The sequence below is a fragment of the Triticum aestivum genome, chromosome 4D (assembly GCF_018294505.1).
Source record: "Triticum aestivum cultivar Chinese Spring chromosome 4D, IWGSC CS RefSeq v2.1, whole genome shotgun sequence".
NCBI lineage: Eukaryota > Viridiplantae > Streptophyta > Magnoliopsida > Poales > Poaceae > Triticum > Triticum aestivum.
This window is the reverse complement of record NC_057805.1, coordinates 191,489,813-191,561,901: the sequence shown is the minus strand read 5'-3', so window position 1 is coordinate 191,561,901 and position 72,089 is coordinate 191,489,813. Positions and strand designations below refer to the sequence as shown.

Below are 72,089 nucleotides of genomic sequence, written 5' to 3'. Positions count from 1 at the left end.
CACTCCGTTCAAGCTATTTTGAGGTTGTTACCTCATTCAAGACGTTCAAATCAACCGGTGCATTATCTCTTCCGCAGCAATCGATCACGGTGTTTCTTTGAGTTGGCCCTAACGCACAGGTCTTTCCTAGGATCATACCTGACTCTTCTATTTTTTCCGGAGCTATTCTCTAATCTTTTGAAACTTTGACGTAAGAATGAATTTTCATCAGTCTTATGCCCTCCAAGTTCGCTTTCAAATTCTTTTCATCGTTGGTTCAACCTTTCTATTCTTCATTCCGGAGTGCCTCGACAATTCATGGTGGTGTTTCTCATCGTCATTCTCAACATTTGAAGACCGAAGAAGAGTTTCTCTCAAATTTGGGTCCGTTCTCTTGAAGATTCATGGTTCTAGCTTGATGTCATCCCCTCAAATTGTTCCGATCATCAACGATTCTTTTCATACCCATCCGGAGCATTTCAGGAGTCGTTTCAGTTTGATTCTCCGGAGCCCATTGTAATGACCCGAGACCGACGCTCCAGAAGCCTTCCAGTTATTTTGTTGTTGTCGTGTGTTTTGTTTTGTTTGCTGCATTCATCATCGCATCATCCGCAATGCATCCGCATGTTTTCATAAAAACTCGTGGTCCGTTCGTAGTTGCCCTGTCTCCCTGCCTTTGTTGACCGTTCCAGACCAATCGGGTTTTCGCTTCCCTCTTGACCGTGACCGCCTAACCCCTCTCGCGTGCGCGTTCGAAAACTGCTCTGAACCCGAATCCCCTCAGTCATGACCGTTGAGTCCGGATCAACCCCGAAATACCACAATACTTCTTTCGTTTATTCTTTTGACTACCCAATTGACCCGGAGTTGTCCGATAACGATTGGACGCCCCTAAAACTCCTTCCGCCTGCTATATATATAGACCAACCCTAAAATTTAGGGAGATGTCCCATCCTCCCAGCCAGCCGCCGCCGCCACTCCACCAAATCTCTCTCGGGATCCATCCCCTCCTCGAGTTCACACACCAGCCAACCAAATACATTCCCTCCTCGATCCACTCCACCACAACCAGCTTCCCCCGTAACCCTCGTCCCTGCCCATCCTCCTCTCGGTTGGATCGAGCAAGAGTTTGTGCCCGAGGCCAACCGACCCCGCTGTTGTCGGCGAGCAGCAGCCGCCCGGAGTCCCCTGCCTTGCGTCGTCGTTGACCGTGACTTCCAGCCGCGCCTCATCCACGGATACAGGCCTGGCCCCCTCGCGCCCTCCTTCCTCTCATTCTTCTTCTCCCTCTGCTCTAACCTCTCTCTCTCTTCCCCGTGTTCCCCTGCAGGAGCACGAGCTCCCTCCTCCTCGTCCCCGTGCCCGCAGCAGCAGAGTAGGATCCGGCCCCGACGCCCCTCCCTGTCCTTCTTGTTCGGTTCCTCGTCGGATCCGGTAGGTCCTCTTCGTCGTAGCCGCACCAAGTCCTCTGCTTCGTCCAAGACGTGGGAGCCTGCCTCCGTTGCCCGAACCAGCAGCAGCTTCAGGCCATCCCCACCACCAAGTCCCTCGCGCAACCTCCTGCCTCGTCCTCGTCTGCGAGGGAGACGAGCGACCGAAGTTGCGCCCCCAGTTCCCCTGCATCGGGCGAGTCACCGAGTCCCCTACGTCGAGCTGTCGCTCGCCTGTTCCCGGCCTTCCGCCGCGCCTCCTGACGCCAAGCGCCGCCGACCTCTGTTCTGTCCTGAGCACCGCCAAGCCAAGTCCAACGACCGAGCGCTGGATCTGGTCGAGCTCGGGCCCCTCGCCTTCTTGCACGTCGTTCCCGTCCCTGCCGAACCTGCCGCTGACCCTTACTTCCTCTTCTTCGAGCGACGAGACAATGTTGCGCGTGCGTTGACTCTGCGAAGAGCTCGACCCCACCTCCTCTGCTTCACGCGCAGCCACGCAGGCCCTACTCACTTCGCCCGCGTGGACCTCCCAGCCGCCAGGCAGCTGCGTTGCCAGGCCCAGCCACTGCTCCGAGCCGGCCCAAGTGTCATGGTGAGCAACCCAGTTCGATCCAGATTCAGCCCGATGCGTGTTGTTTTCCTCTGTTGCGATTTTAGTATTTATCCACAGAGTCCAGTTTTGCAAAAAAAACCTTGCACTTCATGCATTAATATCTAACAAACCGTGCATCGGTTTAAAATGATGTAAACATGTAAAATGCTTAGAATTTCATCTAGTTTCATAATATGCTACTTTCATCCATGTTTGAAATGCTTAAATTGCTGTTTGCATTTGTTTTGCATAATGACATGTTAAAATGATTTATTTCATAACTAATTAATCGTAGCTCCGAATCAAATAAACTATATATGAAACTTGTCTAGAATAATGCATAGATTAACATGGTGCATTTTCTTTTACTGTTTAACAAAAATAAAATATGTTTTAGGACAGAACAGTACCAAATTCAAAATATGCATATGGGGATTTTCTGGAATTGTTGTTTGTTGGTCCGGCCTCATTTAAACTTGCCTAAATAGTTAGTTTACTTATGCTTCACCCCTTGCCATGTTTAATAACATTTTAATATTGTTGAGTAGCATAAACAAGAGCGAACTAAATAATTGAACATGGCGTTTCGTCAATATGCAACTCGTATTGAGCTCCACTTAATTTGTAGTGTTGTTTGTTGCACTTTGCCATGCCATGCCTCTTTAAACCGGACATGCATCATACTTGTTTGTGCATCATGCCATGTTTATGCTTGTGTGTTTACCATATTGTTTGCTTCTTTCTGGTTTGCTTCTCTCGTTCGCTTCGGTTTCGTTCCGGAGTTGTGAGGATCCGTTCGACTCCGTTCGTTTGTCTTCTTCTTGGACTCGTTCTTCTTCCTTGCGGGATTTCAGGCAAGATGACCATTACCCTCGACATCACTTCTATCTTTGCTTGCTAGTTGTTTGCTCTATCGCTATGTCGCGCTACCTACCACTTGTTTATCATGCCTCCCATATTGCCATGTCAAGCCTCTAACCCACCTTCCTAGCATACCGTTGTTTGGCTATGTTACCACTTTTGCTCAGCCCCTCTTATAGCGTTGTTAGTTGCAGGTGAAGTTGAAGATTGCTCCATCTTGGAACATGATTATGTTGGGATATCACAATATCTCTTATTTAATTAATGCATCTATATACTTGTTAAAGGGTGGAAGGCTCGGCCTTATGCCTGGTGTTTTGTTCCACTCTTGCCGCCCTAGTTTCCGTCATACAGGTGTTATGTTCCTTGATTTTGCGTTCCTTACGCGGTTGGGGTTATGGGACCCCCTTGACACTTTGAATAAAACTCCTCCAGCAAGGCCCAACCTTGGTTTTACCATTTGACTACCTACCACCTATACCTTTCCCTTGGGTTCTGCAGACTTAAGGGTCATCTTTATTTTAAACCCCCCCCCCCCCGGGGCCAGTGCTCCTCTGAGTGTTGGTCCGAACCGAGCCGCCTGCGGGGCCACCTCGGGGAAACTCGAGGGCTGGTTTTACTCGTAGCCTGTCTCATCCGGTGTGCCCTGAGAATAAGATATGTGCAGCTCCTATCGGGATTTGTTGGCACATTCGGGTGGTCTTGCTGGACTTGTTTTACCATTGCCGAAATGTCTTGTAACCGGGATTCCGAGTCTGATCGGTTGTTCCGGGAGAAGGAATATCCTTCGTTGATTGTGAGAGCTTGTAATGGGCTAAGTTGGGACACCCCTGCAGGGTATAAACTTTCGAGAGCCGTGCCCGCGGTTATGTTGCAGATGGGAATTTATTAATATCCGGTTGTAGAGAACTTGACACTTGACTTAATTAAAATGCAGCAACCGCGTGTGTAACCATGATGGTCTCTTTTCGACGGAGTCCGGGAAGTGAACACGGTTTGGGTTATGTCTATACGTAAGTAGTTTCAGGATCACTTCTTGATCACTTCTAGTTTCACGACCTTGCGTAGCTTCTCATCTTACTCTTATTTGCGTATGTTAGCCACCATATTTGCTTAGCGCTTGTTGCAGCTCCACCTCATTACCCCATCCTACCCATAAGCTTAAATAGTCTTGATCTCGCGGGTTTTGAGATTGCTGAGTCCTCGTGGCTCACAGATACTACCAAAACAGTTGCAGGTGCCGATGATACCAATGCAGGTGATGCTACCGAACTGAAGTGGGAGTTCGACGAGGACCTTGATCGTTACTATTTTTCATTTCCGGATGATCAGTAGTGGTGCCCAGTTGGGACGATCGGGGATCTAGCATTTGGGGTTATCTTCTTTTTATTTGGATTTGACCGTAATCGGTCTATGTGTGTATTTTGGATGATGTATGAATTATTTAAGTATTGTGTGAAGTGGCGGTTGTAAGCCAACTCTATTTATCCCTTTCTTGTTCATTACATGGGATTGTGTGAAGATGACCCTTCTTGCGACAAAACCACAATGCGGTTATGCCTCTAAGTCGTGCCTCGACACGTTGGAGATATAGCCGCAACGTGGGCATTACAAGTTGGTAATCAGAGCCATCCCCGACTTAGGAGCCCCCTGCTTGATTGAATCGCTGACGTTGATGAGTCTAGAACAAAATTGTTTTGAGTCTTAGGATTATATATATCGGATTGTGGGATTCTTTTTACTCCTCAGTCCCTTCGTCGCTCTGGTGAGGTCTCCTGACATAGATGTTTTGTCTTTCCTCTCCTCAAATTTCACTAAAAAAATTAGGATCACGTGGGTATCTTTGGATCGTTCTGATATTCTTTTGACGAGAACATTGTTCTTGGTGCCTCCTGACATTTAGGGGTTGTGGCAGTGTCCCGGGGAGTTGAGCTCCGAGGTGTTGTCGTCACAATTTTATCGTTGCAGTTCTGGAATACCCGAGTTTCGCCGACATCAAAAATCTCTTTTATCCAGTTGTTGGTGAGATAACCTCGACGCCACCCAGTACTGGGGCGGGAGTTCGGGAGTATTGCCATAACTCATATAACGGATGCTTTTCGAAGGTTGAGGTACACGATTTCCGGAGTTTTCTTGGTTATGTGTTGACGGATGGATACAGCTGGATGTAGGGATTGTTAGTTTGGGTGAGATATTATGCTTCCCCTGTATCCCCAACACCAGATTGCATAACCAGAAAGTTTCAGGAGTTTATAGGTGGGAATTCAAGTAGCTCCTAGAATATCTTTCCGATAGATGCATGATATGGGATTGGGTAAAACTCTATCATATGTATTTGTTCCGGCTTATTCTGCGAGCCAAATCCTTGTTTTGTTTTTGTTGTGGTATTCGAGTTGCTTTGATGTCAAGTGTTGATTCCATACCTTCCCTAAGCGGTGTTCTCATATTTCTATGTGAATACTAATCCTTCTTGATCATTGAGGTTGTCATGTCAATTCTTTTCCAACCGGCATCTTTCTCTTCAAGTGCATCTGATCATTCCAACATTCGCAAGATCAATTCTAAGTTTTTTCTCAACGGTATCCATTCCATCTGTCCCAAGTTGCCTTTGTTTTCCCGCCCTCCCACCCTTTTTCTTCAAGGACTCAGGTTTCTTAATCAGGTATCCTTTTATTGATGGGAAGTCTCTCCATTCTTTTCCGTCAATGTTCTTATCCGGTGATTCTCAGGAAGATACTAAGGAAGCTTCAAGTTCATCACTCTTCGTTCTCTTTTCTTCTCCGGTGGATTCAATTCAAGCTTTGTTGATCATAGCCTCTCCTTGTTTCAAATGCTTCTCATTCCGGTGCACCAATTAAACATTCACCTCTCGCTATTCATTTGTTCCGGAGTGTTGAAGATATCTCAGAAGATTCACGTTTCCATTCTCAATCCGTTCAAGATATCTCGAGGTTGTTATCTCTTTTGAGCCATTTAATTCAACCGGTGCAATCTCTCTTTTCAAGCAATCTTTTCCAACGGTGTTTTCTTTGATTGGGCCCTAACCCACAGGTCTTTTCCCAGGATCTTACCTGACTCTTCTAATTTATCCGGAGTGATTCTCAAATTCTTTTCAAAGTTTGACGTAAGAATGAATTTTCATCAGTCAGATGCCTTCTCCAAGATCACTTTCAAATTCTTTTCATCGTTCATTCAATCTTTCTAATTGTCATACCGGAGTGCCTCAACAATTCATGGTGGTGTTTCTCGTCATCATTCTCGGATTTTGAAGACCGAAGAAGAGTTCCTCTTAAATCCTTACCCGTTCTTCCAAAGATGCGAAGTTCAAGCTTGATGCCATCCTCTCATAATTGTTTTCGACGGTGAGAATTCTTTTCACCCATCCAGAGAAATTCAGGAGTCTTTTCAGGTTCATTCTCCGAAGCCCATAATCTTAGAATTATTCATTCTAGCTTTTAGCTCTCGTTCTCCAAATCTTACCGGTGCATCGTTCAAGTATCCTCTAGTCAGCTCGTGATCTATTTGTTCTCATGTAGCTAAATTCTCTCAAGTATCTTCATTCGTTTTTCCAATTCTTCCCAGTGAATTGTGCCTTTACTACTTTCATTTTCAGTTCTTACGGCGGTTTGTTCAAGATTCCTCTTCCTATGTTCTCATATTAATTTATTCGTTATTTCAATCCTACCCGTGGCTCGTTGAAGACCTTCCCAAGTTTGCGCTATATCTATCTTAATCCTTTCTACGAGAATAAGTAGTATGCCAAATCCGTTGCTTGCCATCAATCTAAATTGGTGAAGGATACGCATAATGTAATTCTTATTATTGTTTCATCCAAGTGATCTAGTTTCTTCTTTCTAGAGTTGTTCATCATATCACATTCTCGGTTCGAGATGCTTCATCTTTTCTTTTCTGGAGTTCCAAAGTTTTCCGCATTATCTCGTCGCGAAGCTCCATCTAAATCATCGCAAGGGTTCACTTTGTGTTTTCAACTTCTCTTTCTTTTCATCATCCTTTTATTACCGGAGTTCTTCATGGAGGCTCTACATGATGGTTCATCAAGGATTCCTTTCGTTCTTGAATTGTTCTTCAAGATTTTTCTCGAAGTTAAGATCTGCCAAGATATAGTCTAAAATAAACATGGTGTTTAACAAATGTTTTGTTTTGAGGAGTTCAAGCATTCTTCATCTTGCATTCCAAAGTGCACTTCTTTCTACCTTATCTTTTGAGATGGTGATATGTCATTCTTGACAATTTATGTTCGTGCTCCATGATTAAAAACTAGCAAGAGTGAGATATTTTAAATCCATCAACCTCTTTGTTGGAGCGATCATGGGTGATATTTCAACTAAAGCCTTCCATTAGGAATGTTGCTATTTGTGGTGCTTATCAATGATCCAAGTTATCTCTCTATCATCTTGGTGGAAGAAGTTTTTCATCTTGTTGGTGTTATCAATTATATTATTTGTTTCCGTAGTGGCAGAATTTCGCCTCAATTGTGAGAAGTTTTTCATAAGCCCACTACAAGCTTATTCGCTTCGTTGTTGGTTTTCCAACAACTCCGTTATAACCTTCTTGGAAGGGTGCTTTCCAAGCTCATTTGTGGCAGAAGTTGGCATTTCTTCTCCATTCTTTTATTCCAATGATCTATCTTCTATTATTTCTTCCGGAGGCATTGTGATATTGTTTTTTTCACTCATCTTCTCGAATTGTGAGGATCGTGTTCTTTTCGTGCTTATCCATTTAACCGGAGTGTTGTGTCACCTCTCCAAGTTCTTTTCATCTTATCAAGTCTTAAATCTCTTTTCAACCGGAGTGCTGTCTGAATTTGTTCTTCCTTGTTCCTTGCTTACCTTGTTTCAACCAGGGTGGTTTCAATTCCTTCTTGTCCATTGTACTCGACATTCATAGATTTGCAACCTCCAAGGTTCACATGGTGTTCCTTGTTTCTATTTTCTACCGTAGTGCTCTCAATTGTGTTCAACTTTGTTGTGTTCTTTCTTTCAACTTTTCAACCTAAGGTTCTTTGGTTTCACTCGTTTGTAAAAGAAGCAACTTGGTTTTACCTCTTCTCTTCCTCTTCCCTTCTCTCCGGTGCCATCCTTAGATCTCGGGACGAGATCTCTTGTAAGTGGAGGAGTGTTGTAACGACCTGAGACCGACGCTCCAGAAGCCTTCCAGTTATTTTGTTGTTGTTGTGTGTTTTGTTTTGTTTGTTGCATTCATCATCGCATCATCCGCATTGCATCCGCATGTTTTCATAAAAACTCATGGTCTGTTCGTAGTTGTCGTGTCCCCCTGCCTTTGTTGACCGTTCCAGACCAATCGGGTTTTCACTTCCCTCTTGACCGTGATCGCCTAACCCCTCCCGCGTGCGCGTTCGAAAACTGCTCTGAACCCGAATCCCCTCAGTCATGACCGTTGAGTCCGCATCAACCCCGAAATACCACAATACTTCTTTTGTTTATTCTTTTGACTACACAATTGACCCAGAGTTCTCCGATAACGATCGGACGCCCCTAAAACTCCTTCCGCCTGCTATATATACAGACCAACCCTAAAATTTAGGGAGATGTCCCATCCTCCCAGCCAGCCGCCGCTGCCACTCCACCAAATCTCTCTCGGGATCCATCCCCTCCTCGAGTTCACACACCAGCCAACCAAATCCATCCCCTCCTCGATCCACTCCACCACAACCAGCTTCCCCCGTAACCCTCGTCCCTGCCCGTCCTCCTCTCGTTTGGATCGAGCAAGAGTTTGTGCCCGAGGCCAACCGACCCCGCTGTTGCTGGCGAGCAGCAGCGGCCCGGAGTCCCCTGCCTTGCGTCATCGTTGACCGTGAATTCCAGCCGCGCCTCATCCACGGATACAGGCCTGGCCCCCTTGCGCCCTCCTTCCTCCCGTTCTTCTTCTCCCTCTGCTCTAACCTCTCTCTCTCTCTCTTCCCCGTGCTCCCCTGCAGGAGCACGAGCTCCCTCCTCCTCGTCCCCGTGCCCGCAGCAGCAGAGCAGGATCCGGCCCCGACGCCCCTCCCTGTCCTTCTTGTTCGGTTCCTCGTCGGATCGGCAGGTCCTCATCGTCGTAGCCGCGCCAAGTCCTCTACTTCGTCCAGGACGTGGGCGCCTGCCTCTGTTGCCCGAACCAGCAGCAGCTTCACGCCGTCCCCGCCGCCAAGTCCCTCGCGCGACCTCCTGCCTCGTCCTCGTCTGCGAGGGAGACGAGCGACCGAAGTTGCGCCCCCAGTTCCCCTGCATCGGGCGAGTCGCCGAGTCCCCTGCGTCAAGTTGTCGCTCGCCTGTTCCCGGCGTTCCGCCGCGCCTCCTGACGCCAAGCGCCGCCGACCTCTGTTCTGTCCTGAGCACCGCCAAGCCAAGTCCAACGACCGTGCGCTGGATCTGGTCGAGCTCGCGGCCCCTCGCCTTCTTGCACGTCGTTCCCATCCCTGTCGAACCTGCCACTGACCCTTACTTCCTCTGCTTCGAGCGACAGGACAATGCCGCGCGTGCGTTGACTCTGCAAAGAGCTCGACCCCACCTCCTCTGCTTCATGCGCAACCACGCAGGCCGTGCTCACTTCGCCCACGTGGACCTCCCAGCCGCCAGGCAGCTGCGTTGCCAGGCCCAGCCACTGCTCCAAGCCGGCCCAAGTGTCGTAGTGAGCAACCCAGTTCGATCCAGATTCGGCCCGATGTGTGTTGTTTTCCTCTGTTGCTATTTTAGTATTTATCCAGAGAGTCCAGTTTTGCAGAAAACCCCTTGCACTTCATGCATTAATATCTAACAAACCGTGCATCGGTTTAAAATGATGTAAACATGTAAAATGCTTAGAATTTCATCTAGTTTCATAATATGCTACTTTCATCCATGTTTGAAAATCTTAAATTGCTGTTTGCATTTGTTTTGCATAATGACATGTTAAAATGATTTATTTCATAACTAATTAACCGTAGCTCCGAATCAAGTAAACTATATATGAAACTTGTCTAGAATAATGCATATATTAACATGGTGCATTTTCATTTACTATTTAACAAAAATAAAATATGCTTTAGGACAGAAGAGTACCAAATTCAAAATATGCATATGGGGATTTTCCGGAATTGTTGTTTGTTGGTCCGGCCTCATTTAAACTTGCCTAAATAGTTAGTTTACTTATGCTTCACCCCTTGCCATGTTTAATAACATTTTAATATTGTTGAGTAGCATAAACAAGAGCGAACTAAATAATTGAACGTGGCGTTTCGTCAATATGCAACTCGTTGCATATTGAGCTCCACTTAATTTGTAGTATTATTTGTTGCACTTTGCCATGCCATGCCTCTTTAAACCGGACATGCATCATACTTGTTTGTGCATCATGCCATGTTTATGCTTGTGTGTTTACCATGTTATTTGCTTCTTTCTGGTTTGCTTCTCTCGTTAGCTTCGGTTTCGTTCCGGAGTTGTGAGGATCCGTTCGACTCCGTTCGTTTGTCTTCTTCTTGGACTCGTTCTTCTTCCTTGCGGGATTTCAGGCAAGATGACCATTACCCTCGACATCACTTCTATCTTTGCTTGATAGTTGTTTGCTCTATCGCTATGTCGCGCTACCTACCACTTGTTTATCATGCCTCCCATATTGCCATGTCAAGCCTCTAACCCACCTTCCTAGCAAACCGTTGTTTGGCTATGTTACCGCATTTGCTCATCTCCTCTTATAGCGTTGTTAGTTGCAGGTGAAGTTGAAGATTGCTCCATGTTGGAACATGATTATGTTGGGATATCACAATATCTCTTATTTAATTAATGCATCTATATACTTGGTAAAGAGTGGAAGGCTCAGCCTTATCCTGGTGTTTTGTTCCACTCTTGCCGCCCTAGTTTCCGTCATACCAGTGTTATGTTCCTGTATTTTGCATTCCTTACGTGGTTGGGGTTATGGGACCCCCTTGATAGTTCGCTTTGAATAAAACTCCTCCAGCAAGGCCCAACCTTGGTTTTACCATTTGACTACCTACCACCTATACCTTTCCCTTGGGTTCTACAGACTCAAGGGTCATCTTTATTTTAAACCCCCCCGGGCCAGTGCTCCTCTGAGTGTTGGTCCGAACCGAGCCGCCTGCGGGGCCACCTCGGGGAAACTCGAGGGCTGGTTTTACTCGTAGCCTGTCTCATCCGGTGTGCCCTGAGAATGAGATATGTGCAGCTCCTATCGGGATTTGTTGGCACATTCGGGTGGTCTTGCTGGACTTGTTTTACCATTGCCGAAATGTCTTGTAACCGGGATTCCGAGTCTGATCGGTTGTTCCGGGAGAAGGAATATCCTTCGTTGATCGTGAGAGCTTGTGATGGGCTAAGTTGGGACACCCCTGCAGGGTATAAACTTTCAAGAGCCGTGCCCGCGGTTATGTGGCAGATGGGAATTTGTATAATATCCGGTTGTAGAGAACTTGACACTTGACTTAATTAAAATGCATCAACCGCGTGTGTAACAGTGATGGTCTCTTTTCGGCGGAGTCCGGGAAGTGAACACGGTTTGGGTTATGTCTGAACGTAAGTAGTTTCAGGATCACTTCTTGATCACTTCTAGTTTCACGACTGCTGCGTAGCTTCTCATCTTACTCTTATTTGCATATGTTAGCCACCATATTTGCTTAGCGCTTGCTACAGCTCCACCTCATTACCCCATCCTACCCATAAGCTTAAATAGTCTTGATCTCGCGGGTTTTGAGATTGCTGAGTCCTCGTGGCTCACAGATACTACCAAAACAGTTGCAGGTGCCGATGATACCAATGCAGGTGATGCTACCGAACTCAAGTGGGAGTTCGACGAGGACCTTGGTCGTTACTATATTTCGTTTCTGGATGATCAGTAGTGGTGCCCAGTTGGGACGATCGTGGATCTAGCATTTGGGGTTATCTTCTTTTTATTTGGATTTGACCGTAATCGGTCTATGTGTGTATTTTGGATGATGTATGAATTATTTAAGTATTGTGTGAAGTGGCGGTTGTAAGCCAACTCTATTTATCCCTTTCTTGTTCATTACATGGGATTGTGTGAATATGACCCTTCTTGCGACAAAACCACAATGCGGTTATGCCTCTAAGTCGTGCCTCAACACGTGGGAGATATAGCCGCATCATGGGTGTTACACCCATCATTTCAGAATTATTCATTCTCAGCTTTCAGCTCTCGTTCTGCAATTCTCCTAAATTGTTGTTTCTCCATTCATCTCCAAATCTTACTGGTGCATCGTTCAAGTAATCTTTAGACAGTTCATGATCTCTTCTTTCTCTGTATCTGATTCCCTCAAGTATCTTTGTTCAATTCATATTTCTTCCCGGCAATTCATTCTCTTTTCTTCAATTGTTTTCAATTCTTACGGTGGTTCTTTCAAGATTCCTCTTCTATTTATCATATCAATTCATTTGTTCTTCCCAAAATCCTTCCGGTGGGTCGTACAAGATTTTCCCAAGTTTGCGCTATATCTCTCCTCAATCCTTGCGAGAAGGATAACTAGTATGCTAAATCCGTTGCTTGTCATCAATTTAAGTTGATGAAGCATAAACATACAGTAAATCTTATTCTTGTTTCCTCAAGATGATTTAATTCCTTCTTCCGGAGTTCATTCATGATGTCAAATTTTTGCTTTCAAGTTGGTCATCTTTCTTTTCCGGAGTTCCAAGTTATCTCGGTTATCTCGTCACGAAGCCCATAAATCATTGCAAGGCTCCAATCTTATTCTTCAACCTTCTTTTCTAGCATCTATTCATTTCCGGAGTTCTTCCAAAGTTTCTTCATGGTGGTTCGTCAAGGCTATTCATTCTTCAAGTGTTCTTCAAGATTCTTCTGGACGTGCTCAAGTATTCTTCTTCTTGCATTCCAAAAGTGCAATTCTCCCTTATCTTTTGAAGTGGAGTTTTGCATCTCTTCATTCCTCTCAAGCAATCAAGTGTTTTTGTTAGTGGCAGAACGTCACCTCATAATTTTGAGATGTTCTCCATAAGCCCACTACAAGCTTATTCTTACCGTTGTTGATTTTCAAACAACTCCATTCAATCCCTCTTGTCAGGATGCTCTTCAAATTCAATTGTGGTAGAAGTTGTCTTTTTCTTCTCCGTTCTTTTCTTTCCAACGATTAGCTTCTATTCTTCCGTCCAAGAGACATTGTGATTTAGATCCCTTCTAACCATCATCTCGTTTTTATCAAAGATCATGTTCTTTCCTTGCTTATCAACTTAATCAAGGTGTTGTGTCCTCTTTTCAAGTTCTTCCCATCTTATCAAGCTTTGCTTCTCTTTTCTACCGGAGTGCTCCCTGCATTCTTTCGTTCTCATTCCTTGCCTATCTCATTTCAACCAGAGTGGTTTCAATTCACCCTTCCCCTTGTGTTCTTTTCATGTCTTTGCAACCTTTAAGGTTCGCGGTTTCACTCGTTTGTCAAAGAAGCAACTTTGTTTTGCCTCTTCTCTTCCTCTTCCATTTGTCATTCCTAGATCTCGGGGCGAGATCGCTTGTAAGTAGAGGAGAGTTGTAGCGACCCGAGACCGGCGCTCTAGATGCCTTCCATGTATTCCGAGTTTCGCCGTGCGATTTATTTGTTTGTTTCATTCTTCATTGCATCGTTTGCATTTCATCATGTCATCATGCAACCCTTTTAAAACTTATCTAAATAAATTGCATGGATCTTTGATCCATTTAAATTGAGGGAAATGCACATGGTGATTTCTCTTTAAAACATATTCAAAGTCTCCTACTATTATTAGGGAGCTATATTAAAATATTCCATTAACTTTGGAATCACCATAACACACTTGCAAATATTCCATTCCTTCTAACTCAATTCTTAACCTCCAACGTTGCCCATAAATTCTTTCATCACTTTCCCGAGCTCCACCAAAATTCTCAACATTTTAGGCACTTCGAAATCCTAGTCCTTGTTCAAACCATTTGAATTAAATTCAAATGATTTTGAATTTAAATCTTGCAATCATGGCCATTCCTATTTTCTTGGAACAAACACATTTTTGTGAGTCTGGGGAAATAGTCCCCATGCGCAAGCTCTTTCACTAACCTTTTCTTTTCTTCCCTTTTCTTTCTCTTTTTTCTGTTATGAAAAAATTAGAGAGAGAGAGAGAGAAGAGAGCCATCCCAACTGGGCCTCCCAGCTACCGCAGCTCGGCCTGCTCCCAGCAGCCAGCGGTCCACCATGGCCCAGCCCCCTCTAGCTCTTAACCTAGCCCGATCCCCTGCTCTCTCGATTGCTCACCCTCTCCCTCTCATCCTCCCACACCGCCGCCACACACACACGCATCACACTAGGGAGGAGCTCCCCACGCCAGTGCCATGCCTTGGCCTCCCTCCACCTTGCGCCCGATCCCCATGGCACCCCTGTTCCCTGCGCTTGTGGTCCTCGTCGTCTCGCCGGAGTTCCCTGCCTCACCGGAGCCTGCTGTAGTCTCTCTCTCTCGCCTCCACCACATCGTATGGCCTCCTTCTCCTGTGCACCTTGCCCGCTCAACCTCGTGCTTGAGCAGAGGCTTGAGTCCAAGCCTCCAGTGGCCAACCGACAGAGTTCCATGGCCGCTGCTTGCAAGCCACCACAACAGCCGCCACGCCCCTGCTTGCTGCTTCAACTTCCTTCCCGAGGTTCGTTTTTGTCTTACATGGGGTAGCAGCTGAACCTCACCATGATTCTGTCCAACTCCGCAAGTCCGACGCCAAGACCACCTCAAGTTCGACTACATGTAACACCGAGTACTAATACACACGGCGATGCATCAAGTTCCACTACGGTCGATCCGTGTACGACTATGGGGATTCACCAAGTACCCTTCGGATGCGCCAAGTTTGACTACATGGATCGCCAAGTTCGTCTATCGATGACTCGAACGTCTATGAATCGTGTACGACTACCGTCGCCGGAGGCCGTCGAGTGAACGACTACCCCCTCCGTGATTTCGACAAGAAAACGTGTACCACTACCGTCGCCAATATCGCGAGCACCTCTACCGTCGTCATGTACCACTACTTCCCTCAACGAACTTGATCCGTTCAGAAACTTGCACGCTTCAAAGGTATAACCCCGAGACAACGCCCGTGGACGAATGCATGTGTGTTGTATGAGATGCTTGTGTTTGCACCGTGTCCGATTTGTCATTGCACGGTCCTCCTCATTTGCTATGCATCGACCCGTGGGAACCCGGTTACCAGGATCACCCCACCATCTCTAGCATGTTCCGCACATCCACACACTTGCTCTTTTGCACCAGCATCTCAATGAGTTGTCGGATCATCGGAATGTTGCCGTGGCACCATTTCCATTTTCACCGTCGTGGCACCATTTCTGTTTCGCCGCCGTGGCACCCTTTTCCTTCTGCCATGGCGACAAATGCCTCATATCATATTATACTAACAATTTCATAAAATTGCATCAACTTGAATATGTCATCCTCATGCATGCTAAAAACCTTTAAATTGATGTTTGCATTAATTTGCATAATTGTCATGCTAAAATGGTTTATTTCATAACTAAATAACCATATCTCCAAATTAAATGTTCTTTATATGTAAATGGGGTAGAAAAATGCATAGATTAACATGGTGCACTTACTTTGAATCTCTAACAACTCTAAAATTTTGTATAGGGCAAAACAGTAGAAAATTCGAAATTATATATGGGGATTTTCCAGAATTGTTATTTGTTGTTTCCGGCCTCATTTAAATTGCCTAGATAGGTCGTTTTAATTATGCTTCACCTCTTGCCATGTTAACCAACATTTAATGTTGACGAGTAGCTTAAACGGGAGAGAACTAAATAACTGTTGTGAAGTTCCGTCAATATGCAAATATTGAGCTCCACTTAATTTGTAGTATTGTTTGTTGCACTTTGCCATGCCATGCCTATTTAAACCGGACATGCATCATACTTGTTTGTGCATCATGCCATGATTTTTCTTTTTTGTTTACCATGTTGTTTGCTTCTTTCCGGTGTCGCTTCTTCTTGATAGTTCCGGTAACATTGCGATTGTGAGGATTTGTTCGACTACATTGGTTCGTCTACTTCATGGACTCGTTCTTCTTCTGAGCGGGATTTCAGGCAAGATGACCGTTACCCTGGATATCACTACTATCTTTGCTTTGCTAGTTGTGTCGATGCTATCGTTATGTCGCGCTACCTACTAGTTGTTTATCAAGCCTCCCAAATTGCCATGATAGCCTCTAACCTTTTCCATCCTAGCAAACCGTTGTTTGGCTGTGTTACCGCTTTGCTCAGCCCCTCTTATAGCGTTGCTAGTTGCAGGTTGTTGCATGTTGGGACATGGATATCATGGGATATCACAATATCTCTTATTTAATTAATGCATCTATATACTTGGTAAAGGGTGGAAGGCTTGGCCTTTTGCCTGGTGTTTTGTTCCACTCTTGCCGCCCTAGTTTCCGTCATACCGGTGTTATGTTCCTTGATTTTGCGTTCCTAACACGGTCGGTGTTTATGGGCCCCCCTTGACAGTTTGCTTTGAATAAAACTCCTCTAGCAAGGCCCAACATTGGTTTTACCATTTGCCCAATATAATAATAAACTTGAGAATAAATTTGATGCATAGGGAGTTAGCGCTACCTGAGGTACGTTATTCAACATAATACAGGGGGGCCAGTGCTGTTGGTGCTGGTCCAAATTAGAGCATTGTCACATGTACGCGTCGCTCATCTGTCGTGGCCTGAGACGAGATACGCGCGGCTACTATCAGGGTGTCGGCACGTCGGGAGGTCTTGCTGGACTTGTTTTACCATTGTTGAAATGTCTTGTGAACTGGGATTCCAAGCTTGATCGGGTTGTTCTGGGAGGAGGATTTTCCTTCGTTGATCATGAGAGTTTGTGATGGACTAAGTTGGGACACCCCTGCAGGGTTTAAACTTTCGAGAGCCGTGCCCGCGGTTATGTGGCAGATGGGAATTTTTAATACCCGGTTGTAGAGAACTTGACACTAGACCCAAATTAAAATACACCAACCACGTGTGTAACCATGACCGTCTCTTTTCGAGTGAGTTCGAGAAGAGAACACGGCAGGGTTATGATTGAACGTAAGTAGTTCAGAATCACTTCTTGATCATTGCTAGTTTGCAACCGTTGCTTAGTTTCTCATCTTATTCTTGTACTCGTGAGTTAGCCACCATATAATGCTTAGTGCTGCTGCAACCTCACCACTTGTCCATTCCATACCCATTAAGCTTTGCTAGTCTTGATACCCATGGTAATGGGATTGCTGAGTCCTCGTGGCTCACAGATTATTACTACAACAGTTGCAGGTACAGGTTAAACGATGATTTGACGCGAGAGCGATGCTTGTTTGCTTTTGGAGTTCTTCTTCTTCGATCAAGGGATAGGTTTCGGGTCGGGAGCCTGAGATTAGCAGGGTGGATGTCGTTCATTTGATCCGTAGTCAGATCCTGCTCTTCTGTATGATGATTGCTATGTATTGACGAATTATTGTATTCATGTTGTAGCTTGTGGCGAGTGTAAGCCTTTAATCTTGTATTCTCATCTATTTAGTACATGGTATATATGTTGTAATGATATCCACCTTGCTATGCACTCGAAATGCAATTGTGCCCCGGTCATGTATTCATCACGTGATTGGGATAGAATCGCATCTTGGGCGCTACACTACACCTTGAGTTACGGACTTATTTTGGTGCTACTCTATTTATAATATGCAAACAACAAATTTTATAATTTCAGCCAAAACTGATAATGTGCTAAACTCTTTCCGGTTTAATGTATCAGAAGTATATGATAAGTGATATCACATTTCTATTTGTTATGGTGTATTCTTGTGTTATACTCTTGTTGTAAACAGGCGTGGAATTAGATTTCAAACTTATTTATATCGTACCAAATCTCCATAACAAGTGAATGGTTCAACCCAATGACCAAACTTTTTGGCTCCGCCCCTGTACTGGATTGATACCTTGGTTCTTAACTAAGGAAAATAATTACCTCTACTTTGCTGCATCACCCTTTTCTCTTCAAGGGAAAACCCAACGCAAGCTCAAGAAGTAGCAACTACTTAATTAATGAATCATGTGGGCAGTGCTTTGGATTTGCTTGGATGGATGAATGGTTTGTGGGCGACCGCCCAGGCTCAAAGGGATTGTACGAGTTCAAAGTTGAGTAGCTTCCATGTGTAACAGTGAGACAATATGGGCTCTATCTGGACCAAGTAAGTTGCGGGAAACCTCCTGCGGTAGACCAACAAATGTAGTTCATGCAGTAGGCCCCCAGACTGGGTATACCTTTTTAGAGAGACTACTACTTCCCAAAAGTCTTGTCTTGGTGTACCGGGCTACTTCACAAGTGAAGTTTAGTGGCTTAAGGGTGTGATCAGGAAATCACAGGTAAAGTACACAAACCTCTGCAGAGAGTATAAAACTTATCATGATTATCGTGTCCCTGGTTATGGACAAATTGAGCAACTCACCTGAGAGCTGTTAGCGTGATCTCATCACCTCTTCTTTAATTAAATCAATGGGTTGAACCAACGGGGAGTGTGGACCAACCCAGGATCCCTGGTCTTACTGGCAGATTCTTCTAGGAAGGTTGGGGTAACCGGGGTTTATGTGACGCCCGGATAATTAAGCTACAGTAAATCTCTGTTAATGATGCCACGTCACCACGGTTATTGTTCCTAATCTCGCGTTAGTTTGAAACCGATTCAAATTTAAATTCAAAATCAAGTCAAACGGTAAAAGTTTTCAAACATTAAAACTAAAATGTTTGGGGAGAGCCAAATGATGCATAGGTAATTATGACAGAGAAACCACACTTTTATCAGATGTCTCAATACTCTAAAATGAGTAAAACAGTAGCAAAAACAAATATTTAAATGCTTTTAAAATGATAAACAATTACAAACTATTATATTTAGGTGCCAAGTTAATTGTGGCAGTGGTATGATTACTATTACTAATTTACGAGCTAACTATATGTTTTACAAAACTAAAACAATTTGAAAGATGAAATAAACAGAAAAGAAACTGAAAGATAAAACAAAAAAAATCAAAAGGATAGACTCCCCAGCTCCCATGGGCCTTGGCCCATCCCAACCCAGTCGGCCACCCCACCAGACCGGCCCAACACCCCCACTACACCTACCCCCACTTCCCAGAAACCCTAACCACCCCACTCTCCCCCACTCCTCCCTCTCCCCGCCCCATTTCTGGACCGGAGGAGCGACCCACTTTCGCCCTCCCCCCCCCCCCCCCGCGCGATCTGGATCGGGAGCGCCCCAGCGCTCACCGCCTCGATCCCGCCGCCGCCCGGAGACCCCGTCGCCGACCACCGCTGCCTGAGGTCTCCGCCATCGCCCCGCGTGCCTCGGCCTCCTCCTCGTCCCGTGCCGAGGCCGCCGTTCCTGCACCGCGCCATCGACCCCGTCGCCTCGCCGCACTCGTCGCCGGCGACCCGGACGCCGCCCCTTCGTCGTCGTCCTCCCCGAGCCCACTGCCCCGTCCCTACGAACCCCCAGTGAGGCCCCATCTTCTCCTCTTCCCCGCACCACGCTGGTCGCGGTCGCCGCGGACACTCCGCTCCCGTGCGCTCGCCCGCAACCCCCTCGCGCACGCTCACCATGGACGGGCCGCGCCCTGGCCGCGCGTCACTCCGTCTGGCCGCGCCCGTCGCCCCGCGCCGACGCGCCTCGCCTGCGCCACCCAGCCGCGCCGCCAGCCTCTGCCCCATCGCACCGTGGCCGTGTCGGCTCCGTCCTCCACTGTTGCGGCACGACCGCACGCCCGCGCCCGCCAATCGCCCCGCGGCGCCCAGTCGGGTGCACACCCACGGGCCAGCGCCCGACGCCCATCGCCCGATTGGCCCCTATGGGCTAATGACAAGTGGGGCCCAGCCCCTGGAACGTTTAAAAAAATAATAAATAAATAATAATTAAATTAAGTTAATTAATACTATTTAATTAATCTAATTAACTAGTTAGTTTAATTAAATAGTAATTAGACTAGTTAAACCCTAATTAGACTAAACAAGTCAATGACGAACGGGGCCCGCACGTCAGTTGACCAGTCAACGCCTCTGTTGACTGCTGACGTCGGCGTGCATTGTTCTGGATAATGTTGGATTAAAATAATTAAATAAAAGCTAAAAAATGATTTAAACCTTTTAAAATTAATATAAAATAAACCGTAGCTCGGATGGAAAAACTTTGTACATGAAAGTTGCTCAGAACGACGAGACGAATCCGGATACTCAGCCCGTTCATCCGCCACACATCCCTAGCATAGCAAACACGCAACTTTCCCCCTTCGGTTCATCTGTCCGAAAACGCGATACACCGGTAATACTTTCCCGGATGTTTCCCCCCTTTGTCGATATCACCTACTACCACGTTAGGGCACATCTAGCACCGCGTTTGTCATGTTATGCTTTGTGATGCTTTGATTTCTCTGTTATTTATTGTGTTCCCCCTTCGTTACTTCTTTCCGGTAGACCCTGAGACCGATGCCGGTACCCCTGGGATCGACTACATCGACGACGAACCCTTCTTGCCAGAGCAACCAGGCAAGCCCCCCCCCCCTTGATCACCAGATATCGCCTATTCTTCTCTATACTGCTTGCATTAGAAGAGTGTAGCATGTTACTGCTTTCGGTTAATCCTATTCTGCTGCATAGCCTATCATTGTTGCTACAGTTGTTACCCTTACCTGCTATCCTACTGCTTAGTATAGGATGCTAGTGTTCCATCAGTGGCCCTACACTCTTGTCCGTCTGCCATGCTATACTACTGGGTCGTGATCACTTCGGAAGGTGATCACGGGTATATACTATATACTTTATATACATGACACATGTGGTGACTAAAGTCGGGTCGGCTCGTTGAGTACCCACAAGTGATTCTGATGAGGGGGCTGAAAGGACAGGTGGCTCCATCCCGGTAGAGGTGGGCCTGGGTTCCTGACGGCCCCCGACTGTTACTTTATGGCAGAGCGACAGGGCAGGTTGAGACCACCTAGGAGAGAGGTGGGCCTGGCCCTGGTCGGCGTTCGTGGATACTTAACACGCTTAACGAGATCTTGGTATTTGATCTGAGTCTGGCCATTTGGTCTATACGCACTAACCAACTACGCGGGAACAGTTATGGGCACTCGACGTCGTGGTAACAGCCGAAGCTCTTCTTGACGTCAGCGACGGAGCGACGCACGCCGGATTGGACTGGAACGCCTGCTAGGCTAGGTCTACTTCCGGCCGCGTACGCAACGTGCAGGTGTGCAATGGACGATGGGCCCAGACCCCTGCGCGCATAGGATTTAGACCGGCGTGCTGACCTCTCTATTGATCCTAGGTGGGGCTGCGACGTGTTGATCTTCCGCGGCCGGGCATGACCCAGAAAAGTGTGTCCGGCCAAATGGGATCGAGCGTGTTGGGTTATGTGGTGCACCCCTGCAGGGAAGTTTATCTATTCGAATAGCCGTGTCCCTCGGTAAAAGGACGACCCGGAGTTGTACCTTGACCTTATGACAACTAGAACTGGATACTTAATAAAACACACCCTTCCAAGTGCCAGATATAACCTGGTGATCGCTCTCTAATAGGGCGACGAGGAGGGGATCGCCGGGTAGGATTATGCTATGCGATGCTACTTGGTGAACTTACCATCTACTCTCTATTACATGCTGCAAGATGGAGGTGGCCAGAAGCGTAGTCTTCGACAGGATTAGCTATCCCCCTCTTATTCTGGAATTCTGCAGTTCAGTCCACCGATATGGCCCTTTACACATATACCCATGCATACGTAGTGTAGCTCCTTGCTTGCGAGTACTTTGGATGAGTACTCACGGTTGCTTTTCTCCCTCTTTTCCCCTTTCTATACCTGGTTGTCTCAACCAGATGCTGGAGTCCAGGAGCTAGAGATCCCGAGGATGATTCTACATGGAGTTCGTCTTCGAGGAGTAGTTAGGAGGTCCCAGGCAGGAGGCCTTGCCTTTTCGATCGTTGCTACTTTTGTGCTAGCCTTCTTAAGGCAAACTTGTTTAACTTATGTCTGTACTCGGATATTGTTGCTTCCGCTGACTCGTCTATGATCGAGCACTTGTATTCGAGCCCTCGAGGCCCCTGGCTTGTATTATGATGCTTGTATGACTTATTTATGTTGTAGAGTTGTGTTGTGATATCTTCTCGTGAGTCCCTGATCTTGATCGTACACATTTGCGTGCATGATTAGTGTACGATTGAATCGGGGGCGTCACAGTTTACCAAAGAGCCCACATGCCCAAATTCTTGGTGCTATGACCGGGGTTTACCGGGAGTGCCTATAGATTACGGCTGAGGTTTATCGGAAGTGTCATATTGCTATTAGAGTAGACACTACTATACAAGATATGGGAACTATTTTTGCACAAAAGAAAACCAGATGCACTAGTTGCATGTTTACTTTTCCAGTAAGCCAATCCTGGTGAAACTTGCCAACACATTCGATGTATTGACCCTTGTGGCTGCAACGTATCATGTTGTAGGTTTACGGTATTGAGTGGAAGGTATGAAGTAGGGTTACAACGCTATACTCAACTTCTGCCTATGAGTGCATGGACACCACAAGACTAGAACAAAATCTCCGCTGCATGATTATATTGTAAGCTAGCCCGTGAGCCAAGCATGTGTATATTGTAAAACACTGTATCTGCAATGTAATACTTGACACATGATGTACTCTCGGTATTTCATCATCAATTGTGCGTGTCAGCTATTGATCGAGGGACTGACACAATAAGCACAGAGATTCGGGCCCCATTCAGGGACCGGGTCGTGATAGATACAAGGCCGAGGCCCAAGTTTGCACGAGCAAGTTACCGGATGTCCGGTGGCTCTGGTGACACTAGATGTCCGGAGGACGTCGGACTTCTGGTAATATTCGCCATTTTGCTTCTGGATAGTCATTGTCGGATTTCCAGTAAGGAGCCGACATCCGATGGCTCGGGACACATCGGATGTCCGGCTGCTGTAGAGTTGATTTGCGAGTTGTTTTCCTTGAGGTCCTCCTCGCGCTACACCAGGCGTTCGTGGTCCTACCGGACGTCCGGTGGTTGTAGCTTTCCTTCTTGATTATCTTGCTCCGCATCTACGCCATCCTGCCCATTGCTCCTAGCTTCTCCTGGCCATCTTCTTGATACCTAATCACACATAGCATGTCCGTCTTAGGTAGTAACCATGTATCGCGTGTATGGAAGGGAGACCATGTGCAAGTTTGCACTACCGGACAGTCTGGCCCTCTGACCAGATAGTTCGGCTGCCAGGAACACTTCACGCAAAATCTTCTGGTGTCAACAGACTGTCCGGTCGAAGGGACCAGATTGTACGGTTAACGGGATGGGAATGTCCGAACGACACTGGAATCGCGCACGAATCCCTCTAACTAACCTGACTGTCTCGTCAGAACCAACCAGACTATCCGGTCCCACGCTGAAGCTGTAGGAGAAATACACTACCGAACAGACCGGTAGATCTCGACCAGATTGTCTAGTATCTCGGTCTATGCACTGTTTCGGGTTGAGGCCCATACCTTGCACCTAAACCATATATTTCAACCCTCTCCTCGGGTTTAGGGTTACCAAAGCATTTTTCCTAAACTTCAGAGGGTTTTGCTCATCTATCATCTCCTTTAGAGATCAAGGCCTCCACTAGGAGAAGAACCCCTTGTGGTTAATCAAGATATCCATATCCTTGTAGGAGATATGCCCTAGAGGCAATAATAAATGTTATTGATTATCTCCCGGTTCATAATTATGTTTATGTTCCATGCTATAACTGCTATGGTTCTCGAGTCTGCAATAACCACGAGGCTCGGAGCAAGACTCATATGCACGTGTGGAATAATAAACGATAAAATGTATTCCTAGTTTGGCCTCTAAGACTAGCTCAAGTGTTGCATGATGGTTCTGTTTTCCTGATCATGGGCATGTCTATGCCAGCAACCTTGAGGGCACAATGTTAAGAGAACATTTGTGTTGAATCGACCCGGATTGATGTTATGCTATGAGATTCATTCGTCACAAGTTTAATGGTACATAACACAGAGATGGTTAATGTTTGCCTGATTCCTTAGACCATGAGAGTATCGAGTTTCTTCATGCTTGCTTCATGAACTTTGGGGTTTGTCAAACGTCATCCGTAAATGGGTGGCTATTACGGCGGCTTACGGGTTCATGGAAAAGTATGTCAAGTAACTTGATAGCTCAAGATTGGGATTTGCTCCTCCGACGATGGAGAGATATTCTCGGGCCCTCTCGGTGTTACGGTATCCATAATCGTCTGGCCAGACACCTTGTGATTTGATCACTGGGATGGCGGAACACGGAAACGAGAAAAGAGATCAAAACCGGTAACGAGGTAACTTGCATGGTGGTAATATTGTTCGTCCACGGGGATGCAATAAATCTCACCTCGGGTGTTTGTGACATATCGCGAAGCAACAGGAATAGCTCACTGCAACTGTAGGTTCACTCGAATATTCATTCGTGTGGGTATAGGGGTCAATATGGGTGTCCACGGCTCCGATGTTGATCATTGATCGGAAGGGGTTCCGGGTCATGTCTATACTTCACCGAACCTATAGGGTCACATGCTTAAGGGTCATCTATCTGCTGAATACTAGACAGGGAGTTTGAGAGAAAATCACCGAAAAAGTTTCGGACACCGAAATGTTTTGGACAGCGGAAAAGTTCCGCAGAGAGAGGTCATCGGATGAGTTTCGGTGAAACCGAAAAGTTGTTTCGAGATATACTATTTAAGTCAAATTGGTTTCGTCGCATGCCTGATAATTCTTGGAGGGTGCCAGAGTCATTCTGGAAACTTTTTGGAATTTTCTGGGATAAAAGTTGGAATTGCTTCGGAGCTGCCGGAACCACTTCAGATACTTTTCGCAGATGAAAATCACTAATCCGGAATTTTTTCGGAACACATTGAAAGTTATTCTAGTGGGTACTGGAAATGTTCTAAGCCCACATAAATATTTTCAGTTCGAATGGACGCTGAAAAATGTCGTCATGAATAGTGAAAGTGCTTTTTGGGATATTTATGGAAAGCCACCTTTTAGGGCTTTTCCCAAAAGGCTTCTAGAAGGACTTGGGGATCAAGGAACCCCCTTTGGGGGGCCCCCATGAAGGTGGGACGTTGGAGGGTGCAGCTCCTCCATGGGGCTCCACTTGTCATCCCTTTATGCCCTTTATGTGTGACATAAAGTGTGGGCATTTTGGGTTTTTTCATGTGCCCCCTACCCCTTGGGTTTTCCTATAAATAGAGGTGGAGAGGCACTCTCCACACTCACTCTTTCTCACATACAAGTGCCATTGCAATGATCTGGCTTCTCTCTCCCTCCCTGCGAAATAGTTTCGTAGAGCCGAAAGGCTGTTTGGGTTCCGGTGGGAACTAGTTCTGGACGGCGAAGCCCTGCCGGATAGATAACACAGTATGTGTGCAACTCTGTAGAGAGATCGTAGTTTCGGTCTTAGTTCGGGAGTGCCTCCCGAAGGGCTGTCCGTGTGACCGTCCGAGTTTCAAAGGTCCTCCCGAAGGGCTGTCCGAGTGACCGTCCGAGTTTCGAAGGTCCTCCTGAAGGGCTGTCCGCGGCACCGTCCGGGGGACTGTCCGACGACCTCCCAGAGGGCTTTCCGAGGGGCATATGAGGGTATACATCCTCGCGGTTGGGAGGTTCTAAATCCTAGCGGCGGGGATCTGCACCGCCGATCGTCATCGACTCTACTTCCGCTGCGCTACGAGTCGGTAACGAAAAAGATCAAACCTTGTATGCAGTCTCCATAGTGGTCCTGGGCTGGTGCGTCGGTCAGAAATTTTTGTTTTCTTCTACGTTACCCTACAGTGGCATCATGATCCGTGCTATGCGTAGATGCAGGTTGCGATCTAGAATACAGAGAGATGTATGGGTGTTGCACAATATAATTAGGTAACAGATGAGTTCTATTACTAAAAATTATTTGTGCGGGTAGCAGATGAAATCTGTTACCCGATGTTCTTGTTGCTTCCCTGGAATTTGCATATTTCTGTTCTTGATAACGGCATGGTGGATTTTCAATGTTCTGGCAATCCGCGATCCTGATTGATCAACGAAGTGCTAACAGTTCGTTGAAATCCACCATAGTTAGAAAGAAAGATGAAATTTCGCAGACAAAAGGGCAATGCAGATATGATCTGCACGGGGGTCATGCGTATGATGAAGTTCAGTATGGGGCTCGAGATTTTATTATCTCGTGTTTCATACACCCCGCAAAGTTAATCTAGCGAATTGAATTATCATACTTGATGATGGACGTTGGTCGCTTCGGTTTGTTTCAAAACCTTAGAAGCCACGAAACACAAGTCTTTGCATGAACTGATTAGAGGCGTCTAACTTGGTTTTGCAGGAGGGTTTTGCATGTGCATGTGATGTGGTATAGCAGTGCTCATAATAATTTGATTATGTATGAGATGACTATATGATGTAAATTGATTAACATGACCTGCGTGTCATGATTCGGCATGATGGCTGGAGCCATATGATTGTCACTTTAATGACCTGCGTGTCAACATTAAGTAATGCACTTATTTTATTAGCTATAGAGATAGCAATATTATCTGGGGCATCGACAAGGTGGTGGCAATCTTCGTGAAGGTGAACACCGATGCGAATGCTGAAGACGAAGGAATGAAAGACTTCTCCGTCATAAAGGGCTATACCATATCATGCTATTATGAATTGCCTGAGATGTTTATCCCTTTGGTGCACCCTTTTTGACTGCGCGGTAGTCGCTTTTTATTAGGGTGATCTCTCACTAAAATATCAAGTAGTTAGTGTTCTCCCAAGTGTAGCACCGTCACGGCACCTATCTTTTCGGGGTGCGCCATGGATGCATGGGTACGAACGATTAGAGAAGTGTGAGGCGGGTGAGGTCCGACCTCGCAGCAAGATCACTTGGTTGTCTTGACGTTCATGGCAGGATCATCCCGAGCTTGGAACACACGCATCGAAAGATGAGCAAGAGTCACATAGAGATGTGATCGGCAAGTTGGCCTACCGATTAAAATTCCCGTTATGAGATGATGATTCTATGGCGATGAATTGAAGTCTGGATCTTGTATCACTCAAAATTAATTATGAGAGATATTGATTTGAGTGGGAGCGCACTGTTGAATTAACATGTTTAATTCTCGGTGCAATTAATTATGAACACTGTCTAAGTGTTTCTTGCAAAATAGTTGTAGAATAATGGCTCGTGTTTCCACCTTCCCTGTTAAAATTGAATAGTTGTTAAATATCTGGTTAAAACTTTACGATTGGTAATGTAATGTGAGGATTGTCCTCAAAAGTGTTGAGAAGGACTTTGTCCTACCGCATGCTTTCCGTATACTCCCGCTAAATGCTATGGATGATGAGACTCTTGTCCTTCGATCCAAAAGCGAGAATTCCCTTGCGGTCAAGTGCAATATGTTTGCTTCCATGAAACTCGAACTTCGAAAGTTTCGGATACTTATGTGATATTCATGGAACTGAAAATTAATTTTCAGATACAAACAAAGGTTGAAAGATATGAAATATCCAAAGCAATGTTTGTTTGCAAATTATTAGTAAAGTGCTTACTATGCATTAGACTGATAAGAGAGGGATCCAGAAGAACGCCTGTCATATGATGAAAGGTGAATAAAACAACAACTTAAAGAGAAAGGAAGTGTCCAAAGGGTGTTAGTATGACTTACACGCCTAGGAAGTCCGGGGCTAACGCCACTCTTAAGTTGGGTGCTTCTTTTGCGAGTAGGAAATACTAAAAGTTAAACTGTTAGAAGTATAAAGGCAGAAAGAAAGATGACTGGAATATCCAGCTCATGTATGAATGTCATACAAGTTTTTGATGTATAGAAGGCTGGTCAAAGATATAGTTCTTGGGAGTTATGGTTAAACATGTTAATCACTAATTCTTGGGTATTGTGAGTTAATCACAAAGATACCCGCTCGATTGCATTTTGTTGCAACTCGATGTAAGAACTACTATGGCCTAAAAGACTGGCCAGGAATGAGGTTTAGATACACACATGGAACATAGTAAATGTTACTATATCTTCCATCGGTGTATTACCATATGTATTTATTTTCATAGAACATTTTAGAGTTTTACACACTCTAGCCCATTGCATAAAGTATCTTCCAAGAAGGTTGTTCATAAGAGAACTTTTGATGTTCAGTATTATGAATAAACATAAGGGCCATACTTTCATTATGAATGAGAGGTATGTTCTGAATAATGATATTAATATATTACCTCTGTGTTTACTTTCATAATTCATTTTAGAGTTTCTTACACTCTAGCCCATTGCACAATGTTTATTGCAAAAGGGTTGTTCATAAAAGAACAATTGTTGTTCAGTATTATGAATAACATGAAGGGCCATGCTTCCATCCAAGATGGGATGTATGTTATGAATATTGATGGTAAAATGATACATCCATAACACTGACGCTAAATGTCGCAAGACTACGAGAATACCACACATGTGTGGCATTGCATTTGGTCACATTGGAGAAACCCGCATGTAAAAATTCCATTATGATGGATTTTGAAGTCGTTTGATTTTGAATCATCTGACACTTGCAAATTTCCTCCAAAAAGTGAAGTGACTGAAATACCATTCACATGCCATAAGGAATGGGCAACAAACTTATTGGTGATCATACATTTTGATGTGTGTAGTTCAATAAATGTTGTGGCAAGTAGTGGATTTATATATCTTCAGAAATGACTCAAGTAGATATATGGATATTTGCTTGATGAGACGTAAGTCTGGATCTTTTGAAATCATTCAAAAGGTTTTCAAAAATGAAGTAGAAGTTATTGTAACAAGGAAATTATGTTTCTACAATTTGATTGCAGAAAGGAATATCTGAGTTACAAGTTTAGCGAATGTTTGATGAGTTGTCAAAAGAGTTTCATAACTTACACCTCATGGAACACCACTATGAGTGGAATGTCTGTGAAGATGTAATCAAACCATTTACGACATGGTAAGATCAAAGATGACATAAATAAATTTTCCATTATCACTTTTAAAGAGTAATGATTTAGAGACTGCGGCTTTTACACTGAAAAGAGCTCCATCAGGTCTGTTGAAATGACTCCATGGTATGGTACGCCCAACCATGATATATCTTTTCTTAACATTTGGAATATGGGGCTTGTGTAAAAGGTTACATACCTATTCCAAATCATACAAGTGCTACTTTGTAAGTTATCCCAAGTCATTGGGTATTCCCCCACCACTATACCGAGGCAAAGGATTTTGCCACAAAACGGTATGCTTTTATAGAGAATAGTTCTTGCAAAAGGTGAGTGGGAGGACAGTGCAACTCGATGAGATAACAAGTATCTTCGTCATCAGGTCAAAGGAAAGGAACCTTGGAAGTGATTCCAGAGTTTCCTATTGCGACTGATACGGAAGCCTCTACATTAGATGTATGACTTCGGTCGAACTTGCAGCTGAACAATGTAGGCAAAGCTCATGCAAACCTCTCAGTTGCGGAAACGAGATATTGCTGTTAGAAAACAGTATACCTATGATGCACGGGGAAGCATTGATGGGCCCTGACTCCGGAATTGGCTAAATGCCAATATAATCCGAGATAGTTTCCATAAATGATTCAAGATTTAAATCTTGATAAACCCTCCAAAAGACTTGGAGTCTAACGGACTATAATGGGACTATAAACTAATATGGATAAAAATGTTTTATCCATTAAGCTCGACTTGTTGCAATAACAAGTTCAAGGAGTTGACTATAATGAGATTGTCTCACCATAGCAATGCTTAAAGCGGGTTAAACTAGCAATTAATACATATTTCAAAACGTGAGATATGTAACATGGATGACAAAAGAATTTCCATGAAATGGAAATACAACCTAGGACTTGTATGTGATATAATCCAAAGTATTTTGTCGGTCCAGAGGATGCTAGTAAGTATGCTAGCTTCAGAGTTCCAGCAATGGACAGAAGAGAGAAAAATGGAGTTGGAATCTTCGTTTTTGATGGAATGGTCAAAGGGGTTTGACTTCATCAATGGGTAACGAAGATGCTTGTGGTTTCAAGAAAGTAAGTGGGAGCATAATAATATTTCTGAAAACCTTGTGTGCTTGACACATTGTTAATTGGAAATAAATTTCTTGACATGAATTAGGACTTCATTTGAAAATAGTTATTTGATGAAGTGCTTGGGCTAAATAGCCTTGATATTAGGCATAATGATCTATGGAGATAGATTTACCTAATAGGGCTGAGCAAAAGTACATATTGACAAGATGCTAAAACCATTTAGCACTAAGAACGACAAGGAGTGATTCTTGCCAAAGTCGCATGGAAAGAGCTTTTGCAAGAATTAGTGTCCCAAAACACTGATGAGCAAAATACATGATGAAGATTCCACACACTCATGTGTTTGGATTAATCATGTATTCCATGGTATGTAAAACAACCAGATATGTCTAATACTCCCAAGCTGTTGCGAGTATAGATACCAAAGTGATCAAAAGTACTGATCATGGGACAATAGTGAAAAAAAAGGTCATCGAGTACAAAAGTAGCACCGATGACATGTTTTCTCGCAAGTGGAGATCATGAAGAGTTCGTTGTAAAAGGTTACATCGATACAGTCTTCATCATTTCTCCATGCGATTTTCGATTTAAATTGAGGGTTTTGTGTAACACACAATATGGTGGTGCAGTTAGTTGGAAATTGTTCCAAACAAGTTACTATGGCGAATTCTATAATAGAGGCGAAGTATGTTGCCGCTTTAGAAGCGACAAAGACAAAGATGTTGAATCATGTAGTTCAATCATGAACTTGGTATGGTTCCAAGAAGGCTTTGGTCAATGGGACACTATTGCAGATAGTTGCTCCATAACTCAGTCTGAGGAATCACGTTTCGACCAATGATTCACATATATACAAAGCCAAGTCCGCACAAAATATGAATTTTGTGAAAGCGTGAAAACGCGAGGATATGCAGAGATACACACGGAGCTAAAATTGTCAGATCCGATAGACATCAGGCTATACCACATGCGAAGCATTTTTTTACACCGGTATGCCCTAGGTGTAAAGTGCATTAGCATTAACTAGATTATTGACTCTATTGAAAGTGGGAGTCTGTAGGAGATATGCCCTAGAGGCAATAATAAATGTTATTGATTATCTCCCGGTTCATAATTATGTTTATGTTCCATGCTATAACTGCTATGGTTCTCGAGTCTGCAATAACCACGAGGCTCGGAGGAAGACTCATATGCACGTGTGGAATAATAAATGGTAAAATGTATTCCTAGTCTGGCCTCTAAGACCAGCTCAAGTGTTGCATGATGGTTCTGTTTTCCTGATCATGGGCATGTCTATTCCAGTAACCTTGAGGGCACAATGTTAAGAGAACATTTGTGTTGAATCGACCCGGGTTGATGTTATGCTATGAGATTCATTCGTCACAAGTTTAATGGTACATAACACAAAGATAGTTAACGTGTACATGATTCCTTAGACCATGAGAGTATCGAGTTTCTTCATGCTTGCTTCATGAACTTTGGGGTTTGTTAAACGTCATCCGTAAATGGGTGGCTATTACGGCGGCTTACGGGTTCATGGAAAAGTATGTCAAGTAACTTGATAGCTCAAGATTGGGATTTGCTCCTCCGATAATGGAGAGATATTCTCGGGCCCTCTCGGTGTTACGGTATCCATAATCGTCTGGCCAGACACCTTGTGATTTGATCACTGGGATACCGGAACACGGAAACGAGAAAAGAGAACAAAACCGGTAACGAGGTAACTTGCATGGTGGACAAATTGTTCGTCCATGGGGATGCAATAAATCTCACCTCGGGTGTTTGTGACATATCGCGAAGCAACAGGAATAGCTCACTGCAACTGGAGGTTCACTCGAATATTCATTCGTGTGGGTATAGGGGTCAGTATGGGTGTCCACGGCTCCGATGTTGATCATTGATCGGAAGGGGTTCCGGGTCATGTCTATACTTCACCGAACCTATAGGGTCACACGCTTAAGGGTCATCTATCTGCTGAATACTAGACAGGGAGTTTGAGAGAAAACCACCGAAAAAGTTTCGGACACCGAAATGTTTCGGACAGCGGAAAAGTTCCACAGAGAGAGGTCATCGGATGAGTTTCGGGATATACTATTTAAGTCAAATTGGTTTCGGCACATGCCTGATAATTCTTGAAGGGTGCCAGAGTCATTCTGGAAACTTTCTGGAATTTTCCGGGATAAAAGCTGGAATTGCTCCGGAGCTGTCGGAACCACTTCAGATGCTTTTCGCAGATGAAAATCACTAATCCGGAATTGTTTCGGAACGCACTGAAAATTATTTTAGTGGGTACTGAAAATGTTCTAAGCACACATAAACATTTTCAGTTCGAACGGACGCTGAAAAATGTCATCGTGAATAGTGAAAGTGCTTTTTGGGATATTTATGGAAAACCACCTTTTGGGGCTTTCTCCAAAAGGCTTCTAGAAGGACTTGGGGATCAAGGAACCCCCTTTGGGGGGCCCCATGAAGGTGGGACATTGGAGGGTGCAGCCCCTCCATGGGGCTCCACTTGTCATCCCTTTATGCCCTTTATGTGTGACATAAAGTGTGGGCATTTTGGGTTTTTTCATGTGTCCCCTACCCCTTGGGTTTTCCTATAAATAGAGGTGGAGAGGCACTCTCCACACTCACTCTTTCTCACATACAAGTGCCATTGCAATGATCTGGCTTCTCTCTCCCTCCCCGCGAAATAGTTTCGTAGAGCCGAAAGGTTGCCTGGGTTCCGGTGGGAACTAGTTCTGGACGGCGAAGCCTTGCCGGATATATAACACCGTATGTGTGCAACTCTGTAGAGAGATCGTAGTTTCTGTCTTAGTTCGAGAGTGCCTCCCGAAGGGCTGTCCGTGTGACCGCCCGAGTTTCAAAGGTCCTCCCGAAGGGCTGTCCGAGTGACCGTCCGAGTTTCGAAGGTCCTCCCGAAGAGCTGTCCGCGACACTGTCCGGGGGACTGTTCGACCACCTCCCGGAGGGCTGTCCGAGGGGCATATGAGGGTATACATCCTCGCGGTTGGGAGGTTCTAAATCCTAGCTGCGGGGATCTGCACCGTCGATCGTCATCGACTCTACTTCCGCTGCGCTACGAGTCGGTAACGAAAAAGATCAAACCTTGTATGCAGTCTCCATAGTGGTCCTGTGCTGGTGCGTAGGTCGAAAAATTTTGTTTTCTGCTACGTTATCCTACAATCCTTTGGATTAGGGAAGATCTACCTCTCAAGACCCCATCTCTTTTAGAGATTTGGAAAGAACTCATCATTTACCTTTTCCTTTTGTTGTGTGTGGATCTTGATGTACGTGTAACTCTATTGAATGCTATTAGTGTATATGTGATGTGAACCTTGTTTTTGTGTGTTTCCTCCTGAGATCTATGTCTTCTTTGTGATTTTACCCTTTGTCACCTTCAAATTGTGAAGATTGAGACAAGCCTAGAGACTTGCCCTACATCGATTTCCATCTCTTGATGATTGACCTGGCAAGTCAAATAGTTGAACAAAACCTTGGCATGAGGATCCAAAAGTGTCTCAAATGCTCTATAATTAGGATTTTGTATCGATCAAGGATAAAAACACGTCCCTTGTGCCACCACTCATTTACCGACACCAAAGATAAGAAGAAACAGATGTTTCTAATTATCCCATATCACGATTATGTGACATGCACATCGACAAGGGTAACAAAACAAATAAAGAGTAACCACATGGTTTTAGATACGCGAACTCCACATGGTTTTAGATACGAGAACTCCACCGTATTATTGCAATTTTGTGATTTTGTACCTATCAGGTTTTACATTATGGGTTGAACTTTCACCATTGATATTAACTAAGAAAATATGAGGTATATGCTAAAAAGGTATACTATCGGATTTGTATTCAAAAGACATCTCCTAGTCCTACCGTATAACTTAAGTGACATACTAGTTTATATTTCATTTGCTAAACTTTAGATGTAGGTTTGACACAAAATACAAGGGGTCCAATAAACCAAGACAAAGGGAGCAGAAACGACAGCTTACTGTAAAAATAGGACTAGATAATAATAATTCAAGAGTAAAAGAAAAAAAAAGAGTAATGCATCGACTTCTCCATGGCAAATTCACGGTTCCAGACAGATCAAAAAAAAAGTTTGTATAGATAGCCACCTCAAACAAGCATGACACAGGTAAAACAATGTCAGGTGGCATAGCATTAATGATAAAAACAGTAAGGTGTACGCTAGCTACGTACATATAACTATGAAATATAAAACTCCAATCAACTTGAACAAAACGGTGTAACCTAATGGCCCCCCTTTTATTTCTCTTCTAGAAAGATGAACATGACAAGCAAACCTACGCTCTGCCCAAGCTATATAGCCGCAGCAATATCCACCTAGTTAACCATTCGCTATGTTCTCATCATTCCCATCTGTATTGATACAGCCAACTTCTAATGGTATTCCTCGCACCTTTTCCGTCCAAGCTGTATAGCCGCAATATCCTATGGTCTCACACCAAAACCTTGCAATTCCACACACAAAAAAGGAACCGAAAGGGTTCTTCTAAACTTGCGAAGCTATGCAACAACTCAGATTATCTTTGGCTAGATCTGCGGCTTCGTTTCACACATGACTGGGTTCCATTGCTTGCTGCTCCATCTGCTTCTCCAACTCTTCTGTAGAACAGCACGTAAGCTGCACCTGACTTCACTTCTTCCTCATTGATGGCAGAAACATGGCTATCATCAAAATTGTACCACCTGTTCTCATCCAAGAGCTGCACAAAATACAACTCCCCGTTAGAATTCTAGATTACAGCCAACACACAGGCAAATAAATAGCTCTACAACACAGTAGAAGAACTAGGAACTCTGGAAGACAATGTGGTAAGTTTCTATAACTGATTTCTCCTCTCTGACAATGCAGATTAAATGAATATATGTGCTTAGGCAGCATAGCTAGCAAAATCTGCTATATATACAATAACGAGATTGAAAGAGCAACTAAGTAAGCATTGCAAGAATAACTGCAGTTAAAGATAGAACACCAACAATTTAAAACAATGCATTAGTATGATACTTCGGCCCCTACTTCCAAATACATAAGGACATGCAATAACAAGTTGGAAGTCCTAAGAAGCTGAAAATGTGGAAGCATTCCGCAATATTACTTCCTCTGTTTTTGTATACAAGGCCACTTTGTTTTCATGTCATACTTTGACTTATAATTTTGGTCAACAAAATATGGCTTATATGTCATCAAAAATGTGTCATCGGAAAGTTCTTTGAAATGTGTATCAAATGGCATGCTTTTTGTGGCATACAACTCACATTTCAATAAAATGGTCAAAGTTGGACATAAAAATATGAAGTGGCCTTGTATACAAAAACGGAGGGATTAGAATTTGAGAAAGTAACCTTTTTGGAATAATTAAAAAAAATGAAGTAGAAAATAACCTTTATGTAAGCAGTATAATGCCCACTCGCCATGCTGCCATAATGATTGCTAACAGCATACAACTCATAAGTTTGACGCTGAGGTATCTTATTAGCAATGTAGTTTGTCAAATCCAAGTCATGTATTGGGAAATTAACAAAAGTTTCCAGCTTATGCTTAGTTGACCTACTAAATGAGAATCTCTTCAAATGAATAACTAACACTTCTGGTAGTCTCCATAAATCAAGCTTTTTACTAGCTTGCCTTTGCTCCTTGCACCTCGGACAGTACCTAATTCAATTAACATAACTCTGTTAAATTAAAATGTAAATTTAAAGTTCTAGACACTTGAAAGGAACAGTTATAGCACGTGCCTGTTATAAGATATTTCTAATAATCTGTAATGGGCTAAAAGTGATGCTTTCAAGATCAGTGCACAGGAAAATAATATAACAACCATGCAGCGCCATTATTTTCTGCCTTGAAGAGGACACTGGTATTTTGATTTTCCAGTTCTTTCTCATTATATAGATTCATATTCAGCAATGCAAGGTATCCATGAAAATACTAAATCCTAAGCCTACGAGTGAGATTATATCAAGTGAAATGCAAATGCAGATAACATAGCTACTACTTGACATACTATAACCCCTATGTCGACTGAAACTGAATATCAGCTAAGCTAGAGTTAGCAACACTTGCATGAACAACATATTTGCAAACATCAAAGGTATCTTCAGGGGGGCAGTATTGAATACTAACCACATTTCTTCAGGAACAAGTGGTTCTTCTCTCAAGAAAGCATCCAAGCATGCATAGAGTGAGAGAGGTTCACCACGGGTTCTCTTGGCGGGAGGAGCATACTTAAACACCTCTGGAAGGTGCTCCAAATGGTTAGTGTTCAACTTTTTAAGATCTAACTTGGACCAGTTGACAAAAATAACAGTTGCAACCGAAGACTGCGGAACCCTGATAGCATAATCAGTTTGCTCAATCACTGTGTTGCTATCATCAATCAACTGTAGCTGAAATTTGCTGCTGTCAGTGTGATAGCTTTGTGTTCTTGTGGAAAGAGAACTTTGAACTGCCGAATGTTGTGCCACATGATTTCTGAACATGGGCACAAGCATTTTACGGGCCATCTCATGGATATCAGAACCGGTGACAGTTTCATTGCGAGATATTTGTGCAAGAAGAGGAACACCATATGGCTTCCAAGAGGTTGAGCTGCTATTGTTTCCAAGGTCCCTACAGAAGCAAAGCTATTATTTAAGAAGAATTTGATGCACAAGACGTGCTTTCCCACTATTGCATGTTAACAGTTAATGGAAATGGCATATGTTGTGTTTGCTGTTATATACAGCAAGCAAGCAAATTACTAAAGCTATTGCCCTAGCAGAATAAAAATGCAACTTATGTCTTTTTTTCTCTTTGCTTACAAGTCTTCACGGCGATGCACAAATTGAACATAACTTGCCCTTTTTTCCAATCTTGGAAGCCTATAAACTGCCAGGTGATCATCATCTTTAATTGTAGAAAGCTGGAGCACTGGATCCTCGAGAATAAGATGGATTCTATGATTACGTATCTGCAGATAGAGTACAAAGAAAATAGATTTACTAACACGATGAAATACAGCAGCATATGCTTGTTACAAAATGGGTATTTTGTAACAAACCTCGGCGATTAGAAGTCTCTCTTCATTTCGAAGCGAGCATGCGTTGCTGAGTGCTTGGATAAGGTCCCTGCACCTACCTTGCTTGGGTACACTTACAGTGTATGGTATTGGTGGAGCACTCCCATCACAAGTGAAAACCACAACACTCATGCTCCGCGTTGAAGCAAATTGTAGAGGTAAGGAAAGATACATGAATGGGTCAAATGTCACTGAAACCTTTCCACATACTGGACAGACCAAAGTTGACTTGTACTGCCCCTGGAAATTAAAAGGTAACATTTAGCAAAAATACCTCTGCCCAGAAGTCAGAGATCAATACACCATAATTTCATGCCAGACGTCTCAACCTTGTACTATTTCACAAGGCTTTTTTAAGCGCTAGGCGCTGGGCGAGCGTTCCGCCTCGCCTAGTGCAATGACAGCTTAAGAGGCGCCTAGGCGCGCTTAAGCATTTTGTACGGATAAGGCAGCAAGGGGCGGCTAGGTGCATTTTTCAGAGAATACAGGCTCTAAACTCTGTGCAACACTAGCCCAATAAGGCTCATTATGGAACCCTAGCTTGCAAACCCAACCGAACCATCTATGCTCTAATCTGAACCATATGTCTATACTCCTCTGTCTCTTTCCCTTGCCTGATCCCCTTCCAGACACACACCGATGGTGGCGCTGCAGCTCCTCCACTGTCTGCTCCCTTCCAGGCACGCGTCAATGGCGGCTGCAGCTCCTCCTCCGCAACTAAATCTCTTTCCCCGCCTCAGTCCCTCTTTCCCCACAGCTGCCTCTCTTCCCCATGGTCGTCGCCTCATCGGCGCTGGAGTGCCTTGTCAGCCGCCTAATTCACCGCCTAGGGCCAAAACAAGGCGTTTTACCTCCGCCTAGCGCATAATCGTGCGCCTAGGAGCACCTAATTTTTCCATGATATTTCATTCTAGCAACATACTGCATTGGCTAGCAATGGAAAGCATTTGACCGTCAACAACATAAAACATAACAGCCAATAAGAGGACTGTCACACTTATTGCAGAACTCCCATCTCATACGCGGAAACAGTGGAGCATACATTAAACATGGGTGTATTTCTGCTACCTTGCTGCATATCAGAAACACAAAAACTGCAAGAACATGCACTAGCATCAGTTGTTTTTCCATAGTCTGTTTTCACTCTGTCATGGGGTCATCCAAATTTAATCAAAATATCACTTTAAACTGACAAAGGTGCAAAAAATACATAACTACTGCAAGAAACTAAAACATGACCAGAAGGCCATGAACCACCTCTTTACAGCATCGAGCAAAGCGATTCGTACAGATTTGGCCATTTTGGAGTTGAGACTAACCTGGCATACATCAACAATGATAGAATCATTTCTGGCAATGTGATTTGCCCAATACTCATCAGCAACCTCTTCATCTGATCGTCCCTCAGCATCTTTGGATTTTAAGTAAGGTCTATGTTTCACACGGTTCAAGTCTTCATGCAGTCCATCCAGGAGGAATGCCAACAGCTCCTGGAAGTATCAAGATACAGATTTAAGAAAAACTGCAGACGGATAAGGAGTTGTCTAACGAAAGAATCAAACCTGTGAATCGTGTTGGTTGTATCCACTGAACTGAGGTGCAAACCGAGACAACTTTGTTTTGAATGGTCGTGGAGACACTGGCGTACGGCTAGGAGCCCAAAGTTTTCTCAGTAGCTCTCCAAAAGCTAATGCAAGTTCACCCTACAAGACTACCATCAGATCTCAGTAAAATTAATAGGACACATAGATGCAAATGATCATGAGGTCATAAAAAATATAACCATATTACAAAAAGCAAAGTTATTTCTGCATTAACAAGCAACATTGATGCATTAAAACTTCAGCATGTTCCACAAACCTATTTATACCAACTGTAATGTGTAAAGATGTGAGATCTCAATGGAAATAAACATGAGATTCTGTCTCTCCAGCAAAGAAACTACTTCTGGTTTAAACACAAGTATGTATGCAATAAAACTAGACAAAGCTGCTGTAACAACAGAAAGGGTGCACTCTGTCAGATGCGATGATGGTATACAGAAACACACAAACTTCATCCTCTTAACTGACAAATTTGTTTTAGTGAAAAATTTGTGAATCTGAACCATAATAAAGATGAAGGTACAGGACACAATAAACAATAGCAGTAAGACTACAGTGGTGAAGGTACGCAATGCCCACAGAGATTCAAGGTAAAATTAACTGAATCTAAAATATCTAAACAGGACGCAATTTTACTTCTGTCGCGCTAGAAGAGTACTTACCACCATACCCAGAGGATTGTGCCAATTAATTTCACAGTGGTAATCTTCACGAAAATATCTAGCAAACTCTGGTGTGTGCACAAGACATTGTACAGCACTGTTCATGAAACATGTGTTTCCCAAGTTAAGTAGCCCAGTAAGACCTGACGGAGATCCCCTGGTGGTCACACCAACAGTACCAGGAACATTATCCAAGTCACCACTGGAAGAGCGCAGGTACTGGCTTTGCATGAGACTCGAGCTGTAGCTTCTGGAACCATAACAGAGTGATGCTAAATTCTCATTCGAGAATCCTGATTTTGACGCATCTGTCATCAAATAAGTTGATGCGCTTCCAAAATAATCTTCTTGGATCGAACTCATGCACGCACCATCCAAACTACCATTTGCATCAGTGGTGACTTCAACGAGAATCTGCCATAATAATATAAACAGTTCGTAGTTAGGATCATTTACTCTGGAAAGGGACACACATAATTGCCCTACAAATTAGTATCATTACCACCCAGCAGAAAGTGACAAGAAGTCAAAAAATATTTTTGAAACAGCTCACGACTACCAACAATGATGTAAAGTCCAGTTCTCACATCTTGATCCATTTGAATGTTGGCATCATCAAGAGTTTTCTCCAAGTTATCCATCAAAGCATGCTTTGTTCGACCATAGTAGTCCCAGATGCACACCTACCAATAACAACCATAATGAGTAAGCAAAACTGATACGTGCAGTAAAATCCATAGGAATAGACATTTGAATACAACAGCTACCTCATCTGGTACCAAATCAAAAACCTCACACGCCTTCTTACGGAGCACATCAACTGTAACCTGCATGAATTTTCAGATTGTAAGTTTTTACGTTAATTCACAAGGGTTCATCTAGTCTACTTTTACAATGAGTAGTGTCATTACACAAATTCTACAGAAATGTTTCTGTATAAAGGATCTATCATCTCATAATTTACATAATTCATTACTATGAATAAATGGAAATGAAATTATTTTATATATTAAACAGTGGACAAAGATATAAGGGCATACCCTCTTGCTTATCCTTACTACAGCTTGCTCTCCTTTCGGCATCAGAAGTAACTGCAGACGTAGAGGATAAACTTCTATGGCTAGATCAGTTTGAGACAAGCCAGTATTGATTGCTTTTCTTGGTAGTGTTGGCCCTCCACCATACCTGTTAACGGGTTTTGATAAAAATGAAAAGGTTAAGCTAAGTTAATACGAACAAGATTTCAAAGTTTACTGTGCCAAGCAAGCAAACGAAAAAATGGAAGCTCCGCTTGCCAGAGAAGATTTCAACTTCTTTTTGTCGGATAGTTATACACCACAGGCTATGAAATATGTCGCTTCCAAACAATCGTTCTACAGATAACAATACAATGCCTTCAGTTCTCAAGAATTTGCGCGACTAGGATATTGTGACCAAAAACCATTTGTTCACCAGTATCTTCATACAATCATTTTAGAAAGAAATATATTTGGTTATGTAACAAATAGTTGAGTCAAAAAGGGAGTCACAATATAACTTTCTAACATAATGAACCGAAGTTTGATGCTTCACTTAGCATGACAAATAAAGTGAATGAATTTAGTTTACAGTAATACAGGTAAATGGACTGACTGTAAACAGCCCGATGAACAATTAATCCATAGAACCAAATAAGGTGGCACAAGAGCAACGATAGGTCCATATTTTCAGACAGAGACACGTTGCTTTGTTGCTACCACAAGAAAAACAGTATCACGTAATTAAATGCACAGTGGCATTATATTTTCGGAATCAGATTCGCATTCTGAACAAACGAGACATACCAACTATGCAGCTTTTCCCAGACTTGCTGAGGGAGCAATATATAATCACGGCCTTCAACCAAGGTATCATGTAGCTCAATCTGCATGTCGGAGACTTCAGATGCCATGTCATCCAACAAATTTGTATTGTCAATAGCTCCTGGCCTTCTAGGAGTATTTGAACCGAACTCATGATGATAACCATTACTTGGTACACCAGCCAAATCATGAATAACATAGTCAATCCAACTTTGCCACCACCTATTTGAGTCAACCAAGAAACATATATGTCTAAGATCCAAAAGAAGAATACAAAAATGACACAGCAGATCAGGATCAGTCAAACATAAGGTGTGAATGCTATGTAAATCTGTATTTCAGATGATGCCTACAGAAACATAGTTTCGATGACATCTATCTACACTGTACAGCCAGGTATTACCTCCGTCCCAAAATTCTTGTCTTAGATTTGTCTAGATACAGACTAGACAAATCTAAGACAAGAATTTTGGGACGGAGGGAGTACATAACACGCAAATCAAAGGAACAGCTAAAGCAATTGTATATCAGAATGAAAGTTGTCAGAAGCTACCTGTCATTCAGCAAGGGTAATCTCATATGTTATATAGGCATCTTACAAGCAGCCTAAACTATACGTACTGAACAAATGTCGGAATAACATGACAACAGGTCAGAAGATAGCTAACGCAAAAAATTGGATGCTGGCCAAGATTGAAAAGGTAATAAAATGAACCAACTCACAACGGATTGCCAGGTCATAAAATGTTCAAACTAGCAATCTTGCACACTATAGACAACAGAACCAGACTAAAAATCCTGCCAGTAGCACTAAAAGCAAGGAGCACCTCCCTCGAATCTGCAGCAGCTATGCACCCTAGACGGATAAATCCAGCAGCAACTAGCACCGGCAAGAATCGCCAAATCCAGCTCCTGTCCTCATCCAATATTACCTCAAATCGCTCTCCGTAAGGACCTTCCGTCCACCCAAACAATAGCAGCAAGTGAATCTAAAAGAAACAGTATCCACCCTTGCGCACTGCGTCCCTCAAAACAAAGCGCGAGACAGACGGCTGAACCCGAGACCGGATCGAGAAGCAGGAGAAGGAAGCGGGCAGGGGACCTGTTTGTGATGAGGAAGAAGATGTCACCCTCCTTGGCGTGGGCCTCCGCGGCGGCGGTGATATCTCGGATGAGCGCCATCTCCTCCTCCGCGGAAAGCTCCGGTGCCGGCTCCGACTCAGTAGTCTCCATCGCCGACACCGGCGAGGAGCCCTCGGGCTAGGGTTAGGGTTGGGTTCGGCTTTTCCTAGGGCGCGGGTTGGGTTCGGCTTTTCCTAGGGCGCCGCGGGTCGAAGCGAAAGGTTTGGCTTCCGGGGACGCTTTTGTTTTATGGGAGTAGAGTGGAGGCGGCGGCGGCGGCGGTGGTGAACGGCTATGGCTGCGGCGACCGATGGTCGTGGAGAAGCGGAACTGATTGCCTTTTCTTTCCGGCCTCCAGCGAGCGAACATTTGGTCATTGAGGGCGTGTTTGGTTGCCACTTCCACCCACCCCAGTCTGGCTCAACGAGGCTTTGTTTTGTTTGGTCGTCTGTATCTTGTTTATCTGTATCTCTACTTCTCTACTACTGTACTATTGAAAGAGCAAACTTGAGTACCTCTAAAACCACACGACATTAGATCAATCAAACTAACTCATATCTGACAATCCATATTACATCAAAGATCAGCTGCACAAATTAACGCTCCAGATTAAATGTTCTGCCAGGCAGACTCTACGCCCCCCGCGATGCGCGATCCATCCCAGGCAAACAAACCTCCGCACATCAAGCCGCTAAACGCATCATCCCCTACCCCCAACAGCGCCCCGCCTCCCTCCCCACCGCCGTGCTCCCCTCTCCCCACGGACGCCCTCCCCGCCTCCGTTGTTGCCCGCGCAACGGACGCCATCGTTGCGGTCGCCGATCCGCTCAAGACCCCAAAGCACGTCGCGAGGACCTGGAAGGCCACCACGGAGCTGACGCCGCTCCCTCCGGGCCTGCTGCACCAAGGAAAAGCGGATCGAGTGGGGCGCGGAAGGAGCCGAGGTCGGCACGCCGCCCTCGCGTGGGCGTGTCGGCGGCGAACAGGGTGTCCCCCAAGAACCGGTCGTGGGCCAAGAAGACGGTGATGTCCCATGCAGACGTCGCACAAGTTCCTGGTGGCAGCATGATGAGTGGGCTCAAGCAGCGACCCGGCGTCAGCTTGACGGCGTGGACTGTCAGGATATCATCCTGATGCGTGGTGATCAATTCAGTCATGGTGAGAAGATGAGCTCTGCTCTGCTATACTCAAAAGTGTGCACCACAAAGGAACGAGAAACTCTGAAACTGTACATGGGTCAGTGATCTATGGATCAGTTACATTTCGCTTGATCGTTTTTTTAATCTTTCAAGAATACCAGCAGTTGGTTTCGTTTTCAAACTAATTAGGTAGATATTTGTGCAAGTTTATAGAAATTTGTCATGCTTAGCTAGCTGCTCTAGCAGTCAGTTGAATCTGTGTTTAGGTTAACTTTTAAGGTTTGGTCTGGCACAACTATATTTCAACGGAGGTAGGAGACACTCACGAGGCAAGATCACTTCACAAGGGCTATTATAGCAAAGAAAATCGCTGGGTCTGCAATTCTGGATCAAAGGTAAGCTCTTCTTGCTTCTTCCATGATCAATTAGGCTTTAAAATAACTCTTTCCTAGATCATGCTTGAAATACTAAATATGTTATCTGCAGGACGGAGAAAAGATCCAAATTCGTTGATGGAGTTAGAGCTTCCCTACAGCAGAGTCTTAGGTAATTTATGTTCCGACCAAGATTTTACTGCAAAACCAAATTATGAATGCTTAATCTGAGCTATTTCTCACTCAGTTTCCTCTAGGTCTCTACCAATTATTGTTTTTCTTTTGAGGTGGATGCAGCTGCTGGTCACACTTTAACCACACGTCAATTGCACGAGTGGTGTGGCGCCATCCTGTACCACAAATCATGCCAAGAATGATGGGTGGTGTAATCCTATGCTAGCTATAGTGCTAGACTGATTTCGGAAACTCTTGGAGCTCATCTTTTGGCCTGAAACACCAAGAACTAACCTGCCACCGCACTGACTACTGATTAATACAATGGAGTTCATTTGATCCATCTGATAAAATACCTATTGGCGAATAAGCGTGAAAAGTAATCACCCACTCTTTCCGCAGTGGAATTCGGGTATGCCCGCTCATCTATTTATTTGACTGTTGTTATAAATAGGTTCATCCGGGTCTGAAATGTTAATGGAGTTGTTTCATTCCTCACACAATCCCTTTCAATTGGATCAGTTCTCCTTTTTGAATCACTCTATATTCCATACATATATGTTTATTATGTTAATCGAGACTTTAGAGCAAGACATTTATTTTGTTGATATTACCTTCAAGGGAACATGGTACCTACGATGCAGGAGGACTATTGGAAATCAGTTTTAAATCTAATCAAGTGTATACTTCTCCTTTGTCTCTTCTGCAGCCATGATGTTAAGAAGTTCAGTGTAGGCAGGAGAAAAAAATCTTGGTAAGCTACAATCTTCTGATCACAATCTTACTTTTTTATTACTCTTATTAGTGCTTCCGTTACTTTCTACTGAATATGCTCAATGGGCCAGGGAGTGGACCTTTTTAGTTAGTTATTATGTATAATGGGGGATTACTTGATTTGCTCATCCTTATCTGGTTAGCGATCCCGTGCAAACTCAAGTGATAATTTGTGCATGTTGTCTTTTTAGTTCTATAAATTTAATAAGCCAACACCTTTCATTTAAACAAAGTCGAGATCACACATCAATTTTTGACCTAGAGCCATTTCATTGCCAATAACTATAAGAGCAGCTTTTGCATGGTAATTGATAGCTCTTCCTCTCAGGTGTGTTCTCTTTTTAGCATAATCATATCCCAGTGTGTTGTATATTCTTTTCTCCAGTGAGGGTCTGTTGCATGACCAATTCATTTCTCCCTTCTATCTGATTGCCAGACTGCTGACGACTTTCCGATAATTTGTATGTCTTTTTCGACTGGCCATTAGTTTCAGAAATTAAGGTACCGTGATTTGGGAGGAATAGATGTGTACACACTGTTGTTACATTGCAGGAGGGTGATTTGTAGTCATTTTCCTATTGTGTATGCTCTGTTCTACATGTTCAGATTGTCCTTTAGCAGCAATAGGTCTGTGCTTTTTAACTGTGTTTTAGTTGTTCATTTTGAATTACAGCAAAAATGTCATGTTTAATAATCCTCCAGCAGAGTAGTAATCTTTAGAGGTTCGGTAGTTAACTCTTGCATTTCGGATACTGTAGAGGAGTATGTTCATATGGTCAAGGATGGTATCATCGACCCTGTGAAAGTGATCCAAACTACACTTCAAAATGCAGCAAGGTACAACTTCAGTTCTCTAACCATGTACTTTATGTATGACCATGGCCATTAGTTCATGTATTTGTTTACTGACGGTAACTATTTCATCTGATGGTACTGCTATCGTGTCACACAGAACAAGTACTCTGATGATGGCAAGAAGCATAATGTTAAATGAACTGGGTAATGTTGAGGTTGATGATAGCTTGCTTGTGTAAGTTTTTATAAGTTGTACAAAGCCATGAAACTGGATTCAGAAATAAGAAATGGTCGCTTCGACGACGGCGGTGGCGGGCACCGTGGCGTGGACGACGGTGATCCCCTCGGCGGCGGCGATCCGCAGCAGGTCATGCCGGCTCTGCACCAGGCTCGCCGGCATGAATTGACCCCCTTCCGCCGCCCTACGCCCCACCAGCTCGGCGTTCACCTCCACATACGCCTACTGGCACACGAACTTCACCAGAATTCACTTGCAAGAGATTAATGTGTTGGGGGAACTATATATTAGAAAAGTGTGTATTTTTGCAAGAGGATATATAATTGATGCAACTTATATGAAAGATGGTCTGATATTTGGATTAAAGAGGCATACTTATTCATCTTTTAAAAAAAGGCATACTAATTCACGAAGAATAATATTTCAAATTTTCTGGATGTTTGATACAATGTACGTTTGTGTTAGACGTGCATTGCACGTGCATACTTACTAGTCTCTACTACTCTCGTGCGTTGCCACGGGCTTTTAATTTATTTATTTTAATTACACATACAAATAGAATGCATATCAAATTTCACATGTATAGATTTTTTTTGATTACGCATATAATGTATAATTTCTTTTGTATTGTAAATATTTATTATTAATATAAAATTACGGTAGAACATTCTGTTCTACTGTCTTCTCTTTCAAAAAAATTAATATTTTACATACATAGAAAAGATAGCCTGCAATAATTGAAAAATAGTTAAAATCCACTGCAATGTAACTTCTTGATGATGTATACGTAGAAATAGTGGCGGAGCTACACCAGAATTCCTAGGGGCGGAACACAAAATGTGAAACTTTGAGATGGCAAAATACTTTTTTCTCTCCTAGCTAAGACCTGTGTTTATTTTAAATTTCCTTCACAAAATTGTCCAAGACTGGGGCCACATCACCCCCATAGTACACTAAGCTTCACCAGTGCGTAGAAAGCAATGATCCACATAATTATATATTATAATTAAGATTTACATGATGCGCTTAAGATATTCCCGGTCAGAACTGTTGTCTTTAGCTTCATTTGCACAGTATCTATAATACGAAAAATATTTCTCAACTCATGACCATCCTGCACAAGCACTATATATTTAGTATGAAGATTTATCCAAGTTAACATATACCTGAAGATTTCTCGTGCACATCTACAATTTACTTTTTTATCAATAAATCACTCAACATTTATTTCTTTCTCCAACTCAACTCTCTCCGCAACCCCAGTCCATGGTTTCCATCTCAATTAGTGATAGATTCGGCTCCCAATCCCCCCTTCCACCTCCATCGACAACACATCTGAATTTCAAACACGTAACGATATAATTGTGCTACAGTTCAAACCAAAGCTCTCTATCTCTCCTCTCTCATTGTAATATGTTACTCTCCCTCTCTCTCCCTCTCCCCTCTGTCTCCCTCCCCCCTCCCTCAAGACCATCAATCACTTGACTTTGAATAAAAAAGGTGCCGTATAAATAGCATGCGATCTTGCTAAATATTGCAGTGTAATAACAATATAGTACTTGTGCAAGGGCATGAAAAAACTTTGCAACATCACTCTTAGGAAAAAAAACAAAGCTAACACCTCTTATGTTATAGAATTGTAATATCAACGTGTGTGCTTCTACAAGATGTCCACACCATAATAAAAGTGAGATCAATACGCCCATTCTTCATACTTGAACAAGCTCAAGTTTGTAATCAAAATGTGAAACATGCTAGTGCCTATTGGAGTTTCAGATTCCTCGTTACCCAAGTTTCAGTTCCACACCTAGGTACTCCTTGACGTGCTATAGCATGGCCATTAGAGGTGCTAATCATGCCTTTAGTGCACTGATACATCTCTTGCACCTAGAGCGCACGATATGCCAAATCATGGAAACACCAATTCAGACGCAAAAGGACCCATGGACACTGCACCACTCAGGATAACAAATGAGTGCGCCCCTCGAGACCTAGTAGAAAATATGGCCTTCCAGCGAGGAAGTATAGCAAACAATATACATGTTATCCTCATTTTCACAGGCGCAGAACTACAAGAAAATTTATCACCCCGCTATAGCTAACAACCAAAAAATGAGATTACATGTGTGTGCCCTTCTTGGTAAAAGAGAGAAATATGAAACAAATCTTTGCATCGATGATCTTACCAAACAATCAGGACAACGAGACATCATCCTTTGCCTACTACATGAAAAATCGCAAGATCCCGAAACCATCGACAGATGATGTTGTGTCTGCTCAATACTTTCGACACCGGTAGGCTAATGGCAGCACCTCTTCTCCTATTCAACTGCTGCGTGCAGTTTGTTGTTGATGGTAGTCAATGACAGTGCAACTCTTGGGAGTTATAGGCATCCAGTCGACAGAGACGGATTCTAGGGAGAAGGCCAGTGGGCATCAAAAAATGTTGTCGATGGTTTTGGTCAAGTGTGCCACGGATTTACATTGCACTCATCCATGAATCGATCTTCTCGAGTGAGAAATCTCCTCCGGTACTTCTTGTAGTCTGGTATGCCTAACTCGAGCCAAGGCTTCATATTGCCCATTGTAGTGCAATTCTGCAGAGCTCTATGCAACCTCCGGATTGATTCCATAATCATATCCAAGTCCAGACATAATCGGAGGTAGATGAGATTTTGAAAAGACAACAAGCTTAAAGAAAAGGCAGCTTCTCGGAGAGATACCACATCTTTTTTCTTGACATGCAACACAACAAGAGTGTCCTAATGGTATGAAGCATCATTGTCCGGTATTACACCAGAATTATTAATAAAATGACGATACTTGCTCAGTAACAAAAATGAATGCAGCATGCTACCTATTCCATGCAAGTAATTGATAATAACCTAAATTTCACCACATATAAAGTGTCCAAATGTTCTTCCAGGCCACTTTATACGCACGCTCAGTTTTTTATACACTGTAACGTGTGAAACCAAATAGAGAAGACTTATACCAACCTGTTTAAGTAGCAGCAGGTATTTCTCTGTCACTTTATGCTTCTAAGTTGGGTTTCTACTCCCTTTACAAATAAATGCACAAAAGACGTATCACAACCATAACCAATGAGGCACCAAAAGGTACTCCTTCCATTTCAAAATATAAAGCGTCTTTTGACGGTCCAAATTTGTGCTTTGACCAACAATTAGTCGACTAATATATAGCTTACGTTACACAAAATAGACACCATTATATTCATGTCGAGAAGCACTTTCTTCTGATTATGATTTGTAACAACAAAGAGAAATTTACGGTCAAGGTTCAACAACACACTACATTTTCAAACAGAGGGAGTAACACTCTAATGTCCGTTTCAGTCTGATGTGTGTTGCTAAGATATGGTACCCATAACCTGTTTGTGAGCTATTAAGAGGGAGAATGCATGATCGACATCTGTTTTGCACGAAGAGGTGAATTATGGATTCAAATAAAGATAATTCATTGGCTGCCAAGAAGAGTGTAAAAAATCTAGATCATGTGCCACTCTCACTTTGTAGCTTTGTTCGTACCTCTACATCAACACAAAGGAAAGTAAAAGTATGATGATAGTAGATATGCACAATAACTTACAATCTGAGTAACCAAATGTAGTGGTTGAGAAAGAACTGCAATCCTTTGCGTCAATAGTCAACATGTAGAAGAAGACCCATCTGATCATCCGAATAATATATATACAATCTGCATTGTAAGCAGTACATTCTTAACCTAGATCAGGAATTGCAAGTAACAAGAATTTTTTAAATTATCTATTCTAGCTGTAGACTCTGTTGATTTTTCTAAAGTTAAATCCCTAATTTATGGGTTCACAATTCTTGAGGGATTTTAACTTATATATGGCATGTTTATTACTTTGCCAGAAATTGCAGAATAATGAAGCCTAAATAACAGTGCATCCGGAGAATAAAATCATTTTTATGAAGTAAAAAAACTCTGAGCCAAAATTTCAAGTTATTTAGATGCTGAGCTTAGTGCTGATGCATCGTTGTGCATAGTACTATGTTATATTACACGCTGGTGGTGATACAAGCAGGATGAAATTGAGTATTATGGACTAAACTCTTGCCTGAACTGTAACAAACAGCCCCAGGACCATGAACGATCAATCTAGATATTTATGTTACCTTCTAAAATCAAGGCCCTTGAGTTTCTTCGGAGCGGGCTGTTTTTAAAACCAAACCAGCACTCAGGTAGATAGAAACCATGTTTTATGGAGACCACCCTAGAACTACATCCTTTTCTTCTAAAACTTCTCCAACAACATCTATCTTGCTCAATGCCCCACAGCTAGTCATTAGAAGGCAACATGTGAGGTTATCTGGCTTAATATTCTTCGCCTTCATCTCCTTAAAAAGGCTACCGATCTTCTGATGTTGGCCCAACTTCATGCAAAGGGACATCAAACTATTGATGGGGCAGAGTACTGGCTGAGATGCCAAGTTCGTCCATCTTGCGATAAAGGTCTGGAAACTATCCGGTGTAAACCACCAATAACTACGGTATTGTGTATCGACATATTTGATGAGCACCTTCGAAGAACACTTTAGGAGTAGAGATTACTCAAGTAACTATGATTCAGTAAAACTGGAAGGTTATCATGAGCATGTCCTGACCTGGTGTCAGTTTCGAAAGTTTTTGTAAATATTGGAAGATATAACTAACATGAAGGAACATCAGGTAATCCCATAGTAGCAACCTACCATTATAGAAGTTGCATCAGAACAAATAGAAACAACCTAGTATCATGATGTTGCATCACAATATGAAGAATGCCATCCTTTCTGGAGCTACTGCAGTCCTGAATCATTTAGTTCTATATCACAAATACCGCATGCCATCTGTCTTTTGAGTCCATCGTCAGTCTTCTTCAGAAAAAACATCACAAGCCCAACAAAAGCTTCATCTTCCACCAAAAGAGCACTTGCACCGTTGCCTTGATAAAATACTTCAGATTTGTTAACTTGATTGCTGCAGATTACCACACCGAACTAAAATGAACCAAAATAGGACAGATGAAATTAATATTTCAGACGTCAAGTTAATAATCATGAAGAATTAGCATCTCTTTGAAGATTGTCTAGAGTGGAATCAAAACAGATTTTGTTCTAGATGTACACTAAACAAAACAAACACTTTTTTAAAAGCGTAATCTCGATAGTGAGAAACATCAGAAAGGGCATTAGACAGGTACATAGATAGTCTTAGCAAATATGTAACACTGGTAGTTTTCAAATTAGTCATAGCAGGAACTTTGCATTATCTGTTCACTACGTCTACAATTCTACATGATTCATTAATTAAGTTGGCAATTTTTTAAAGAGAGTTGGCAAATGATTTTAACCTCCTACAACTTCTTGCTAATGGTCACCGACTAATAATCAAACAAAGACATGCACGGTGCTTAACCAATAGTAATTTAGCAAATTACAAGTTAACTGAAGCATCAAATTAATTGACAAATTCTTGCTCATGGTCAACGACTAACAATCAAAGTAAATTTCCAGCATATGGATGTAGAGGCAGTTGGTTGTGGTGCCTCAGACCTCTGGACCCTGAGGCAGGCGAGGTTGCAGTTGGTCCTCCGGCCACCATACACAAAAGCTATGCGGAAATCACCTGTACACATGTGGTCCGACACATGAATGAATCTCCACGAATGAGACAAGTTCTAGCAGGGGATGGCAATCCAAGACGAACAGGTTAACCCTAAAATCAAATTCTTTGCCCAAACAATCAATTTGACAAATCCAGCTATTGTAGCAGAGGGGGAGGGCAGGGCGTCTTACTCATGGACGTTGGTCTCAATGACCTGGCAGACGAAGAGGGAGATCATGGAGGTCTTGGCAGCCCCTGAATGGGCATGGGCGATGACGCCGCGGACGGTGATGATTGGGATGACGGCATGTTGCTGGATGGATACACCCTTGACGACGGCTGGATCTGCGGGGGAGGTGACGGCGCACTACTGGATGGATATGCCCTCGACGACGGCCGGATTTGGAAGGGAGGTGACGGCGCGTGTGGAGGCCACGCCCGTCGCGGTGCTGGTGGAGACTGTTGGGAGGTGGCGTCATGCGAGTGGCGGCGCATGGAGAGAAGGATCGGGACGGGGAGATGTAGCCTGCAAGGGCGTCCGTGGTGTGGGGCGGCGCTACAGAAGGAGACGGCATTAGGAGAAGAGAAGCATGCGGGGAGGAGGGATGCACACCGTGCAGCTCGTGGAGGAGACTGAGTCAGGGAGAGATGCGATGAACGGGAGGGGCTGGCCCCGAGGAGTGACGACTCGGTGCGTCCATCGGTAGGGAGGCTGGCCAGCGCGAGCTGCTCCCTCCATCATCGCCGTCGTTTGGAGAGGGATGCAGGCGCGTCAGACACGTTCATCGGCCACGGCGAGGGGGACAAGCCCGGCGGCGGGATTTGATTCGGTGGGCGGCTGCGTCCTAGGGAGGGAGACGAGAGCGGTTTAGGGATAGAGCAGATGGGGTCAATCGGGTTTTTTTGTGCGTGTGCGTGGTAAAGGATGATGTAAAAAAACCAGGGTGAAAGAGGGTGGTGGGAGAGGAGGACGAAAAAAAACGATGAAGGTGGGAGGTGGGACGAAAAAAAAACCAAAACGGAGACTACCAACTGCTCCTAATGGAGCAGTTGGTAGCCTGGTACGCCGGTTTTATCTTTGTCCAGTTTTATTTCACACCTCCCACCATTCCCTTCCACGTTGGTTTTCTTATTCATTGGTTTATTCCCTCTCCACTATTTTCTTCAAATTCAGCACTTTCCTATCATATAAAAGATCACGGATCTAACTTTACAAATCAACCGATTCCTCTCATTAGTATAATTTATTTTAGAAAACAAATAACAGATTTTCAGGAAACAAATAACGGATTTTAAGGAGATTAACTGTAAATCATAACAAACAAATCTTTTTATGAAAGCATTTCCTTCCAATTATAGTGTTTTTTCTCCACCATCGCTTCCTTTCCTAGAAGCTTTTTCTCACGATAAACGCCCCTCCCCAACCCCCCACAAGTCTCGCGCCCCTCTCCCTCTGGCCAATATCTCCTCCCAAACCGTACGTCTAGGGTTCCGGTGCCGATGCCGGCGCTCAGTTCGCCTACAGCGAGCCAGAGAAGGTTGTGGTGGCATTGGCGATGGCAACAGTCATAGGGGAGGAGGAGGGTGTGGAGGAGCCAGGGAGCACGAGCATTGGTGAGTTTCGTCGCAACCCGACGCCCATCTAACCCAATGCTATGGAGGATGAGCTCTTGATATACGCGCTTGTCTAGCTCGCCGCCATTAATGGTGCACAACCAGGGCATCAAGAGTTTTCCCTCTCATCGTCCTCTTTTGCTTGACGCAACGTGCGCCTCTCCATCACCCTCTGGCTCAGCGCCTGCGGCGCTAGGTGAAGCAGGCTGAGAAGGAATACCCTGAGGCGGCAGGTATGGCCTCTGGGTCGAGACTACTGCCCTTAGTGCAGCCCCTTGCATGGGCATGGTCGAGGCCGGTTCGTCCGTCATCTCCTACAGGCTTGGTCGGGGAGTGCGGCCGACCTTCTGTACGTGGTTGGTGGGCTGGGGGCACGACTGCAGCATGTAGGTGCCAAGGATGGAGGAGGATTAAGGTGTGTTGCGGCGCTGCAGCTTGTGATCTACCCTCAAGGGATGGGATGCATAGAGGTTGGCCCTGGGGAGAGGAAGCGTGTTGTGCTTTGCCACGTGGCTCAGAGAAGATTCCTCTCTCTCTCTCTCAACTTCCTCCCTGCTAATTTCTCTCTCTGTACACAGATGGAAATCAGAATAACAAGGCTAGCAGGAGAAACTCTGATAATCTCTGTCTCTAACAGGTGGTATTAGTTTATGCTTTTTACCAAGAGCCAATAATGCATTCTACAACTTTCCCTGCTGTTAAATAAATGAACTTTGCATTCTGTTAAATCACGGACTGTAACCATGACCACTTCTCCAGGAATCTCAAAGGAATTTTCTCGAATACTTATCTGAAGGAGGTTCAATGTGTTATTCCTACATAATACGATATTGGCGATTCCACAATTGTTGCCTTGTTTGGATACATGGTCTGGTTTGGAGACCCCCTAGAATGGTTAATCTCTTGAAGCTTAAGGTATGCTAATAAACATTAAAAAGTGAATGCTGCAGCTGCCAATAGCCTATGTGTTGTAGTGCGACAATAACTATTGTGTATTGGTATTGAAGGGAACTACGCAATATAAACGGCGAAATAGCTTGTATAATCATGCATGCGCCATGCCGCAGAAGGATTTTATTATTATGACCTATCGTATATACTATCAATGTTGTTTCATTGCTTGGAAAAATGTTTTAGCCTCCAAGGCTAAAAGCCTACAATCGTCATTATCTTGCCATTCCACATGAACTTCTCTTGGTTCCTTCTAACTTGCTTTATTTATTGATCTATTCATATTTGGAAAACGTAGAATAATAATGCAAAGAACAGTGTTGCTTTGTGAACATGAATCAGGCTGAAACCCTGCTTACTGAACTAGGCAATGGATTAATTATTACATCATCTCGTCATGTATTCTTGACCGGGCTTGCTCTTGTACTATTATATATTTAGCCTCATTTTAATTTGTAGAACTGTGTAACTAATTTTTTTTATCGAACTAATTTGTTGGGAAATTTTACCAATAACTATAGATCATGATGCCGCGTGTTGTTGCGCCCGTCTATTTTTTGCAATAAAATGATATGAACTTTAATTTGTGGAGTACTTAAACAGCTTTGTCCCTATTGAGTGTCAGATATGAATTTTGTTAAAATTCTACAAGAATAATTTTTACTTGCTATAGAAAGAAGAAATATCCGTCATGACATCTTATATTCAGGTTAGCTGTAAAACATTGTAAATCAGCCTACATATACTAAACTCTTTCACTGAGCATGTGATGAAGTATTTTTATTTCGCTTGATTAATGCATTTACCTGAAGTGCCCAATAAATAAATAAGAACGAAATGAGTCAGGGTTAATTGTCGGATTCCGGGCTTCGCAGACCCTGGATAGATTTGAACTCTGGGGTGCGTGCGAAGAACTCAACCTCTCCAGTCTGCCAGCTCGTCGATCCCACGGCCTAGCTCGATGAATTGGAAGGAAATGGGACACAACAGTTTACTCAGGTTCGGGCCACCTTGCGGTGTAAAACCCTACTCCTGCTTTGTGGTGGATTAGCCTCGAGGTGGGCTGAGGATGAACTAGTACAGTGGAAGAACAACCTCAGGAGGTGTGTTATTGGGTGAGCTGGTGGGTGTGAGGATGGACTGGATCCATCTCCCCTTCAACGGTGGTGGCTAGGCTCTATTTATAGTGGCCTTGGTCCTCTTCCCAAATGAAGGCAGGAAGGGATCCCACGACGGCCAAATTCGAAGGGAGACAACTAGTACATCTTATCCTGACAAAAGGTAGTCTTCTCCTGCAAAGCTTCAGGTCATGACGCCGTGGTGGGCTCGGCGATGACCTCAGTCCTGCCGTCCTGGCGGTCTTGGTCTTGTAGCATGGAAATGGAAATCTTTGGTTGATTCCTCGGGACTCTGCGCCTGCGCTTGCCTCCTTAGCGCCAAAGAGGAAACCTGCTATACTATGCCCGCCGGCGCCCGCCTGGCCTTGGTCGTCATGGCTTGCATCATCCAAGCCTCGCAAGGTGGGGCCTTGCATAGAAATCTCCGCTCCTCAGGAGCCAACCTGAGGAGACCGCTCCTTCTGGGGGTCTTGACGTCGTCCACCTCGCGAGGGTATTGTGCTGTTGATGCTGAAGATGGGCCGTACTAGACCGTCGATGGAGCCACGCCGCGGGCACGCAAGTCTGGGTACTCCGGTTCCCAGAACGCCGACAGTAGCCCCCGGGCCCAAGGCGCGCTCAGCCTTGGCTTCGAGGCGAAGCCAAAGGCAAGGGCGGAGCACCGCGGGCCCCAACCGACTGCGGCCTCGGTAGACGCGTGGCCCTTGATGGGACATGGGCGTCTCCGCTTCCCCACGCAGCCTCAGCAACCGTCCCGGGTTGACAAAAAGGCTGGCGCCTGCCGCTGAGCCTTCATTGCCTTCCCTGCGTCTTGCTCCAGATCCCCTTCTCTCCCTGCTCAGAGCGCCTCCAGATCTGCTGAACCCTTCCCTGAGCTCGCCACCGATGGTCACCGATAAGGCGAAGTCAGCACCTCCTGCCGCGCGCTCGACCTCCTCGCCTGAGCTGGCCCTCAGTGCATCCACCGTCACTGAGTAGAGGCATCTTGCCACCGTGCTCCCGTTGATGGTGAGCAACGCCAATGAGGGGCGGGAGACGGCGCTCCGGGTAGGCTCCGCCGACCCGGAATCCCTGGGGGAAACCTTCTACCCCTTCTTCCTGCACAGCGTCTTTGCTGAGCTTGTCCTCCCTTTCTCCAGTTTCTTCTTCGCCATCCTCAACCATTACCAGATCCACGCCCTTCATCTTCATCCCAACTCCATCCTCCTCCTGTCGATCTTCGCCTTCTACTGTGAGGCGTTTGTGGGGGTGGCGCCCTCTGTTGTGCTGTTCCGCCATTTATTCTACCTCCGGATGGGCAGCGCCCAATGCTCCGGGTGCGTCTGCTTCGTCTTGTCTCATGGCAGCAATGCGATCTCAAGGGCCGGGAAGAAGGTGGAGGACTTTCGGCACGAGTGGATCTTCATGGATGCCAAGCCTCTCACGCTCGGCTGGAGCTGCCGACTGCGTTGCCGACGAAGCTGGACCGGTGGGCTCACGAGAAGCTCACCGACCCCTGGGCGGAGCTGCTGCTGGAGAAGATGACGGCTGACCTGAAGGCGGAGAAGCTGACAGGGCCATGGTTGTCAGGGAGTTCCTGACGCAGCGCCTGGCCCCGCTCCAAGCGCATTCGCGCCGTCCGTGGAGCTTCAAGGGCGCGGAAGACGACCTCCGGCTGCGCTCGGATGACTTGTCCGACGAGGAGCTGGGCAAGGCCGTGCGCACCTTGCTTGAGAAGGATCCGGGCGGCCTCCCAGAAGCTTATCTCTCGCTGTACCGCCGCGCTGACGGGGAGAAGGTAGCTGCCGCCATGCCCATCTTCAACGAGCGGGGGCTCGTGCCGCTGAAGCCTTCCCGGCCCCCTAGCTCCCCGGTGCCGGTGTCCTCTGGCGAGCACTGCAAGGAGGAGGAGGACTCAAAGGCGACCTTGGAGGGGGTGGGGGAGACCTATCCCTCGCGGCAGTGCTATCTCCTCCGCCTCCTCTCCGATGACGACGACGCCGGTGAGCGCCTAACCAAGGGGTTGCCACGCTCCACCGGGGTTGCCACGAGGTCTGGTGGCACCCCTCTAAAGAGGCTGAAGCAGGGGACATCAAAGAAGGGCGGGACGGTGTCGCTTCCCCGGGGCGGCGCGTCCGCCTTATCGCCGGCTACCACCGTCGTGGAGCCGGCCGTCGCGCGCTTGTCCGCTCCTAAGAGCGCGGCGAAACTTGTGCCCAAGAAGCTCGGGGGCACCGCGCTTCTAGGCAGGAAGAGGTCGTACGTCGCTGAGGACGAGTAAGTATTTCATGTTGTCTTTGTTTCCTGTCTTTGACACCGTGCTCACGATGTTCTCCTCCCGGTGGCAAGGTTGACGTTGGCGGCGAAGAGGAAGAGGGAGGAGGCCAGGGCCGCCGAGGCCAGGAGGCCCGCCGCGGCCATGGCGACCCTGGTGCGGGAAGACGAGGTCGCCTTGCGACCACCCACGATAGAGATGGCTTCTCATGACTTGGGAGCCCAGCCTCAGGAGAAGTCCGTCTCCGTGGCTAAGCCGACTCCGGAAGCGCCCGTCTCCAGTGCACCCGCTGGGGGTCTGAGGGCTCCGGAGCCCCCTGCCGTTCTTGCCGCTGTTGCTTCGCCGGCCCAGGAGCCAGTACCGCCTACCCCCCAAGGTGTCGCGCCGGCGGGCCATGGCTCCTTCGCCATGTCCGGTGCTCTGGAGGATGCCTTCGCTGCACTGGGCCGGCTCCGGGCCAATCTTCAGGGCACCGATCGACGCATGACGACGGGGTGTCTGGGGCTGGTCTCTAGGTGGCTCCAGGCCAACTCGTCTGCCAGGGCAGCCTGGGGCCAGGCCAAGGCCACCGCCGAGGAGGGCAGGAAGGTGGCCGGCGTGGCCGCGGCTGCTCGCGAGGTGGTGCTGGCCGACGCAGCAGCCGTCGAGAAGCGTTGCCGCACGGCGGAGGCCAAGCCGAAGGCTCTCCACGACGAGTAGGCCGCCCACACCTGTCAGCTCGAGGAGCAGGAGGAGAAGCTGAAGGCCCGGGAGGCTGCGCTCACCGACCGCGACGTCGAGCTGGAGCAGGCATCCTAAGAATAGGCCGCGGAGCGCAGCTGCCTGGAGAAGCTGAAGGAAGAGGTGGAGGGGGCCCAGGCGTCCCATGCCAAGCTCGTCTCCGAGGAGATAGCTCGGCTGGAGGCCAGGGAGAAACTCCTTGCCGCAGCTGAGAAGGCGGCCGCCGCGGGGCGCCACGCCTTCGTCCCCCTCGAGCTGAGGTCCCATAAGGCATTGCAGGACCTTTACGGGGAAGGGTACGAGAAGCCGCTGGCAACTCCGGAGGAAGGCCTTGCCGGGCTGCTCCCCAAGCTTGCCGCGACGCTCGAGGGCATCGTTGTCGGAGTGGGCCTCATGGTGGAGGGAGAGCCCGCCGCGCTTTTTACCTTGGCCGCGACCCGCATCTTCAGCCACCTCCATCTTCGGGAACCCAACTTTGACCTTGGTGCGTTGCTCAAACCTGTGGATCCTGAGCTCCACGACGCTGCCGCCAAGGCTGTGAAGGAACAGGTGGATGCCCTGCTGTAGAAGTTCCTCTTCGTCGACCCTGCTGTCATGGCTGATGGCAAGGATGGCCACGACGTTGTTGATGGTGGGCCTCCCCAGGCGGGCGACGGTGGTGTCCAAGGCCGAGGAGGGGGCTCGAAGGCGGCGCTTCCCCTGTTTTAATCTTGCAACATCTATCGGGCCTCATGGAGGCGTAAGAACTTATGCTTTGAACTTTTAAGAGACAATATGTTTAATTTGCTAGGGTTCCGCGATTTCCTTTCCGTTTGCTTTAGTGTTCTGCGTTGGCAGGGCCCGGCCCCGCACATACCTCAGCCGCCATTGGGTCATCCAGATCACCAGGACGAGACTAAGGGGTGAGGTGCTATGTGACCAGTTAGGCTCCTGAGTCGCGATGCTCAGGAGTCCCCCTTGACATACGAACAGCCCTTGGGAAGGAGATGCAGGTGTAGGTTTTAGCGTTCTACGTCGGCAGGGCCCGGCCCCGTGCATACCTCAGCCGCCGTTGGGGCGTCCGGATCACCAGGACGAGACCAAGGGGTGAGGGGATACGTGTCCAGTTAGGCTCCTGAGTCGCGATGCTCAGGAGTCCCCCTTGACATACGAACAAACCTCCATACCTTTCCTCGTCGAGCTTTCGCTCAGGAGGGACGCGAGAAGACCAGGTCCAAGGGACCTGGTGAGGTGGCGTATGCCAGGCGTGACCTGAGCGTAGCCCCCGTGCCCAGCCCCCTCGCGTGGCCCTCCCGAGGGAGAAGCATTGCGGTGAGGCTGAGCGGCGAGCCTAGTGGCTCTCCTGAGGTTACTGCAGCCGTTAGGTTGCCCTTAGTTGTTTATTCACCAGCGCGGTAGCATGGTGCTTCCACTCTTGCATAGGCATAGACGCTCCTCGACCGTGTCATCCGCCAGTGCGGAGCATGGGGCTTCCACTGGTGCATGGGTGGGAGCTCCCTCTGAGGGGAGACTCCGAGGCGTGTACAACCCCGTCCTGGCACGTGGCTTGCACGACAGGACTAGAGGAGGTGTGTATGGGCACTCGTGAGCCAGCGCGGGACTCACGATGCCCTACCTAAAGGCGGGTTGCGCCTGAGTTTGATTCGGGACACTTGTGATGGACCTGCGAGATGGTTAGGCAGCCTGCGCCAAGTGAATCTCCTGAGGATATCGCATGAGAAGGCCAAATACCAATGACCCCAAGAGGTGACGTGAATGGGACCGCCCCGCCAGACAGAGCTCAGCCGTTGGGTTTGTCGACGCTGCAGGGATAGACCCGAGCATAGACGTCGTGCCCAGTCTTCTCACGCAAAGATCCTGAAGAAAGACAGCCGATGCACGGGTCCCATGGTGGCGAGGCACCGGGTCGCGCGCCCTAACTTATCCGCCCCCGATTAGCTCATGCGAGAACAAGGCACCAAGGACCATGGGATGTGACGTTCACGGGAGCTGGCCCGCGAGCCAGAGCTCAGCCACTTGGGTTTAGCGACGCTGCAGGGACGGACCCGAGCACAGACGCCGTGCCAGTCCTTAATCATGAGGCGGTCATGGGTGGGTTGCAAGGGCGCACGACGTTCATGGCGACAAAGCACCGGACAGACAGGTGATAATCATAAAACAACTCATGGAGAGGGTAAAGCCAGTTCTGATAGATGCAAAGAATGATACATGCCGCAGGGACAGACCCACACGGCTTGGGGATAATGCAGCCCGAGGGGCGCCCCCAACTGAACAAACCAAAAAGTGTCACCTGGCACTGTTGCTGAAGAAGTGTTGAAGTAGCTGAAGACGCGTGCTACATAAGCCGCTCCTCACAAGTCGCCCAGGTCCTGAACCTCTCGAGGCTCTGGAGGCCAGGAGGGCTCGCGAGGATCCATCGCCACCTCTGATAGGATCGCCTGGTGCCTGGCCTCATGAGCTGCATGGACGCCCCGCATGTGGCGCTCGTGCGTGGCAGCCCTGTTCAGCAAACCGAAAGGCATGCGAACGTAGCTGTGAGGGGGGGGGGGGACTCGCACCGGCCAACATGGACGGCCAGAAGAGCTCCTGAGACGCGGCTCTGTTGAGCCCTAGGATGTTGACGCAGGCGCGCAGCTCGCTGCCCTCGTCAAGGGAGGGAGTTGCGCGAGGTAATGCGGGGCGACGCTCGCCTCGCATGGCTCTTGCCTCCTGTAGCTCCTTGATCGCCTTGGTGATGAACTCCTGAGCACCTGACACCTCGCGCCCTGCACCCTGAAGCACGCCTCCACATGGTGCCCGAGCGCCTCCCTCGTGACGTTGGCAAGGTCAGAGGCCCTCCATAGGAGAGCCCCCAGTCTAGCCTGAGAGGGGCACCGGGCGCGCCTTCCTATGCGAGAGGGGAAGGCGCCCCGTCAGTGGGCGCAGGTCCTGAGGCAGGGCCACCGGCCGCCCCATCCTCCTGAGTCCGAGTCAGAGCGGCTTCTTCTTCTTGGGGACAGCCTCAAGAGGGTAGACAACACCCTCGCCATCTGGGTTCTCGACCGCCACAGCCTGGTAGGCGCGCTCGAGGGAGCACACCGCGTCCTTTTCGTCGCAGGCGACCATGATGATGCCGCAGCTTCCCAGCATCTTGAGGACATTGTAGCCGTGGTGAGTCGCAACCATGAACTAGGCCAGGGCCGGATACCCAAGGATGGCGTTGTACGGGAGGCGAATGTGGGCGGCGTCGAAGTTGATGAGCTTGGTGCGGTAGTTGTCGCGCTTGCCGAAGGTGATAGGGAGGCTGATCTTCCCTATCGGGGTGGTGGAGCCGTCGGTCACTCCTCAGAAGGGCTTGGTAGGCTGAAGCTGGTCATACGTCACCTAGAGTCTGTCGAACGTCTCGACGGAGAGAACATTGAGCCCCGCACCGCCATCGATGAGTGTCTTGGTGACGAGGATGTTGCTGATGGTAGGCGAGCAAAGCATCGGGAGGGCACCGGCAGTGGCCGCGCACTTGAGCTAGTCAGCAGAGTCGAAGGTGATGGCATACTTGGACCACCTGAGCAGACGCGTCGCCTTGAGCTTGGGGAGGGCTGCGTTCACCTCGCGAGCGAACTGCTTGGAGATGCGATGGGAGGCAGGGGCCTGAGCGCTGCCTAAGATGCAAGCAATGGCACGAGGCTCTTGGAAGCCCCCAGCCCCATCATCTTGGTGGTGGTCGTCATTCCTTCTTGGCGGTGGCGGCAGCGGAGGAAAGCCAGCGTTGCCCTAAGGACGGTCCTCACGAGGCTGATCCCTCCAGGGACCCTCATGAGGCTGGCCCTGCCAGCGGTCCTCACGAGGCTGATCGCGGCAATCCTGGCGGGGGTCTCGGTTGTCCCAGCATCCTCCGCCACGGCCTCCTCTACGGTCGTAGCCTCGATCATTGCGCTCGGGGCGACGACCGAGATGCCCATCACGAATGGCCCTGAGCTCCTGGCAGTCATTGGTGTTGTGGCTGTGCACGTTGTGGAAGACGCAAAATGGGCGGCTGCTCTTGGATGACTCTGGGTGGTCGCAGCCACGTTTCATCTCAGGTTCGGCTGCGAGCATAGCTGGCCCCTTGCGCTTCACGTCCTTGGCCTTGGTTTTATTCTCTTCTGGGTCAGCCTCCGGAAGCTCCAGGAGGGAGAGGCGATCTTCCTCGGCTCTCGCACATTTGGTTGCCATGTTGAACATCTCCAGAGCTGTGCACATGTCCTCGTGTATGGCGAGCTCCTTCTTCATTTTGACGTCCCCGATGCCATCAGTGAACGCCGAAATGATGGCCTTGTCTGACACCTTGGGAATCTTGAGGCGAACGCTGTTGAAGCGCTGGATGTATTTTTGCAAGGTCTCTCCTGGCTGCTGCTTGATGCGTCACAGGTCACCCGCAGCCGGTGGGCAGTCGCGAGTGCCCTGGAAGTTGGTGACGAAGCGCTCTTGCATTTCATCCCAGGAGGAGATCGATCCCGTGGGGAGGTTCAGGAGCCACGAGTGCGCGCCATCCTTGAGGGCCATGGGAAACTAGTTCGCCATGACCTTCTCATCACCGTCGGCCGCCCGATGCTCAACTCATAGAGCTGCAGGAACTCGGCAGGGTCGGGGGTGCCGTCATAGCGCGAAGGCAGGTCGGGCTTGAACTTCCCTAGCTAGACGACGTGGCACAGCTCCGGGGTGAACGCATGACATCCTGTCGTGGTCACGGGGGCCCGCCATGGAAGTGGAGCCTGATCTTGGCGCTCGCGCACCACCACCTCGGGCAGCACGTGGTCTTGACGTGGCAGTGCTGGGAGCACACGCACCTCTCCTTGGGGCCGCTGCACCACTTGGCAGCTTTCCTTGTCGTGCGGTGGCGCACTGCATGGCGGGTCGCGCCGTGGAGCCTCACGCCTTGGCTCGGGGACGACGTCTTGTCTGGGAGGTGCAGGAGGCGCACTGTGGGCCACGTCGCCCGCAAGAGGCGGTGGAGGTGCCAGTGAACGGGATGGTGTAGGGGCCTCTCCGGCGGCGCTGACGAGCTCGGCGATGTGGTCCGGCCAGTCCTCGTAGTGGTCGTCGGTCGCGCAATAGCACAGGAGCTCGTGTGCCATGAGCAACATAGCCTGCGCGTTCGCCGGCCTGCGACGAGCATGAGAAGACAAAGCTGCCGCCAGAGTCAGCGCCGGAGTGGCGGTGCGCCCATCACGCCGCACAAAAGGCTGCAGCGACGAAGCCTGCTGCTCATGGGCCGCGGGGCCGGTGGCAGCATTGGCCGCAGGCGATGGGGAACAGCGGGGAGCATCGTTGCCTGCAGGCGCTGTCTGGGTGACGCGGGTGGTGAGGGCTGCTCGACGCTCAGCACGAACTCGACGAGCATCAGCCATGGGAACGGCGAAATGGGGGCAGATCGATGATACGTCTCCAACGTATCTATAATTTTTGATTGTTCCATGCTATATTATATTCTATTTTGGACATTATTGGGCTTTATTATACACTTTTATATTATTTTTGGGACTAACCTATTAACCGGAGGCCCAGCCCAGAATTGATGTTTTTTGCCGATTTCAGAGTTTCGCATATCAAACGGAGTCCAAACAGAATGAAACCTTCGGAAACGTGATTTTCGGAACGAACGTGATCCAGAGGAGTTGAACCCTACGTCAAGACATCAACCAGGAGGCCACAAGGTAGGGGGCGCGCCTACCCCCCTGGGCGCGCCTTCCACCCTCGTGGGCCCCATGTTGCTCCACCGACATACTCCTTCCTCCTATATATACCTACATACCCCCAAACTACCCGATACGGAGCCAAAAACCTAATTCCACTGCCGCAACCTTCTGTACCCGTGAGATCCCATCTTGGGGCCTGTTCCGGAGCTCCGCCGGAGGGGCCATCGATTACGGAGGGCTTCTACATCAACACCACAGCCTCTCCGATGATGTGTGAGTAGTTTACCTCAGACCTTCGGGTCCATAGTTATTAGCTAGATGGCTTCTTCTCTCTTTTTGGATCTCAATACAATGTTCTCCCCCTCTCTCGTGGAGATCTATTCGATGTAATCTTCTTTTGCGGCGTGTTTGTTGAGACCGATGAATTGTGGGTTTATGATCAAGTTTATTTATGAACAATATTTGAATCTTCTCTGAATTCTTTTATGTATGATTGGTTATCTTTGCAAGTCTCTTCGAATTATCAGTTTGGTTTGGCCTACTAGATTGATCTTTCTTGCAATGGGAGAAGTGCTTAGCTTTGGGTTCAATCTTGCGGTGTCCTTTCCCAGTGATAGCAGGGGCAGCAAGGCACATATTGTATTGTTGCCATCGAGGATAACAAGATGGGGTTTATATCATATTGCATGAATTTATCCCTCTACATCATGTCATCTTGCTTAAAGCGTTACTCTGTTCTTATGAACTTAATACTCTAGATGCATGCTGGATAGCGGTCGATGTGTGGAGTAATAGTAGTAGATGCAGGCAGGAGTCGGTCTACTTGTCTCGGACGTGATGCCTATATACATGATCATACCTAGATATTCTCATAACTATGCTCAATTCTGTCAATTGCTCAACAGTAATTCGTTCACCCACCGTAATACTTATGCTCTTGAGAGAAGCCACTAGTGAAACCTATGGCCCCCAGGTCTATTTTCCATCATATTAATCTTCCAACACTTAGCTATTTCCATTGCCTTTTATTTTGCTGTCTATTTTACTTTGCATCTTTATCATAAAAATACCAAAAATATTATCTTATCATATCTATCAGATCTCACTCTCGTAAGTGACCATGAAGGGATTGACAACCCCTTATCACATTGGTTGCGAGGATTTATTTGTTTGTGTAGGTGCGAGGGACTCATGCGTGGCCTCCTACTGGATTGATACCTTGGTTCTCAAAAATTGAGGGAAATACTTACGCTACTTTGCTGCATCACCCTTTCCTCTTCAAGGAAAAACCAACGCAGTGCTCAAGAGGTAGCAAGAAGGATTTCTGGCGCCGTTGCCGGGGAGGCTTACGCAAGGTCAAGTCAAGATTTGGACTCCCGACAACAAGCCATTTCTGGCGCCGTTGCCGGGGAGTCTACGCAAAAGTCAACATACCAAGTACCCATCACAAACCCTTATCTCCCGCATTACATTATTTGCCATTTGCCTCTCGTTTTCCTCTCCCCCACTTCACCCTTGCCGTTTTATTTGCCCTCTCTTTCTCGTTCGTCTCTTTTTCGCTTGCTTTTCGTTTGCTCGTGTGTTGGATTGCTTGCTTGTCACGATGGCTCAAGATAATACTAAATTGTGTGACTTCACCAATACCAACAACAATGATTTCCTTAGCACTCCGATTGCTCCTCTTACCGATACTGAATCTTGTGAAATCAATACTGCTTTGTTGAATCTTGTCATGAAAGATCAATTCGCCGGCCTTCCTAGTGAAGATGCCGCTACCCATCTAAATAGCTTCGTTGATTTGTGTGATATGCAAAAGAAGAAAGATGTGGATAATGACGTTGTTAAATTGTTATTTCCCTTTTCGCTTAGAGATCGTGCTAAAGCTTGGTTTTCATCTTTGCCTAAAAATAGTATTGATTCTTGGAATAAGTACAAAGATGCTTTTATCTCTATGTATTTTCCTCCCACTAAGATCATCTCTCTTAGAAACGATATTATGAATTTTAAGCAACTTGATCATGAACATGTTGCACAAGCTTGGGAGAGGATGAAGTTAATGATACGTAATTGTCCTACGCATGGTTTGAATTTATGGATGATCATACAAATTTTTTATGCCGGGTTGAATTTTGCTTCTAGAAATCTTTTAGATTCGGCCGCGGGAGGCACTTTTATGGAAGTCACTTTAGGAGAAGCCACTAAACTCCTAGATAATATTATGGTTAATTATTCTCAATGGCACACTGAAAGATCTACTAATAAAAAAGTGCATGCGATAGAAGAAATTAATGTTTTGAGTGGAAAGATGGATGAACTTATGAAATTATTTGCTACTAAGAGTGTTTCTTATGATCCTAATGATATGCCTTTGTCTACTTTGATTGAGAATAATAATGAACCTATGGATGTGAATTTTGTTGGTAGGAATAATTTTGGTAACAACGCGTATAGAAGAAACTTTAATCCTAGGCCTTATCCTAGTAATTCCTCTAATAATTATGGTAATTCCTACAACAATTCTCATGGAAACTTTAATAAAATGCCTTCTGAATTTGAGACTAGTGTTAAGGAATTTATGAATTCGCAGAAGAATTTCAATGCTTTGCTTGAAGAAAAATTGCTTAAGGTTGATGAATTGGCTAGGAACATTGATAGAATTTCTCTTGATGTTGATTCCTTAAAACTTAGATCTTTTCCTCCTAAGCATGATATCAATGAGTCTCTCAAATCCATGAGAATTTCCATTGATGAGTGCAAAGAAAGAACCGCTAGGATGCATGCTAAGAAAGATTGCTTTGTGAAAGCGTGTTCTTCAAATTTCTATGAAAATAAAGATGAAGATCTAAAAGTTATTGATGTGTCCCCTATTAAATCTTTGTTTTGCAATATGAATCTTGATAATGATGGGACTGAATATGATCCACCTTTACCTAGAAGGCGTTCCCGAAATTCGGAGTTTTTAGATCTTGATGCTAAAATTGATAAAAGTGGGATTGAAGAGATCAAAACATTAGATATTAATGAACCCACTATTTTGGATTTCAAGGAATTTAATTATGATAATTGCTCTTTGATAGATTGTATTTCCTTGTTGCAATCCGTGCTAAATTCTCCTCATGCTTATAGTCAAAATAAAGCTTTTACTAAACATATCGTTGATGCTTTGATGCAATCTTATGAAGAAAAACTTGAGTTGGAAGTTTCTATCCCTAGAAAACTTTATGATGAGTGGGAACCCACTATTAAAATTAAAATTAAAGATCATGAATGCTATGCTTTGTGTGATTTGGGTGCTAGTGTTTCCACGATTCCAAAAACTTTATGTGATTTATTAGGTTTCCGTGAATTTGATGATTGCTCTTTAAACTTGCACCTTGCGGATTCCACTATTAAGAAACCTATGGGAAGAATTAATGATGTTCTTATTGTTGCAAATAGGAACTATGTGCCCGTAGACTTTATTGTTCTTGACATAGATTGCAATCCTTCATGTCCTATTATTCTTGGTAGACCCTTCCTTAGAACGATTGGTGCAATTATCGATATGAAGGAAGGGAATATTAGATTCCAATTTCCATTAAAGAAAGGCATGGAACACTTCCCTAGAAATAAAATAAAATTACCTTTAGGAATCTATTATGAGAGCCACTTATGGATTGCCTACCAAAGATGGCAATACCTAGATCTATCCTTGCTTTTTTGCCTAGCTAGGGGCGTTAAACGATAGCGCTTGTTGGGAGGCAACCCAATATTTTTATTTATTTTTTGCTTTTTTGCTTCTGTTTAGGAATAACTATTTGATCTAGCCTCTGGTTAGATGTGTTTTTATGTTTTAATTAGTGTTTGTGCCAAGTTAAACCTATAGGATCTTCTTGGATGATAGTTATTTGATCTTGCTGTAAATTCCAGAAACTTTCTGTTCATGAAAATAATTGTTAAAAATCACCAGAATGTGATAAAATATTGATTCCAATTGCTTCTGATGAATAAACAAATTTTCTAGGTCGTCCTATTTTGGCTGAATTTTTGGAGTTCCAGAAGTTTGCGTTAGTTACAGATTACTACAGACTATTCTGTTTTTGACAGATTCTGTTTTTCGTGTGTTGTTTGCTTATTTTGATGAATCTATGACTAGTAAAATAGTTTATAAACCATAGAGAAGTTGGAATACAGTAGGTTTAACACCAAGATAAATAAAGAATGAGTTTAATACAGTACCTTGAAGTGGTCTTTTGTTTTCTTTCGCTAGCGGAGCTTACGAGATTTTCTGCTGAGTTTTGTGTTGTGAAGTTTTCAAGTTTTGGGTGAAAGATTTGATGGATTATGGAACAAGCAGTGGCAAGAGCCTAAGCTTGGGGATGCCCATGACACCCCAAGATAATCTAAGGACACCTAAAATCCAAAGCTTGGGGATGCCCCGGAAGGCATCCCCTCTTTCGTCTACTTCCATCGGTAACTTTACTTGGAGCTATATTTTTATTCACCACATGATATGTGTTTTGCTTGGAGCGTCTTGTATTATTTGAGTCTTTATTTGTTAGTTTACCACAATCATCCTTGCTGTACACACCTTTTGAGAGAGTCACACTTGATTTGGAATTTGTTAGAATACTCTATGTGCTTCATTTATATTTTTTGAGCTATATAGTTTTTGCTCTAGTGCTTCACTTATATCTTTTAGAGCACGGTGGTGGATTTGTTTTATAGAAACTATTGATCTCTCATGCTTCACTTATATTATTTTGAGAGTCTTAAAATAGCATGGCAATTTGCTTTAAATAATATCATGAGAAATTTGATGCTTGATAATTGTTTTGAGATATAAAGGTAGTAATATCATAGTTGTGCTAGTTGAGTAATTGTGGAATTGAAAAATACATGTGTTGGAGTTTGTGATTCTCATAGCATGCACGCATGGTGAACCGTTATGTAACGAAGTCGGAGCATGAAGTATTTGTTGATTGTCTTCCTTTGTGTGGCGGTCGGGATCGCGCGATGGTTAACTCCTACCAACCCTTCCCCTAGGAGCATGCGTAGTAGTACTTTGCTTCGAGGGCTAATAAATTTTTGCAATAAGTATATGAGTTCTTTATGACTAATGTGAGTCCATGGATTATACGCACACTTACCTTTCCGCAATTTTCTAGCCTCTTCGGTACCGCACATTGCCCTTTCTCACCTTGAGAGTTGGTGCAAACTTCGCCGGTGCATCCAAACCCCGTGATATGATAAGCTCTATCGCACATAAACCTCCTTATATCTTCCTCAAAACAGCCACCATACCTACCTATCATGGCATTTCCATAGCCATTCCGAGATATATTGCCATGCAACTTTCCACCGTTTCATTTATCATGACACGTGCCATTATTGTCATATTGCTTTGCATGATCATGTAGTTGACATTGTATTTGTGGCAAAGCCACCATTCATAATTCTTTCATACATGTTGCTCTTGATTCATTGCATATCCCGGTACACCGCCGGAGGCATTCATATAGAGTCATACTTTGTTCTAAGTATTGAATTGTAATTCATGAGTTGTAAGTAAATAAAAGTGTGATGATCATCATTATTAGAGCATTGTCCCAAGTGAGAAAAGGCCCAAATAAAAAAAATGAGAGAAAAAGAGAGAAGGGACAATGTTACTATCCTTTTACCACACTTGTGCTTCAAAGTAGCACCGTGATCTTCATAATAGAGAGTCTCTCATTTTGTCACTTTCATATACTAGTGGGAAATTTCATTATAGAACTTGGCTTGTATATTCCAATGATGGGCTTCCTCAAATGCCCGAGGTCTTCGTGAGCAAGCAAGTTGGATGCACACCCACTTAGTTTCTTTTTGAGCTTTCATACACTTATAGCTCTAGTGCATCCGTTGCATGGCAATCCCTACTCCTCGCATTAACATCAATTGATGGGCATCTCCATAGCCCGTTGATTAGCCTCGTTGATGTGAGACTTTCTCCTTTTTTGTCTTCAGACATAACCCCTACCATTATACCTTATTCCACCATAGTGTTATATCCATGGCTTGCGCTCATGTATTGCGTAAGACTTGAAAAGGCTGAAGCGCGTTAAAAGTATGAACCAATTGCTTGGCTAAAACCTGGGTCGTACATGATATGAATATTTTGTGTGGGGAAGATGGAGCATAGCCAGACTATATGATTTTGTAGGGATAACTTGATTTGGCTATGTTATTTTGATAAGACATAATTGCTTAGTTAGTATGCTTGAAGTATTATTGTTTTTATGTCAACATTAAACTTTTATCTTGAATCATTTCAAATCTGAACATTCATGCCACAAAAAGAAGAATTATATTGAAATTATGCCAAGTAGCATTCCACATCAAAAATTCTGTTTTTATCATTTACCTACTCGAGGACGAGCAGGAATTAAGCTTGGGGATGCTTGATACGTCTCCAACGTATCTATAATTTGTTGTTGTTCCATGCTGTATTATATTCTGGTTTGGACATTATTGGGCTTTATTATACACTTTTATATTATTTTTGGGACTAACCTATTAACCGGAGGCCCAACCCAGAATTGCTGTTTTTGCCTATTTCAGAGTTTCACAGAAAAAGAATATCAAACAGACTCCAAACGGAATGAAACCTTCGGGAACGTGATTTTCGGAACGAACGTGATCCAGAGGACTTGGACCCTACGTCAAGACATCAACTAGGAGGCCACGAGGTAGGGGGCGCGCCTACCCCCCTGGGCGGCCCTCCACCCTCGTGGGCCCCATGTTGCTCCACCGACATACTCCTTCCTCCTATATATACCTACGTACCCCCAAACTACCCGATACGGAGCCAAAAACCTAATTCCACCGCCGCAACCTTCTGTACCCGTGAGATCCCATCTCGGGGCCTGTTCCGGAGCTCCGCCGGAGGGGGCATCGATTACGGTGGGCTTCTACATCAACACCACAGCCTCTCCGATGATGTGTGAGTAGTTTACCTCAGACCTTCGGGTCCATAGTTATTAGCTAGATGGCTTCTTCTCTCTTTTTGGATCTCAATACAATGTTCTCCCCCTCTCTCGTGGAGATCTATTCGATGTAATATTCTTTTGCGGTGTGTTTGTTGAGACCGATGAATTGTGGGTTTATGATCAAGTTTATTTATGAACAATATTTGAATCTTCTCTGAATTCTTTTATGTATGATTGGTTATCTTTGCAAGTCTCTTCGAATTATCAGTTTGGTTTGGCCTACTAGATTGATCTTTCTTGCAATGGGAGAAGTGCTTAGCTTTGGGTTCAATCTTGCGGTGTCCTTTCCCAGTGATAGCAGGGGCAGCAAGGCACGTATTGTATTGTTGCCATCGAGGATAACAAGATGGGGTTTATATCATATTGCATGAATTTATCCCTCTACATCATGTCATCTTGCTTAAAGCGTTACTCTGTTCTTATGAACTTAATACTCTAGATGCATGCTGGATAGCGGTCGATGTGTGGAGTAATAGTAGTAGATGCAGGCAGGAGTCGGTCTACTTGTCTCGGACGTGATGCCTATATACATGATCATACCTAGATATTCTCATAACCATGCTCAATTCTGTCAATTGCTCAACAGTAATTCGTTTACCCACCGTAATACTTATGCTCTTGAGAGAAGCCACTAGTGAAACCTATGGCCCCCGGGTCTATTTTCCATCATATTAATCTTCCAACACTTAGCTATTTCTGTTGCCTTTTATTTTGCTGTCTATTTTACTTTGCATCTTTATCATAAAAATACCAAAAATATTATCTTATCATATCTATCATATCTCACTCTCGTAAGTGACCGTGAAGGGATTGACAACCCCTTATCATGTTGGTTGCGAGGATTTATTTGTTTGTGTAGGTGCGAGGGACTCGTGCGTGGCCTCCTACTGGATTGATACCTTGGTTCTCAAAAACTGAGGGAAATACTTACGCTACTTTGCTGCATCACCCTTTCCTCTTCAAGGGAAAACCAACGCAGTGCCCAAGAGGTAGCAATCGACCGGAGGAAAAGAGGCTCCGACGCACCCCTACCTGGCGCGGCAAATGTCGGATTCCGGGCTCCCCAGTCCCAAGATAGATTCGAACTCTGGGGTCCATGCAAAGAACTCAACCTCACCAGTCTGCCAACTCGTCGATCCCACGGCCTAGCTCGATGAACTAGAAGGAAATGCGAAACAACAGTTTACCCGGGTTCGTGTCGGAAATATGCCCTAGAGGCAATAATAAAGTGGTTATTATTATATTTCCTTGTTCATGATAATCGTTTATTATCCATGCTATAATTGTATTGACCGGAAACTCAAATACATGTGTGGATACATGGACAACAACAT

At 45.4% G+C, this 72,089-nt stretch overlaps 1 protein-coding gene and 1 long non-coding RNA gene across 2 annotated transcripts; one reads left to right on the top strand and one right to left on the bottom strand.

Moving 5' to 3' along the window:
* Positions 1–34,085: 34,085 nt before the first annotated feature.
* On the bottom strand, positions 34,086–42,721 carry LOC123097257 (ubiquitin carboxyl-terminal hydrolase 5). Its single transcript, XM_044518965.1, has 13 exons — positions 42,293–42,721; positions 41,173–41,412; positions 40,390–40,534; positions 40,117–40,176; positions 39,937–40,032; positions 39,350–39,763; positions 38,646–38,786; positions 38,403–38,573; positions 37,066–37,323; positions 36,827–36,975; positions 36,150–36,635; positions 35,408–35,678; positions 34,086–34,728 (listed from the first exon to the last, which is right to left on the bottom strand). Exons 1-13 carry the CDS (start codon positions 42,421–42,423, stop codon positions 34,546–34,548), a joined length of 2,745 nt encoding a protein of 914 aa, XP_044374900.1. The 5' UTR covers positions 42,424–42,721; the 3' UTR covers positions 34,086–34,545.
* A 995-nt stretch (positions 42,722–43,716) lies between these two features.
* Positions 43,717–45,837, top strand: LOC123097258 (uncharacterized). The gene is made up of 4 exons (XR_006446926.1): positions 43,717–43,846; positions 43,938–44,753; positions 45,532–45,610; positions 45,726–45,837. It is a non-coding gene; the product is annotated as an uncharacterized lncRNA (long non-coding RNA).
* The last annotated feature ends 26,252 nt before the right edge of the window (positions 45,838–72,089 follow it).

What these genes read in the sequence shown, in the direction of transcription:
- LOC123097257 (XM_044518965.1), bottom strand. Translation starts at nt 42,423, where the DNA reads ATGGAGACTACTGAGTCGGAGCCGGCACCGGAGCTTTCCGCGGAGGAG. An exon ending in TTGATTTGGTACCAGATGAG is followed by an intron (nt 40,033 to 40,116) that starts GTAGCTGTTGTA and finishes TGTTATTGGTAG; the next exon opens with GTGTGCATCTGGGACTACTA. An exon ending in ACATTCAAATGGATCAAGAT is followed by an intron (nt 39,764 to 39,936) that starts GTGAGAACTGGA and finishes TTATTATGGCAG; the next exon opens with ATTCTCGTTGAAGTCACCAC.